The sequence below is a fragment of the Triticum aestivum genome, chromosome 5B (genome assembly GCF_018294505.1).
Source record: "Triticum aestivum cultivar Chinese Spring chromosome 5B, IWGSC CS RefSeq v2.1, whole genome shotgun sequence".
Lineage (NCBI taxonomy): Eukaryota > Viridiplantae > Streptophyta > Magnoliopsida > Poales > Poaceae > Triticum > Triticum aestivum.
Genome location: NC_057807.1, coordinates 360,178,416 through 360,249,123, shown reverse-complemented (window position 1 = coordinate 360,249,123; position 70,708 = coordinate 360,178,416). Strand labels below are relative to the sequence as shown.

Below are 70,708 nucleotides of genomic sequence, written 5' to 3'. Positions count from 1 at the left end.
GTTTGGCCGTCACTCGGGTTGGGCGAACCGTTCCGAGTGGATACCATTCCAGTGGGGGCACGCTGAGTGCACCCACTGGGTGTAGTCCCCGAGACTGCTGTCGACTGCGGGCAGTCGGCGGGAGTCTTAGAGCCTGTCTTTTTGTTGTTGTTTGGCCGTCACTCGGGTTGGGCGGACCGTTCCGAGTGGATACCATTCCAGTGGGGGCACGCTGAGTGCACCCACTGGGTGTAGTCCCCGAGACTGCTGTCGACTGCGGGCAGTCGGCGGGAGTATGAGAGAACTAAAACTCTTCTTAGCTGGTACTGATCGAACTTGTTCTTCTCTGACTCGGAGGTCGAGTAATACTGGAGATAGGTTTGCATCGAGCAAAATGTTTCTTTCTGAGTCCTCTTCCAGTGGGGGCACGCTGAGTGCACCCACTGGGTGTAGTCCCCGAGCCTCTGTCGGACTAGATGAGTCTGGCAGAGGGTTTAAGTCTCTCGGTAAACCTCCATGCAGTTGGCATGGCAAATATCTTTGTCTGGAATTGAATCAATCGGATGGATGCGTAACGAGGTGGTTGTACGAACGATGAGTAAGGTCGCCTGTACGATTCAGCGATGGCGCTTCATTTTTACCCTTTTGCATGAAAAGGGGTATTTATCCAAGTGGACGTGCTTCACTTATAGATCTTCGGCGAACCGAGCATGTATGGTCAGAAGAATATCTTGATGTGATCAACAGGTTGACCAAATGGGCGTAACCCCTGAGGGTGACATGGCCAACTGCCGCGCGTAGCCCCCGAGTGATGCTCGAAGGAGGTAAGCTTGCTACAGAGTGTGATATGAGGTTTGACCATATGAGTAACTTAGCCGTTCCCGTGCTGGGGGTGTAGAGGTAAAGACATGTCCAACTGATGGTGACGCGCGGGGCGGCCGAGGGGCGAGGACGTGTCAAAACCGAGTGGCGATGCGCGGGGCGGCCGAGGGGCGAGGACGTGCAGAACCAAGTGGAGACGCGCGGGGCGGACGAGTGATGAAGACGTGCAAAACCGAGTGGCGATGCGCGGGGCGGCCGAGTGGTGAAGACGCACACAACCGAGTGGCGACGCGCGGGGCGGCCGAGTGATGAAGACGTGCGCAACCGAGTGGCGACGCGCGGGGCGGCCGAGTGATGAAGACGTGCGCAACCGAGTGGCGACGCGCGGGGCGACCGAGTGATGAAGACGTGCAAAACCGAGTGGCGATGCGCGGGGCGGCCGAGTGGTGAAGACGCACACAACCGAGTGGCGACGCGCGGGGCGGCCGAGTGATGAAGACATGCGCAACCGAGTGGCGACGCGCGGGGCGGCCGAGTGCTGAAGACGTGCAAAACCGAGTGGCGATGCGTGGGGCGGCCGAGTGGTGAAGACGTGCAAAACCGAGTGGCGATGCGCGGGGCGGCCGAGTGGTGAAGACGCACACAACCGAGTGGCGACGCGCGGGGCGGCCGAGTGATGAAGACGTGTGCAACCGAGTGGCGACGCGCGGGGCGGCCGAGTGAAGGACTAAGTGTCCAGCTGAGTGGCAAAAATGGTCCTTGAAGGAGTTAGCCAGATGCTTTTGAAGCTGATGTAGCGACAAGGTCGGTGTAGTGTGGCTGTGGCGCAACAAGACCGGTGCGACAACTGAATTTGAGTAGGAACGAAGATGGCACGCAGAGTGTCTGGGTGATTATGAAATTTGTCAAAGTGACGGATCGAATGTACTTGTTGAAGTGAAGGGTCTGATTGGTGATGAAGTACTCGACCACTTAGGAGAGTGTCATTCCAAATGAGATGCAGCCCCCGAGTGCGGCGTAGCCCCCGAGCATACTACAGGCTTCGACAACGGACATGTCGGAATATGAGAAATATAGTTTTGAATGGATGATTTGTAATTCATCGAGTCGGATTTGGGTAAAGATGAGGAGAAGCTTCCGAGTGATGCTCGGAAGAAGCAAACTCGCAAAAGAGTGAAGTGTGAAGTTTAATTATGAAAGGGACTTATCTGTCTCATGCCCGACAAGGTCTATATCATTGATATGATGAAGAGAATTCCATAGAGGGGTTGGCCGGACGTGTTTGAAATCAACAGGGCGACAAAGTCAGTGTTGTGGTGCGTTAGGACCAGTATGGAGACCGAGTCCGAGCAGCGATGAAGTTGGCGCGTAGGACCGTCGAGTGATCGCGGTAACTTGTGTAAAAAATGGCACAAGTCAACACAATAATTTCTTGAGGAAATTTGATGTGTGCTGAAATGATTTGTGTGAATAACACCCATAGACACCCGCTGGGAGTGCAAGGGGCTTGCTGGTTAACCAGCAAAAGTTTAAAAGAGTGAAGGATTCGTTCGCACTTGTCGAAGCGAGAAATCCTACTGAACTTGTTGGAATACTGGCTAAAATAAAACGGAAGTGTAGTGTTTTGACTGAGTTGCAGCCCCGGAGGACCGATGCAAACTCGAAATGAAGAACGACACATGGTGTTCGTGAATGATATATGCGAAAAAATGAAGTTGGACTTCGAAGTCACATAACCAGTACTAAGCAAATATGTGAAAATAAGCAGTCGAGCGTACAGGTACACTCGGTGGTGTGGCCTCCGAGTGAACCTGATGTGTGAATTATGGAATACTCGGGAAGACGAAAATAACAGAATGTAAAATGACTTAGCTGTCTGAAGGCGCGCAGGGCGGTCGAATGGTGATGAGGTGACCAACCGAGTGGAGACGCGCGGGGCGGCCGAGTGGTGATGAGGTGACCAACCGAGTGGCGACGCGCGGAGCGGCCGAGTGGTGATGAGGTGACCAACAGATGGCGACGCGCGGGGCGGCCGAGTGGTGATGAGGTGACCAACCGAGTGGCGACGCGCGGAGCGGCCGAGTGGTGATGAGGTGACCAACCTGGTGGCGACGCGCGGGGCGGCCGAGTGGTGATGAGGTGACCAACCTGGTGGCGACGCGCGGGGCCGCCGAGTGGTGATGAGGTGACCAACCGAGTGGCGACGCGCGGAGCGGCCGAGTGGTGATGAGGTGACCAACCTAGTGGCGACGCGCGGAGCGGCCGAGTGGTGATGAGGTGACCAACCGATGGCGACGCGCGGGGCGGCCGAGTGGTGATGAGGTGACCAACCGAGTGGCGACGCGCGGAGCGACTGAGTGGTGATGAGGTGACCAACCTGGTGGCGACGCGCGGGGCGGCCGAGTGGTGATGAGATGACCAACCGAGTGGCGACGCGCGGGGCGGCCGAGTGGTGATGAGGTGACCAACCGAGTGGCGACGCGCGGCGCGGCCGAGTGGTGATGAGGTGACCAACCGAGTGGCGACGCGCGGAGCGGCCGAGTGGTGATGAGGTGACCAACCTGGTGGCGACGCGCGGGGCGGCCGAGTGGTGATGAGGTGACCAACCGAGTGGCGACGCGCGGAGCGGCCGAGTGGTGATGAGGTGACCAACCTGGTGGCGACGCGCGGGGCGGCCGAGTGGTGATGAGGTGACCAACCGAGTGGCGACGCGCGGAGCGGCCGAGTGGTGATGAGGTGACCAACCTGGTAGCGACGCGTGGGGCGGCCGAGTGGTGATGAGGTGACCAACCGATGGCGACGCGCGGGGCGGCCGAGTGGTGATGAGGTGACCAACCGAGTGGCGACGCGCGGAGCGGCCGAGTGGTGATGAGGTGACCAACCGAGTGCCTAAGCTGTCCGGGAGTGCAATGCATCTGAGTGGATTCTCCCGAGTAACCGGGTCGTTCTCCCGAGTCTATCTGTGTTCAGTCCCGATGATGGAGGGATGAGTCGCTTGACGCCGGAAGGAAGAGCTACTCTGCACCAGAGGGAGGAGACGATCGGGGCCGGGTAAGGAGCTGCTCGGCGTCAGCTGTGTGTTATTTGTTTCCGTTCGAAAGATCCCTCGTATGACCCTGCGAGTTTGCAAATAAAGCCACGGTTAATATGTTGTGTGGTTATACCTGCATGCATGCACCCATTAATTGGTGCAGAAATAGCGAAAGTAAAGCGCTCTTTGGCCGCCGTAATCAGGTAACCGAGGCTGGAAATCCTCACTAACTGGCCGCTTAATGAGGCGGTCAATTAACTCCTCGGAAGGGTTATGAGGTCCACGTCCTGAACCTGTACGTGCATGCAGGAGGCTTTAATTAGTGGCAGTTAAGCAAGAGTTAAGGCCGTTCATGCATGTAAGGAAGTTTCCCTCTCCCATGGCCGTTTATCCCTTGCATGCAGGAAATAAATGGAAAGGAATTAAGGTTAGAAGGAAAGTGAAAGATGGGGCGCAGAACTCCCTGGTCAACCACGGCAGCAGCGGTTTTTGGCCGCGATGGATCCGAGTGCGGGGCGGCGTCTTCCTGCGAGGCCGCGCGTGGGCGGAGCTGATCGGAGACGTGGACGGCTCCGGCGTTGGTGCCGCGTGCCGCCCGTGCATCCAGCGCGGAGGTCGCCGCGCGGCGGTTCACGAGGGACGCCCCCGCAACGTGCCGTGTCAGGGTATCGCGGAGAGGCGGCTTCAACGCCAGGCCTGCGCACGCGTCATGGTGACCACAACTGAGCGCCCGTGTTGTCAGATGGACTGTCGAGCGCCGTGTTGATGCCCTTTTCCCTTCCTCGTCTCTTCTCTGATTTATTCATGCATGGGTGTGTCTGATCCTACAGGAGGAAAAGACAAACTCATTGTTAGACAATGTATTGTAAAGAGACTAGATCGAATGGATACTTCCCTGGTCCTTTTGTTTGTACGAATGGTGCGATGAGTAGAGCTCTAGCGGCCAATTTCTCTGGCGATGGTAGTTGATTTGCTGTTGAAGATTGGAGAAAAAACCATTTGCATCACGGTTCGATAGACGCCATGCCCCACGGTGGGCGCCAACTGTCGTGGTTCTAAGTCTGACAGTAGAATAGGGGTAGTATAACGGAGCATGATCTATCGAGATGCATATGGGTGACACGGTGGTTTTAGCGAGTTCGGGCCTCTCACGGTGGAGATAACAACCCTACGTCTCGTGCTCCGGAGAGGCTTTGTTTTATCTGAGTATATATCCGGAGATTACAATGTATGTGAGAGAGAGGAACGGATCCCCATGCCTGAGCTAAGTCCTGAGACTAATGGTGAAGAAAGAGAGAGGTGGAAGCCGCCCCCTTGTCTAGTGGTGGGGGGTGGCTTATATAGAGTGCGCCACCCCCTCACCTCCTATGTTACAAAGTGGGGTATGAATGCCATAATGCCAGCCCGCTATTAAGCCCTCACTATTAGAAAGATGCTGATTGCCTTGCTGCCTGCTGGTCTTCGTATATCCGAGTGAGTCGTACGGTCGAGTGGTGAGCCGTCATCCGAGTGGATGGTATGTTGCTTGGTCGAGTGGATAGTATGCTGCTTGTCCGAGTGGATAGTGTGTCTGTATGAAATTGACCTGGACCCACATGTTGTGTGGGCCCCATGCTTCATGATATTTCGACCCTTCGTGGGCCTACCTGTTATGTATATCCCCAACAAGCATACTTGTTAGCGTCTTTCAGGATTGTCAAAAACCTTCTGGTTGTATCACATACAACCTTTCCTCAAGAAAACTGTCAAGGAAACAATGTTTTGACATCCTATATGCAAGATTTCATAAATAATGCAGTAACTGCTAATCCAATTCCAACAGACTCTTAGCATCGCTATGAGTGAGAAAGCCTCACTGTAGTCAACTCCTTGAACTTGTCGGAAAACATATTTAACGACAAGTCGAGCTTTCTTAATGGTGATACTTACCATCATTGTCTGTCTTCCTTTTAAAATCCATCTTTACCCAACGGCCTTACGACCATCAAGTATTTCTTCCAAAGTCATGGATCCTCTCTCGAATTTTATGGCCTCGAGCCATTCGTCGGAATCCGGGCCCATCATCGCTTCTCCATAGCTCGTAGGTTCATTGTTGTCTAGCAACAAGACCTCCAAGACAGGATTACCGTACCACTCTGAAGCAGTACCTGTCCTTGTCGTCCTACGAGGTTTGGCAGTGACTTGATCCGAAGCATTATGATCACTATCATCAGCTTCTACTTCAATTGGTGTAGGTGCCACATGAACAACTTCCTATGCCTTGCTACACACTGGTTGAAGTGATGGTTCAATAACCTCATCAAGTCTCCACCATCCTCCCACTCAATTCTTTCGAGAGAAACTTTTCCTCGAGAAAGGACACGTTTCTAGAAACAATCACTCTTGCTTCCGGATCTGGGATAGGAGGTATACCCAACCATTTTGGGTATCCTATGAAGATGTATTTATCCGTTTTGGGTTCGAGCTTATCACGATGAAACTTTTTTCACATAAGTGTCGCAGCCCCAAACTTTTAAGAAACGACAACTTAGGTTTCTCCAAACCATAGTTCAAACGGTGTCGTCTCAACGGAATTACGTGGTGCCCTATTAAAGTAAGTGCGGTTGTCTCTAATGCCTAACCCATGAACGATAGTGGTAATTCGATAAGAGACATCATGGTACGCACCATATCCAACAGGGTGCAACTATGATGTTTGGACACACCATCACGCTATGGTGTTCCAGGCGGTATTAATTGTGAAACAATTTCCACAATGTCTTAATTGCATGCCAAAACTCGTAACTCAGATACTCATCTCTATGATCATATCATAGACATTTTATCCTCTTGTCACAATGATCTTCAACTTCACTCTGAAATTATTTGAACCATTCAATAATTCAGACTTGTGTTTCATCAAGTAAATATACTCAGTATCTACTTAAATCATCTGTGAAGTAAGAACATAACGATATTCACTGCATGCCTCAACACTTATTGGACTGCACACATTCAAAGTGTGTTACTTCCAACAAGTTGCTATCTTGTTCCATCTTACTGAAACCGAGGCTTTTTAGTCATCTTGCCCATGTGGTATGATTTGCATATCTCAAGTGATTCAAAATCAAGTGAGTCCAAACGATCCATCTGCATGGAGTTTCTTCATGCGTATACACCAATATACATGGTTCACATGTCTCAAACTTTTCAAAAACGAGTGAGTCCAAAGATCCATCAACATGGAGCTTCTTCATGCGTTTTACACCAATATGACTTACATGGCAGTGCCACAAGTAAGTGGTACTATCATTACTATCTTATATCTTTTGGCATGAAAATGTGTATCACTACGATCGCGATTCAATAACCATTCCTTTTAGGTGCAATACCATTGAAGGTATTATTCAAATAAACAGAGTAACCATTATTCTCCTTAAATGAATAACCGTATTGCGATAGACATAATCCAATCATGTCTATGCTCAACGCAAACACCAAATAACAATTATTTTAACACCAATCTCGATGGTAGAGGGAGCGTGCGATGCTTGATCACATCAACCTTGGAAACACTTCCAACACATATCGTCAACTCACCTTTAGCTAGTCTCCGTTTATTCCCTAGCTTTTATTTCGAGTTACTAACACTTAGCAACCAAACCGGTATCTAATATCCTGGTGCTACTAGGAGTACTAGTAAAGTACACATTAACATAATGTATATCCAATATACTTCTATCGACCTTGCCAGCCTTCTTATCTACCAAGTATCTAGGGTAATTCTACTCCAGTGGCTGTCCCCCTTATTACAAAAGCACTTAGTCTTGGGTTTGGGTTCAACCTTGGGTTTCTTCACTGGAGCAACAACCGATTTGCCATTTCATGAAGTGCCCCTTCTTGCCCTTGCCCTTCTTGAAACTAGTGGTTTCACTAACCATCAACAATTGATGCTTCTTCTTGATTTCTACTTTCGCGGTGTCAAACATCGTGAATATCTCAAGGATCATCATATCTATCCCTGATTTGTTATAGTTCATCACGAAGCTGTAGCAGCTTGGTGGCAATGACTTTGGAGAAACATCACTATCTCATCTGGAAGATCAACTCCCACTCGATTCAAGTGATTGTTGCACTCAGACAATCTGAGCACAAGCTCAACGATTGAGCTTTTCTCCCTTAGTTTGCAGGCTAAGAAAATTCATCGGAGGTCTTATACCTCTTGACATGGGCACCAGCCTGAAATCCCAATTTCAGCCCTCGAAACATCTCATATGTTCTGTGACGTTTCGAAAACGTCTTTGGTGCCTCAACTCTAAACCGTTTAACTGAACTATCACGTAGTTATCAGAACGTGTATGTAATATGTTTGCAACATCCACAGACGATGTTTTGGGGTTCTGCACACTAAGCGGTGCATTAAGGATATAAGCTTTCTACTGATCACATAATCGCTACTGTCAACTTTCAACTATATTTTCTCTAGGAACATATCTAAAACAGTAGAACTAACGCGCGAGCTATGACATAATTTGCAAAGGGCTTTTGACTATGTTCAGGATAATTAAGTTCATCTAATGAACTCCCACTCAGATAGACATCCCTCTAGTCATCTAAGTGATTACATGATCCGAGTCAACTAGGCCATGTCCGATCATCACGTGAGACGGACTAGTCATCATCGGTGAACACCTTCATGTTGATCGTATCCTCCATACGACTCATGCTCGACCTTTCGGTCTCTTGTGTTCCGAGGCCATGTCTGTACATGCTAGGCTCGTCAAGTTAACCTAAGTGTTTCGCGTGTGTAAATCTGGCTTACACCCGTTGTATGTGAACGTAAGAATCTATCACACCCGATCATCACGTGGTGCTTCGAAACGACGAACTTTCGCAACGGTGCACAGTTAGGGGGAACACTTTCTTGAAATTTTAATGAGGGATCATCTTATTTACTACCGTCGTTCTAAGCAAATAAGATGAATAAACATGATAAACATCACATGCAATCAAAAAGTGACATGATATGGCCAATATCATTTTGCTTCTTTTGATCTCCATCTTCGGGGCTCCATGATCATCATCGTCACCGGCATGACACCATGATCTCCATCATCATGATCTCCATCATCGTGTCTCCATGAAGTTGTCTCGCCAACTTATTACTTCTACTACTATGGCTACCGGTTAGCAACAAAGTAAAGTAATTACATGGCGTTGTTCAATGACACGCAGGTCATACAATAAATAAAGACAACTCCTATGGCTCCTGCCGGTTGTCATACTCATCGACATGCAAGTCATGATTCCTATTACAAGAACATGATCAATCTCATACATCACATATCATTCATCATATTCTTCTTGGCCATATCACATCACATAGCATACCCTGCAAAAACAAGTTAGACGTCCTCTAATTGTTGTTTGCATGTTTTACGTGGCTGCTATGGGTTTCTAGCAAGAACGTTTCTTACCTACGCAAAACCACAACGTGATATGCCAATTGCTATTTACCCTTCATAAGGACCCTTTTCATAGAATCCGTTCCGACTAAAGTGGGAGAGACTGGCACCCGCTAGCCACCTTATGCACCAAGTGCATGTCAGTCGGTGGAACCTGTCTCACGTAAGTGTACATGTAAGGTCGGTCCGGGCCGCTTCATCCCACAATACCATCGAAACAAGATTGGACTAGTAACGGTAAGCATATTGAACAAAATCAACGCCCACAACTACTTTGTGTTCTACTCGTGCAAAGAATCTACGCATAGACCTAGCTCATGATGCCACTGTTGGGGAACGTAGCAGAAATTCAAAATTTTCTACGCATCACCAAGATCAATCTATGGAGATTCTAGCAACAAGAGAGAGGGGAGTCAGAGAGTGCATCTACATACCCTTGTAGATCGCTAAGCGGAAGCGTTCAAGAGAACGGGGTTGAAGGAGTCGTACTCATCGTGATCCAAATCACCGGAGATCCTAGTGCCGAACGAACGGCACCTCCGCGTTCAACACACGTACAGCCCGGGGACATCTCCTCCTTCTTGATCCAGCAAGGGGAGAGGAGAAGTTCAGGGAGAGCTCCGGCAGCACGACGGCGTGGTGGTGGAGCTTGCAGTTCTTCGGCAGGGCTTCCCCAAGCACTACGGAGGAGGAGGAGGTGTTGGGAAGGGAGAGGGTTGCGCCAGGGGCAATGGTGAAGCTCCCATGCGCCTCCCCACTATATATAGGGGTGGAGGGGGCTGGTTTCTTTCCCTCCAAGTCCATTGGGGCGTTGGCAAAGGTGGGAGGAAAGAAATCCCATCATTTCCTTCCCCGCCGATTGTTATCCCCCTTTTTTAGGGATCTTGATCTTATCCCTTCGGGATATGATCTTATTCCTTCTAAGGGGGGATCTTGGTGCGCCTTGACCAGGGGTGTGGGGCCTTGCCCCCACTACCCACGTTCATGTGGGTTCCCCCATGCAGGTGGGCCCCACTCCAGAACCTTCTAGAACCTTCCCGGTACAATACCGAAAAATCCCGAACATTTTCCAGTGGCCAAAATAGGACTTCCCATATATAAATCTTTACCTCCGGACCATTCCGGAACTCCTGTGACGTCCGGGATCTCATCCGGGACTCCGAACAACATTCGGTAACTGCACACTAATTCCCATAACAACTCTAGCGTCACCGAACCTTAAGTATGTAGACCCTACGGGTTTGGGAATCATGCAGACATGAGCGAGATAGCTCTCTGGCCAATAACCAACAACGGGATCTGGATACCCATGTTGGCTCCCACATGTTTCACGATGATCTCATCGGATGAACCACGATGTCAAGGATTCAAGCAATCCCGTATACAATTCCCTTTGTCTAGCGGTATTGTACTTGCCCGAGATTCAATCGTCGGTATGCCGATACCTTGTTCAATCTCGTTACCGGCAAGTCTCTTTACTCGTTCTGTAACACATCATCCCGTGATCAACCCCTTGGTCACATTGTGCACATTATGATGATGTCCTACCGAGTGGGCCCAGAGATACCTCTCCGTTACACGGAGTGACAAATCCCAGTCTCGATTCATGCCAACCCAACAGACACTTGCGGAGATACCTGTAGTGCACCTTTATAGCCACCCAGTTACGTTGTGACGTTTGGTACACCCAAAGCATTCCTACGGTATCCGGGAGTTGCACGATCTCATGGTCTAAGGAAATGATACTTGACATTAGAAAAGCTTTAGCATACGAACTACACGATCTATGCTAGGCTTAGGATTGGGTCTTGTCCATCACATCATTCTCCCAATGATGTGATCCCGTTATCAATGACATCCAATGTCCATGGTCAGGAAACGTAACCATCTATTGATCAACGAGCTAGTCAGCTAGAGGCTTACTAGGGACATGGTGTTGTCTATGTACCCACACATGTATCTGAGTTTCCTATCAATACAATTATAGCATGGATAATAAACGATTATCATGAACAAGAAAATATAATAATAACTAATTTATTATTGCCTCTAGGGCATATTTCCAACAATTATGTCATGAATCATTACCAATAGCGGACCTTTTGAATCATCGACACATGTCCACTACACATGTTTGCGCATTATGTGCATCGGAGGATAACTGGAAACATGCCCTCTTAGACTGTGCTATGGCAAGAGCTGTATGGTCGCTCGCTTCAGAAGAAACAGTTGAGTGTATGGTCAAGAACCTGACAATGAATGCAAAGAACTGGTTGTTCCAGATGCATGACAAGCTACCGCAAGGTGAGTTCATCTGCATGGTAGTCACGTTATGGGCGATTTGGCGTTCGAGAAGAAAGGCCATACATGAAAAGATTTTTGAAACTCCTTTTGCAACCAATTCTTTCATCAAATTTTTCCTTCGGGACCTTGAAATTATGGAGAGCAGAGCTCCTGTAGCATGCAGGGAAGCAACAATCAGGCAGCGAGTCTGGCAGCCCCCGCCTGATGGCTTTGTTAAATTAAACGTGGACGCGGCCGTAACTAATGATGGTTCTCATGGAGCGGTTGCAGTTGTTGGCAGAGATCAGGGAGGAAATTTTCTTGGAGCATCTACAATTACTTTCAGATACATTGTAGAAACGACTACACTTGAAGCCTTGGCTGTACGGGAAGGTTTGACAATTGCAGAGGATCTCTATGTTACGCAGATTCAAATTGCATCGGATTGCTTGAAGGTGGTGAAGGATATCAAACACAAATCATCAGCGACCCATGGAGCTATAGTGCAGGAAATAATAGACCGTTCGAGGGGTTTTTCATCTTGTAATATAGTTCATGAATTCAGGAGCTCGAATTTCGAGGCTCACAAACTTGCTAAGTATGCTTTAACCCTTGGGGTTGGCCGCCATGTTTGGTTAGGCCAACCGGGGGAAATTCATTTCATACCTGTAAACATTTTGGAAGTTCAATAAAGCTTAGCAAGTTTGTCTCAAAAAAAAGTTGATTTAGGTTGTACCCCTCAAAAAAAGTTGATTTGGGTTGTTTCTAAGGATGTTCCATTGGTGAAGTTGTTTGTGGTCCTGTGCCGTGAAGCCTCCCTAGCATGTAGTGCATTAACTCAACCAAATCAAATCAAATCTTTTGCAATGCCCATGTTGATGTTGTAAGGTAATTGCATTAACTCAATCAAAACAAATCAAATCATACTACTCATAAAAAAATCAAATCATACTAGCTATATGTCGGACAAGGACAATCAAATCAAATTGTTTGCATTAACTCGATCAAATAAAATAACTTCTTGCAATAAAATGTGGTGGCCCTGTAAGGTATATCTCTGACACGATCTGTGTCGCCCCCGTGTTAGAAAAAATATATGTATGACCCCGTTTGGAACGCATGGGCTATTAGCTAGTTTCTTGAAGGTAAGAGTAGGAATTTCCATTGATGCTGGAAGAGATTTTGAATTGCAACCTACAAAAAAGACCTTTACAAATCAGATATCCGTAAAAGAAACATGGACTCTAGGCATGTGAATCTGAAATAAGTCCTCCTAAAATATCAATTGGACATCACACAGTAATTCAAAATACATGTGTCTTGGAATTTTGAATCCATAGGATGGAGGTGACAAAGACATCGTGACAATAGAGGGGATATGACCAATGGTACTTGTCCATCCTCTAAAGAATAATTAAATCTCTAGGAGAAGGAAAGGATGTCTTGCCATGGTATGTCTCCGAGTGAGGTTGGTGGATTTTGTGGTAATGGTTATTTCCTCCATGATAGTTTATTTTGTGTGGGATTATTTTAAGAGTTTCTTTGAATTACGGGAATTAGAAAATATATGGATAAATAAATCGCGGGATCATATGTACTAGAGGATTTTGAAATTCATGAGTTTTTTTGTAGCGGTGCCTTCTGGATGGTTCACACGAAATGAAGACAAATATGTTTAAGAGAAATGAGGAGAGAGTAAAAAGAGATGAAAAAGTGCATTTGACTTGAATAAAAAGAACGAGGTATGAGGTCATGTTAGACTTCCTACGAGATTTCCTCTAAAAAAACTTCATACGAGCTTAAGGTCCAAGGGGTGTATTTTATAGGACTTAATTTGATAACTAGTCTTGGGTATGTCTATATGGCGGCCAAAGCTCATCCTACCAAAAAATTCGTCCATGACCAAAATTCCGGTGTTTGTTTGGATATAGTTGCCAATGTTTTGGCATGCCAATTTGTTTGCCCACTTTAGTTCTTTTTTCCTGCTAACTATGTCCTACTTGGAATCGCTCCGCTCCCGGAGCGGACGGAGCTGCAATTGAAAATCGCGGAGCTGCAGTTTCTTTGCTCCGCAGATTCTGGGAGTCGGTGGATTGCCGAACAAGGCGTTAATGTTCGCCAACTCATTGGACTAGAAAAAGTTTGACCAAAATTTTGGCTAGCCAAATATGGTATGGTAATCCTGGGGCAAAATTAATTAAGAATTGAGTATATCCCTAAACTTTCTACAGAAATCTTGCAATCCAAACGAGATATACCCTCAGTTTTGTTGTTCTAGAGCTCATACTCCTACTTTGCTGCAACAATAATTGTCAATTTCCGCACCATAATACTGTTGCTGCGCCGTGAGTTGCAACACAGCCTGTACGTTTACTTGTGGCGCAGCCTGTTTACCTTTTTGCACCATTTAATACTGTTCATCTTCTAAAAACAAAACATATAAAATCTCAGAGAGGAAGGCGAACAAGATATATATGTCAGAGCTCAGAGAACAACACATGCATGGATTACATCTTAATCTTAGAGGAGATAATCATATTTGCAGTACATGATGATCAACTGCATGCAGGCAGGGAGCTAATGGAGCAACTAATGAATCATCGCACGGGGGAGACAAGACCAGGGATTGATCGATCTTGCTTGCGACAAGGATACATGGAGAAACGGAGGTTCCGATTCCGGTGGGTCAGAAGGCGAAGAAGCGCTTCTTGGCCTTCTTGGCGCCGCCGTGGCCGATGGAGTCGGCGGCGGCGAGGTTCTTGGCGATGAGCTCCTGCGCGCGGCGGCTCCTGATCTCCACCCTCATGCTCTCCGTCTTGCCCACCTTGTCGTAGTACGCCGCCGACGCCTCCTCCTGATCCTCCCCCTTCTTCTTGATCAGCCTCGTCTTGATGCCGTCCACGAGCCTCGCCAGCTTCCCCATCGCCGCCGCCTCCAAGTTGTGGGTTGGGAAATCTACGGGGATGACGATGGGATAGATAGATGGATAGAGAGCGCAGTTCAGGTTCAGATGTATATATCCGATTAAATGCGCTCGCTGATTACCGGGGATGCAGTTTCCTTCGGGCGGAAGAGACGGCGGTGGTGGTGGTGGGTTGGGACTCGTATGGATGGATGCGTGCATGGGCTCCGCTGGGTGCCGTTACTCTCCTCCGCCGGGAGTCACGTTTGCCAACACTGTTCATTTCCGGTAGGGGGCGCGTGGAAGCCCCCGGAGCCAGCCGGAGGTCGCTGCTGGCTGACAAGTGTCCCCACCTGTGGGGCTCGCCCTCGCGGTGACAGGTGTCCATAAGTAGTCTTTATTAATTGCACATTTATCTCTCTCAACTTTTACCAAATAATTCCCCTTTGCATGCATCCTAACCTGGATTTGTCTTTGTGCACTGCATGGTTGGTTTATGGCTCAAGCGCTGGATCTCTAGTAGCCTTGGAGACGGTTTGACGTCTAGGTTACTGCCAAGTCTAGGTCGTTGCTCGAGGTTGAGGCGGCAATGGTGGCCATCGTTGGAGATGGATGGCAAAGAGTTTTTCCTGAACTCTTCCAAGGCATCTCCTCAAGGGCCGAGGCTCTTAATGACGGCTATTGTATCTCCAACGTTGGGCCGAACTTGAGCATGCATGCATGACTTTGTGATGCTTAAGTCAAAAAAAAAGGAGTCCCTGATGAGCTCCGACGGAGATGGGAGAAGAGAGGAATGGCGTCTACTCATCAAGAACGGCACATCATGAGTTTTTCATTGTAGTAATTGATGCTCGGGCGTATGAGACAACATGCAACTCTCGTGTGCCGCTGGGTTGTCACTTCTTCATTTGGCTTGTGTCGTGGAACAAATGTCAAACTTTTGACAGAGTAGCATGACCTGATCTTTCTCATCAACCGATGTGCACCTTTTGTGATCCGCATGATGACAGCACCGATCATCAAATGATAGGATGTGTCCTGACACATATGGTGTGGCACCATGAAAACAACGGCCCGAGGCTCCTCGGTCTTGGAAAGGTAGTGCCTGAGATCTACTACTCCAGAGTGGCGACGGATCTCCACACAATCTTTAGACATGTTTTTTTTTGACAACACGAGGATGATGTCATCTTCGACATGGCTTCATCCTTGTCGAGATAGCTTCTTTGTTGTATTCATAGGAGGGAGCCCAAGGCAAGTCTTTTACACGCATAGGGAGAAGTCTGGATGAGGGTAAATCTTTTACAGTTTAACCTAGAGACTTTTCTTGATCGTTGAGTAGGTGGATTTTGGATGAATAGTTTTTTTTTGCGCATTTCCATTTCATAAGGAGGGACACATTTATCGGGTCATTGATGTGGATTTTAGACCATTGATTTCATAATAACGACTGTCCATTTTTCTTTTCTATAAAACTAGTAAGCGTGCACGTGCAAATGCACGTCTAGACTAATATCCAAATATATATGAGAATAACATGCATATAAAGATAATTTGGTTGCACCAAAAAATATTACAAATCAAGAAAAGACATACAAGCATGCCTTTGCATATATAGCCTTTTTTATTTAGAGAAAGAAGACAAATACGTCAATTTGTATGGTCATTCCCTTGTCCAGACCTCTACAACGTGAATTGCACATGCATTATTAAGTAGCATGCAAATCCATATAGGTAGGGATTGACAATAATGGGTCGGTAATGGGTCGGTGGATACCGACCGAGAGTTTTATGACAGACGGAAAATTATATATTTTACATGCCTTTGCATATATTTGTTACCAACCCAAAGAGCATAATAAAATTGAAAAGAAGATAATGACTGCATCTATGTTGCGCCGGAGCTTAATTTTTTGAGTCTCCAAAACATATTGCATCACAAAATTCATGTCTATAAATAAATAGCCCACAACATATGGCAAATACAGTAAACAAACCCATGGAGATGAAAAATAAATTTTGAGGAAAAAAACTACAGTGTGACTACTGATGCATAGATATCAAGTCCCGTTTATCATCTCTTATTAACTTCCTACTTGAGGCACTTGAGAATTTGTCGTACGTCATATGGGATATTGTCTTCAGCTTCATTCGCATCATACTCGAGTAAGTGTATCAAAATATTCTTTCTCAACTCATAACCGTCCTACATGAGCAATGCATGATGTTAGAATGCAATTTTGCTTCAAACTTTTTATGAACGTGTGATATAGAATACTCAGCGTGCAAATTAGACGAACAAATTTGTTACCATGTCAGAGCATAAAATTGAAAACAAAATAACCAGATTCATTCCTGTAGATGAATACAATATCATTATCTTCGGAGGTTATGACAATAAAATAAAACATGCAGAGTGATTTTCAGAGTAACTGACCGGTCTAGGCTCGTCGGAACATCAATTGGTGCTTTACGTGGCTAGGCAAATGTATCAGACTTCCAATCTAGTTGTGCTAATTCAAGTGCAACATTCAGGTAGAATGCAACCCTCTGAAATTCTAACGCATATCTCTCTGGGAATAAGGGCAGAAATAGTGGGTCCAAAATAGATACTTGACGTGCATGTTTGTCGACTGCGAACAAGATGAAGTGGCTGAGGAATGCATGAGGAAGCAATATCTACAAGCAACACTCATTGAGAACAAACATTAATCACGACAACCATATAAAATAGTCCAAAGTTACCTAATTGTGTGATGATATGTTGTAGTCTAAGTCGAGCTACGGAGCAATGATGCTAGCGCCTGAAAATTTGGTTGTACCCGCGAATCTAAATCTCGTGCGGAAGTGAGGGCGGCCTCGGTCATGGACATCTGGGTAAGAAATGGTTAAGAAACATGATGGTGACAATGTTAATATAATTTGTGATCTGCGGTAACTTACAAAAAATTGTAGATCCATAAAGCGCACATGAGGAGTAAGGCCTTGTCACATGCAAGTATACGTATAGCCATGTTGAAACAATCAATGTCCAACGGCTGATCCCTGCGGAGTATACCTTGAATCCTTCTGAGACTTAATCCTATCGGATGGGGTTTAGAGCTTCACACCCACTCCCTGTAGGCAACAAACAGTTAATAATTGTAACATTGTAATAGTGTACATTGAAACTTTATACTTCTTAGACATGTTGCTTACTCCAGGGAATTAGCATCATTAATTGACATGATGTGGTTGCATAGTTCATCAACTAAATCTTGCGGTTACGCCGGATAGGGTTTGGAAGGGGGCTTTTGTCTTTGGCTCCATCGGGTGAATCTTGCTGCTTACGCTTTCGGTCCTCCAGAAACTCAACATCAGAATTAGATACATTTTCTTCATTGTCAGAACGATAATATATTGGACTTCCTTTTAACGTATTAAGTTCTGTTTCCAATAGTATGACAGCTAATTTTCGTCGAAATTCTTTCATTTTTTTCCGAAAAGGGGGGATTCCCCTGCCTCTGCATCAGAACGATGCATACGGCCACATTTATAAATAAAATAGTTTAACAATGTCTTGCAAAGTGCTGCAATAAAGGATGCTGGCTCACAAAGAGCTAGCAAAGTAAAACAAGGCTCAAAAGCCACAACCGGTTGGCATAATAAAGAGAGATAGGTAAACTAAGCGCCTATCCTATTACATGACCGTCATCCAAACCGGTTGAAGATATCCCGCGCTACCATCTCCCACCGGACAGATCCAGTAACCAAACGCGCCCTGGCCTCCGTCGGAGTGAGTAATGACCACGTACGGATTAGCGCAGTAGCCCGGAATAAAACCTGCAAAAAATGGTTCTGTTAAAAGCCAAGTCATTTCTGCAGTTCCAAATTGCCCATAACAACGCACATGCTCCCACTCAAATTTGTCTAGCTGTTTCGGCCTCTATACCAACCAGCCACGTTCCAAAAAACGACCTGACCAAATTTGAAGGAGTAATGTTAAAGGCAATTTGCACCGAGCGCCACAACACCCTCGCCATCGGGCAATCAAAGAAAAGATGCTTGATAGTTTCATCCCGATCACAGAAACTACACCTAGTAGATCATGTCCAGTTGCGCTTAATCAAATTATCTTTCGTCGAAATTCTTTCATGTCCTCCTGCATATAGTAATTAAATATAATTGGTTAAAAAGCACCATTTGAGATGAAATATGCTATTAAGAAAAGAGAGATAACTGAGTGATCTGATCAGACAAAATATCTCCTGTCCAATACTCCATACAGATTAACATAAACAATCCAGATGACGCACTACATTATCGAAATATTCCTTTAGGCTTTCATGTCAATATAAATAAAGTATTTAAACAAGTAATAATGCTCATTGTACATGTCTCCATGCATCGTCCAACGTATCTATTACCTCAATGTTTGGGCTAACAAATAAGACCATATTTTTGTATCAATATTGTTTTCACAAGACTTTCTGTTCTATCATAAATTATCTATAACTCAGTTCAGATTATGAGATGTGAACATCATACCCGTCTGTTTGGATTGGCTCTTGGAGCTGTTCTACGACTTTCCAATTCGTAATATCGAGGTCCTGCCACCTATCACCTCTCTTAAACTCTGGCATATTGCATGCGATTTTTAGATGCTGGTCAAGTCCTTGTAACTATTAAATGGAAAAATGTCACTACATATTAGGCAAAAGAGAATGTAATGTATGAAGGAAAACACAAGAAGTAGACATTTACCATCTTAGTGAGGTCACTTCGGCTCATTCCAACTCCAAGCGAGTCCAGTACCTGTATCTCTCGTTTCTTCGCATTGATTACTGATAGATACCAGTGGCATTTTCTGATGTTAACTGGAAGGAATACCTGAAGTAATAAATATTTAAATATTATATAACACATAACCATTTTCAGGTAAAAATGTGCTTAATTATTATATTTAAGTGTAGTGAGTTAAGACTGACCATGTCATGCTCCAAAAAAGCATTCACTCGTTTTACAATGTGGCGATGTGTTGCCCGGTCTACCTCATCGTTCTTTAGCAGGGAAGACACAAACGTGCTTGCAATATGTACCATTCCACCCACTCTATCTTGCAGATGCTCCTGGGCACTTATACAGTATATATATGCATTTATTACCTGTAATTTCAATGATAGAATACATTTAAAATTCAAGACACTAATGTTTAATTACGAGAGTTTGTGTGGTTTGACTTACATCATCATGCAAAAACACATCATCATGCCTAAGGCACCTCATCTCTGCATTTGATAATAATGCATCATTGATGTGCACCAACATAGTTTTTTCAGGTAAGGACATGGTTGATTTAATACTGGAAATTTCGTCCGATGTGCAAATATAATCAGTCATGGGGCGACATGAAGCCAAATTAGTTTCATAAAAAAAAGACCAATGAAATGAAAAGGTTGATAATCACTCTGAAAGTAAGTACCTTGTGGTGTAATATTTGTATTTGCTCTTCTTGGTTTGGTATGACGTAAATTGGCTATTTCTATCTGCGCATCTGTAGGCTGTATAGAACTTGCTGAGGTTTTAGTCTCTTCCAACGACATGACCTTCGGGCTCTTGTTGATAGGTTCTTTTTTATGGTCAACAATATCCATATCTATGACTAACACATTCTGCAAAAGTGAAATTCATATACAACTATGATTCAAATATAGGTATAATTTTTTTCTAGGGAATAGTATCATAATTCATATGCAACATGCAAAAAAAAAGGTTAAAAAGCCTGACATCTAAGAATTTTGATAGCCCTGACAGGCAATGATATCACATGGACTGTGTAGTCAGCTTTAAGTAATTTGTTTAGCAGCGGGGTGTGCATGCATCTAGTAGTTACGTAGACTTGCTAAATTCCTCTAGTCATTCTACCACATAGGTATAGCGTGGCTTCGCCGCTGCAATAGACCAGACATGGGTAGATTTATCTGATCTAGGCGAGAGAAGACGGGGAGAACACGCACGATCGATGGACTAAACTTGGGGCGCAGTCACACAACATGCAACGATCGATGGCCTAAAAATGAGATCCAATTATCTCTTTTTTCTGGAAATTTTGTTTTCAGCTGTTTTGGATTTGACAAGATCCAATTTTCTAAATGAAGATTGAAGAGCAATCTATAATGTCGTAGTTCCTATATAATCGTAAAAGATAATAATCAGAAGAGAAGAAGAAATAAACTTACAAATTGAAGGGGTTCTCGTTCTGGTGTCGGATGGGACGCCAATCACAATCAGTACAGGTATAGCGTACAGCAATACCGGATGCCGACGGACGACGGCGTCGACGGGAACGGTGTGTCGCTCGCTCCTCACGGCTAAGATCGCTGACACTTGAGAAGGACGATTGACGAAGCTGCGGCAGACGGCGGCTGTGCACGGACAATGGTCATGGAGGCTGTGGAGGACCGAAGGAGGAGATATGGAAGCAAAGTCGAACCGTCAAAGAGAAGATCACAGGATGCAGGCTTACACGTTCGCAACCACAGGCACTAATGCAATCGGGCCGTCCAAAGCTCCCATTGATATTTTTTTTAGCCCAGCCAAATGTCAAACAAAGCTGTACTGATCATAAGCTTCACCTTGTCAGCAGTTGGAGTTGGTGCTCCCAGAATATTCGCACATGGAACAAGTGTTGAAAAATCAGAATTTTGTCCAAACAGTCTTATTAAACCATCATCTACAAAGACAAGAAAAAGTAGTGCCATGATCAGTACAGCTGAAACTTAGAACAATAATGCTTCTAACATTAAGAAGTTGAGAAAGCAAAACTTCGAGGGCAAAAGTACAATCATGTGTAAGAGAAGCAAGCATGACATGAACATAGCTAACCAAATTCTGGAAGGTGTCATCTTTAGGACCAAATTATAGAGGAATAAAATATAATAGAACTTGAACACCATGTAATATCCTGTTCAAATCATAAATAAAGGGAGGGACATGTTGTGTGTATAGGGTAGAAAGCAATCAGTGACCTGAAAGCACCTCAGAGTAAGTGCTCGCTAGTCGCATCTACATTCCCTCAATCCTCAACCATCTGCCGTCATTCATGTACATCACCTAAAATATGTACCAATATAGCCAAGCCAAAGAGTAGTAGATGCGTGAGGTCAGTGTTGCTTGCCAACAAAAGATGGAAGGAAGGCAGTACCTAACTCCACAATGGAAACAGATGAATAACCAGTATCTGTATATATGTGGCATTACTAAGAATGGTGCCCATTAATCTAGGATACCAAATAAGAGGAATAATACTAACTTGGAGCACCTCTGACTGCAACAACTATATATGTCATTATATTTCTCCACAATTCAGCATGTGCAAAGAACAACTGTAGTACTAACGCCACAAGTCCAAAGCATTACCTGTGGCTGTGTCGTATGAAATAACCTGGCCACAGCGGTGTACATTTGTGCTGCCTACACACACAAGACAAGCCTTGTAAGTAAATTATCCATTGCAAGAAAAAATAGGCGATCCAAATAATTTAATTTAAACAGGTATAGAAGAAATCATAACATCAAAATTAAAATGCAATAATAAACATGGCTGAGAGAGAGAATTCACCCTCTCCTTCACCAACGTCTTCCTCTTCTTTTCTGTCTCACATCATTGCCTAGAAAAGCCATAAATTGACAAAATTGAAATTAGACTGTCAAAGAACTAAGTTAAGTATTGGGAAGGAAGATGGCGAGACGCAAATGGGCAGCCCAGATTGCGGACGGTGATGGTGGCCAGCGAGTTGCATCCTCAAATCCATAGTGAAGCTCCGGCCTCGCTGCTCGTTCCCCCCACTGCCGTCCTCGTCTTCTTGTACATAACGACCATGAAGACCATGCCACCCCTACTCCCCCATGGCCGCAACTGCCACCCAGTTCAGCGGCGGCAGATGGTGGATGGGGAGGCGTCGTCCTGCAGGAGAGAAGAGGCAGCAAGCGGCAGTGACCACTTGATGGAGCTTCGAGGAGAGAACCGAAGGGAGGAGGCGGCGGCGAGGTGGTGGTGGAGAAGAGGACGCGATGCTCGAGGGGGCGACCTCTGGAGCAGCCGTGAAGAGATGAGGAGGCCGCTGTAGAGAGGAGACAGAGGCATCCGGAAAGGATAGAGGCGGCGGCGGCGGTTTCCCCGGCGAGCGCCGCAAGGCCGTAGATGGTGGATTCTTCCCGGCAGCGCGTCTAGCTCGCGGACCATGGGGAGGAGGTGATGGCGATAGCGGCGTTGGGGCACAAGGCGCTGGCGGCGGCTGCGTGAGGGTGGAAAAGTGCAGGGAGAGAAGGGCAGTAGGTGGGCGACGGCGAAGGGGCGCGGCTGCGGAAGGCGGCGAAGCGGCGAGCGGTTGTGGGGCGGCGAACGGTGCGGTAGGAGGAGCAGGGAGCGAGAGGTCGAGGAGCAGGGGGTGAGAGGTCGTGCGGGCAGCGGTTTTTTCTTTTATTCTTTTGACTGCGGGGTAGGGTTAGCGATAGATGGACTGTTAGCGCCTTATTGCGTGGTTGGCAGCGTTAAACACATAATGATTAAGAGCCATTAGATTTTGATGATGGATGGATGTGATTGTTTGGATCTGCTCCTCTCTTTCTTTTATAGTAGTAGTAGATAGATGAGTTCTTTTACCTTATGCATTTACTCTAACAGAACCATAATGGCCTTCCAAGTTTTAACAAGACCGAATAATGAGTTGGAGAAATATAAGACCCAAGGCCCGGTGTTAAACTAATGACACCCTCACATAGACAAGAACACGACACCACACCACATAGCACAAACAACAAAAATGAAAACAATAGCACAACAACAAAAATGAAAACAACATGTGTGCTGAGGAACAACAACACATAACAAACAGACAAAAATAGAAAAGAGAAGCATTGCTTGGAATCATCAAAACCTCACCCGTGATTCAAGAACTAAAGCAAAGAGAGAGAGGCCATCTCAAGAGGGAGACTATCCGTCAAGGTAGGTCATGCCATTGCCATCACTGTGCGTCAAGTACAACAACGCTAGCCAGTTACATTACAAAAGGAGCCCCCTCACCCTATATAGAAGGGCGCCGCACCCTCGAGCGGTGAAAACGCTCATCCTAGGCCCTGGATGAAAACTACCGCCGGGACCCGTCAGGTACATCAACGCCATCCAGTTACATGAGCGAAAGGAGCCCCCTCACCCTGCATAGAAGGGAGCCGCACCCTCGAGCGGTGAAAACCACCATCCAGTTAAATCAGCAAAAGGAGCCCCCTCGCCCTGCATAGAAGGGCGACGCACACTCGGGCGGTGAAAACGCTCACTCTAGGGCCTGGACGCAAACTGCCGCCCGGGACCCAAAAGGAGGCACTGGAATGGCCAGCCATAGGGGGCTTGCTTCTATTGGGCCTGGGAGCACAACACCTCGTCGTACCCAGCTCACCAGTTGGGACGAAAGAAAGGTCACCCGGATTGCCTAACCACACACACCATTAAAAAGCTTCGCGAGGTTGTCTCAAAAAAAAAAACCCAGCTCACCAGTTGAGAGCACGACCGTCGAGGGCTTGGAACCATCATCGCAAAAGAGAGGGAGCTGTTGGCCAAGTGGAAGGAGACATGCGCCACTCGGACCATGTCGCCCGTCCACCACCACCATCCACACCCTGCGGATTGTCACCCACAACCCCACCTACGCTTCCAAGATGATCTCTTCAAGGAGATCACCATACCCAAAGGCGCAAGACCAGATAATAACAAACCCTGCTAGGCTCAATACCGCCAATGATAATTTCTTTATTATGGAAACAAAACAGTACGTACATGGCAGCAATCATGCTTTATTAGTACCTTATATCTGCAATGTCAGAATCAATGTGAATTAGCCTCGCTGTACAATGGATGTGTGATAATACACCTGAATTTCTGAAGACATGAGCATGAGCTGGTGCGTATATATTCACAGTTTGGTGTGCAATTCCCTGAAATTTTAATAGGCGCAGAATACACTTCACGTCTACTAGATTTTAGAGTGCTTTGCCTGGGTGAACTCCTTGCGTAGGACTCTCCTCATGACCTTGTTTGAGGCGGTTCGAGGGAGCGATGGCACCACAACGACCGATGAAACCTGCATACAAAGGGGATCAGGAAGGAACAGAGTAGCAAGTCATCCCACTGCAGGCACAGTAAAACATGATACTCCATCAAAAATTCCTAAAAAGGTATGTCATCAATGAGCGGTTCAGCGGAACAATCGAAGCACCTTGAAAAGAGGATTCAATTTCTTCAGAGCAGAGTTGAACATTAGTTTCAGTTGGTTCAAATCTTCTGCTTGCGGACTTTGATCTTTGAATACGACGGCTATGGTCAACTGTTCGGGGCCGCCCCCTACAGGTGGAACCCCAATAGCCGCAGTTTCAAGAATGGCATCATTCACCCTGTTGCAGATCCTCTCAATCTCGATGGAACTGACCTGAAACCGGTGATACAAAATCAGTGGATGAACCGACTAAAGCTGTGATTTGGCAGATGAGTTGCGTGTTACAACATTTTTACCTTAATGCCACCAAGGTTCATTGTATCATCTGCACGCCCATGAGCCCTATAATATCCTTCTGTGGTACGTTCAAATTCATCGCCATGCCTCCGGAGGACCTGCATATGCACAGTCATGTGGTTAGTGCCTCAACCTTTCAGGATCATACCAAGCAGCCGAGGACACATGATACATACTTTCGCATTCCATTCTGGCATTCCACTGAAGTACACCTCATGATGATCAGCATTTAGCAGTGTCGTTGATGACCCAAATAATGTTGGATCAAGCGCAAGTTCTCCAATACCAGCAGAATCCTGTGGCTGTAAAGTTTGAAGAAACACACTGACATTAGGCCAAGAGAAGTTAATAATGGACGGCTAGAGTCTAAGCAAAACAAACATCTAAAATGGGTTTGTGGACGTGCAAGTGGTAAATGGAAAGTAGCATTTGGTGGCAACATGAAATTGATATATGAGTTGTGATGTTGCATCTATATGACCTGTATGCTAATGTCATGTAAGTTGGCAAGGTAAATGTAATCGTACAGTTCAGAATTGAACCAAGATGCATCAAAATATACCATGCTGACACTTACTAGGGGATTCCCATTGCTGTCAAGAATAAACAGGTTGCAACCCATGGCAGGTGTACTGAATGCTGACAATGCTTGAGGTTGCAACAGGGATCCAGTAATAAATCCACCACCAATTTCTGTGCCACCACAGTACTCGATTACTGGCTTGTAGCAAGCTCTTCCCATCAGCCACAAATAATCATCCACACTTGATGCCTCCCCAGTTGAGCTAAAGCATCTGCATAAATGAACAGTATCGGTGACAAACTAGATGGCATCGGCATACTATTTCCCCTATGCAAGTTATACCAGAAAAAAAAAAGCGTAGAGGGTTGACTGATCCAGAAATTACCTGATGGTTGACCAATCAAATCCTGCAGTACAATCTGTACTTTTCCATGTGCGAACAATGCTGGGTACCACTCCAAGCATTGTCACCTTAGCATCCTGCAAGTCAATAAAATAGCCAGTAATGAATTGGATGTAAATGATTTTATTTAACAACAGAAATAGTGCAGGTCAATATGGCCAGTGCAACAGAAAATAACATGAAGCTTCGCATAACATTCCTTTTCCTTAGAGAACTGAAATTTTCTAACAAGGCTGGGTGCATACGTAGTGTCAAACAACTGAGATTTATTGTGTGTACCACTTTTTTTAGATGATACTGAGTACCCAAATGAACATAACTGAGAAAATAAAATACACATATGGCTTTTCGACACTCTTTTGCAAAATTGAATTATCTGCTATGTAACTATTTTTACCTGTACAAACTTTGCAAAACCTGAACTATTCGGGGAGCCATTATACAGCGCCATGGATGCTCCATTCAATAGTGAGGCATAGACAAGCCAGGGACCCATCATCCAACCAAGGTTTGTAGGCCACGCAACAACATCACCTTTACGAATATCCATGTGACACCATCCATCAGCAGCTGCCTTAAGAGGGGTCAAATGTGTCCACGGAATCGCCTTTGGCTCTCCTGAACATGAGGAACTATCAGAAGGTTTGAACAGAAAACTGGATCAACTCATAATCCAATAATAGTTAGTGAGGATATACCGCTGCATGTTAATGTAAATAATTCACAAGCAGGTAGTTGTACATAGATAATTTATACTAGGACTGACAAACAAATCACTACATATCAAAATGAGAGGTCACCTGTGGTCCCCGATGAAAATAGGATATTACTGAACTGGTAGGCAGGTTGCTCTACTGTGGTATAAATATCAGCCCTGCAATTTTGGCCGTATTAGTGCAATCTACTTATGGAGGGGGGGGGGGGTCATTATGGAGTCTCGACAATGAACGCTAGCCAGTTAGCACAATAAAAGCATAATCAGAAAGTAACATACTTAGTATGATCAGCCCTTCCAAGAAAATCTTCCCAGGAAAGGTCATCAGCACGGAATCCTTTTATAGATGTTGATGATCCCCTTGCAGGGATCACGATAGCCATAGGGGCTTTGGCCTCCACAACTCTACTGTAGAACAGAAACAGATATATGAGAAATAAATTCTGATTATGAATCACAACCAATGCCTTTGCACTTGAATAACGCACCTATACAATGGAAGTTCCTTGTCATCACGAAGGATGCAATCCTAGCAAGCAAAAGACTATCAATATTGCCAGGACATTTATATTGAAGAACAAACTCATTCAGAAATTAAGCATAATTTTAGACAATTGCACAACATGTGTATGCATCAAGATAATATGGTGGAAATAGGATTAAGTAAAATACCTGGGTGAAAATTGCTTTTGCCTCTGAAATCTTTAGCCTCATTGATATTGCAGGTGCAGCAAAGCTGTCTGCAATCGAGACAACAATGTACCCTGCTAACACGATCGCGAGGTAGATAGTAACAGCATTCACATTCATAGGCATGTCAATTGCAATAGCAGATCCCTTTGCCAGATTAAGTGCATCGAGCGCATTTGCCACGAGGCTACTCTAGACAGAAGTGAGAAGAAGCACTAGTGAAGTTAGATTTCAAATGAGGCAAGCAAAGTTATATGATCAGAACTAGTCATCTTTAGAACAGTATATCATTACCAAACTTTTTTCCTCAACTCCTCCACAGTCACAAAGTTGAGGGGCTCGGAATCCTTCCCCTCATCCCTCCACACAATGGCAACGTTGCTGGGAGTTCTTCCAGGTTTAGCAGTCAGGCAATTCGCAGCAGCATTCAGCACAGCCCCTGGCAACCATTCGCCACCGGGGTACGCATCACTGTCACGCAAGATGCAGGATGGGGCCACGCTGAATGTGATGCCCATCTCCTCGAAGACCATCTTCCAATATGCCTGTTCTTGAAAGACAGAAACAAAACTGAAGATGTAAGTCCACTTCTGGAAGCTTAGCAGGTAACAGTGATTCTCGTTGTGGGAGAAGTAAAATCTCTGGTCACCTCTGGATTCTCGTTGGAGAACTTGTGGAAGTCCCGGAAGCTGGTGATTGGGTCCTTGTACGCTTGGCCGATGATCTCACTCCCGCGCGCCTCCAGGACGCGGCCAACATTGGTCAGGGCGGCCTCGTCGCTGCAAATTCGCAGAAACCTCAACACGTTAGAGCAAGCAAGCGAGCGAGCGAGCCTCGGCAAGGTATTCGATCGGGGAGGCGGGAGCTCTCACGGGTCGGGCGTCCAGGCGGGCGGCGTGGTGGACGGGGACCCGGCGTAGCAGCCGTAGTAGAGCATCCGGTGGACGGCGAAGGGCAGTCCCGGGCGAAGCACGCCCCGGGAGAGCTCCCCCCACACCGCGGCGGGCCCGCGGCCGCTGGCGGCGCCGAGCGCGCTGCGGACCGCCGAGTGGAGCGCGGCGGGCTCCGCCGCCCCCGCCGCAGCGAGGTCGTCGGCGGTGATCGCGGCCAGGGGCTTGTGCGCCGCCGTGGCCATGCCTTGCGCGCGCTCGAGCTGCTGCTACTGATGCTGCAACTGACTGGTGCTCCCCGCTGGATGCGGGAGGGGTGAGGACGGAACTCGTGGGCGGGGCGGGTGCACCGAACGGGCGAGCGACCTACCGACGGGGACGGGACGAGGGGAGATGAGATGGGATGACACGGAGGTGTGTGCTAGCTTGTCGGGCTATCTGCTGTTGATGATCTTTCTGTTTTGTATAAAAAGCAGCGCGAGTGCACGATGATGGTGGAGTTTGGTCTGATCTGGACATTTTTTTTGAAAAGGGGGATCCCGGCCTCTGCATCAGCATGATGCATACGGCCATCTTATTAAAAATAAAACATCCACAAGGTCTTGAAGTCTCAGTAGTAGCAAACTAAAAAAAACAAACGACAAGGCTCACACAGAGCCCAAAGGCTAGATACATAAGCTAGCCCAACAAAGGATAAACCACAACCGGTTGGCTGAACAAAAGACAGGTAAACTAATTGCCTATCCTATTACATGACCGCCATCCAAACCGGCTGAAGATATCCCGTGCTACCGTCTCCCATCGGATAGCACCAGTAACCAAACGCTCCCTGGCCTCCGTCGGAGTGAGTAGCGACCAGGAACGGATAAGTGCCGTGGCTCTGAAGATAACCTGCAAAACATGAGTGTTTGTTGTTCTGTTAAAAACAAGATCATTTCTGCAATTCCAAAGCGCCCACACTAAGGCGCACACCCCCACGCGAATATGCTTAGCTAACCCGGGCTCTACCCTGTTAAGCCAAGCTCCAAACATCATGTTCACCGAAATTGGTGGAGTAATATTGAAAGCCACATGAACAGTTGTCCAAAGAATTCTAACTAGTGGGCAATCAAAGAATAGATGCTTAATGGTTTCACCCTGATCACAGAAACTACACCTAGTAGGACCTGTCCAATTGCGCTTTGTTAAATTATCCTTTGTTAAGATAACTTGTTTATGGAGAAATCACATAAACACCTTAATCTTCAAAGGAACTTTAACATCCCACACATGCTTGGAGGTCGGGATCGAGCTGGAATTAATAACAGCAACGTACATTGATTTAACAGTGAATTCCCCGGACCTAGTGAGGTTCCAGCGCAGTTTATCAGGTTGTTGTGAAAGCTGGACCTGCATGAGTCTCCCAACTAGATGCAGCCACTGTTCCCAACGATTGCCCACTAACGATCTTCTAAAATGAATATTAAGTGGAATGGAACGAAAAACTGTTGTAACCATAGCATCGCGCCTTTGTACAACACGATACAACGCCGGATACTGGATTGCAAGGGGCGTATCACCGAGCCAACAATCCTCCCAGAATCTCGTGCTGGCACCGTTTCCAACAACATGCTTTGCCCTCTGAAAGAATGAAAGCTTAACTTTCATTAGCCCTTTCCAAAAGGGTGAATCAGTCGGTCTACCCGTGACCTGAGACAAAGTTTTGGTTTGAAGATACTTATTACGAAGGATTTGTGCCCAAGTGGCTTCAGTTCCTGAAGATAACTTCCATAACCACTTGCTAAGAAGGCATCGGTTCTTGACCTCGAGATTTTCAATCCCCATACCCCCTTGGTCTTTAGGCCTACAAATGATATCCCACTTCGCTAACCGGTATTTTCTTTTTAGCTCATCTCCCTGCCAAAAGAAACGCGATCGATAGAAGTCCAGTCTTTTCCTTATCCCAACCGGTACTTCAAAGAAAGACAGAAGGAACATGGGCATGCTCGTCAGCACCGAATTAATAAGAATTAACCGGCCTCCATATGACATGAGCTTACCCTTCCAACAGCTTAGCTTTTTCTCAAATCGATCTTCAATACACTTCCATTTATTGTTCGTAAGCCTACGGTGATGTATAGGAATTCCTAGGTATGTGAATGGCAGCTCCCCCAAACCACACCCAAACAGTTGTTTATAGGATTCTTGTTCCTCTTTGGCTCTACCAAAGCAGAATAACTCGCTTTTATGGAAGTTAATTTTGAGCCCACTCAATTGCTCAAACAAACAAAGCAACAGCTTCATATTTCTCGCTTTTACCAAGTCATGCTCCATGAAGATAATAGTATCATCAGCGTACTGCAGGATGGAGATACCTCCATCAACTAAATGAGGCACCAAGCCTCCAACTTGGCCTGCCTCCTTGGCCCTACCTAACAGAACAGCCAACATATCCACAACTATGTTGAACAGAATAGGGGACATCGGATCTCCTTGCCGCAAGCCCTTGTGTGTCTGGAAATAATGACCAATGTCGTCATTCACTTTAATACCAACACTACCCTTCTGCGTGAACGATTCAATCTGGCTCCTCCAGCCCTCGTCGAACCCTTTCATACGCAAAGCTTGTTGCAGGAAAGGCCACTTAACTTTGTCGTACGCTTTCTCAAAGTCCACTTTAAAAATGACTCCATCGAGTTTCTTTGAGTGGATTTCATGGAGCGTTTCATGCAAAACCACCACCCCTTCTAGGATGTTTCTATCTGGCATGAAAGCAGTCTGGGATTGCTGCACCACAGAATGCGCAATCTGTGTGAGTCTATTCGTCCCAACCTTGGTAAAAATTTTGAAACTAACATTCAAAAGACAAATAGGCCGGAACTGCTCAATCCTCAGAGCATCTGTCTTCTTTGGTAGCAAGGTTATGGTTCCAAAATTCAGGTGAAATAGATGAAGCCGTCCAGCAAAAAGGTCATGAAACATGGGTAAAAGATCCCCCTTGATAATATGCCAACATTTTTTATAAAACTCCGCCGGAAACCCATCCTGCCCAGGAGCCTTATTGTTCTCCATCTGGGTAATGGCATCGAAAACTTCCTTTTCCGTAAACGGTGCAATCAAGGTAGCATTATCAGAAGCAGTTAGTTGAGGCATATCCTCAGTCCTGGACTCATCGAGGGACACCGCGCTATCCTCCGGCGGTCCAAATAACTGCTTATAATAATCGGTGATGTAGATCTTCAGATTATCGTGACCCACAATTGTGCCTTCATCTTGCTCTAGCTGAAAAATTCTTTTCTTTCTATGTTTGCCATTTGCAATAAGATGAAAGAATTGAGTGTTCGCATCCCCTTGGATTACTTTGCGAACCTTTGCTCTGAGCGCCCACTTCAGCTCTTCTTCACGGAGAAGTTCCTTCAACCTCTTCTCCGCATCAAGCTTACAAGACAATTCAGCAGACTGCAGAATTGTAGATTCAGCTTTAACATCTAAGGATCGTATAAGATGTAGGAGTCTATCCTTTTCAATCTTATAAACTCCACTTAGGTGTTTGGCCCATCCCCGTAGAAAGCTCCTCAAATGCCTGATCTTATTCTGCCATCGCTCAACGGACGATCTTCCCCCAGTATCCGTAGCCCACTCCCTAGCTACGAGATCCAGGAAACCTTCTCGTTCAAACCACGCCGTTTCAAAAGAGAAGGTATTTTTGTTTCCCACGTGCCTTGGTTCACCGGAGTCGACGAACAAAGGCTGTGGTCCGAAATCCCTCGCGTGAGAGCCTGAACCGTGACGAGAGGGAATTTCTGCTCCCATTCGGCACTTGCTAGCACCCGATCCAACTTCTCATATGTTGGATTGGGTAAAGAGTTAGCCCAGGTGAATTGGCGACCAGAAAGCTCGATCTCTCTCAGATCCAAGCTCTCAATGATGGTATTAAACATAAAAGACCATCGGCCGTCAAAGTGATCATTATTCTTCTCCTCTCTCCTCCTAATGATGTTGAAGTCCCCCCCAACCAAAATGGGAAGTTGTTCAGATCCGCAAATACGAACCAAGTCTGCCAAAAACTCTGGTTTAAGCTCAGGTTGTGCGGCCCCATAGACCGCCACCAGAACCCAGTTAAACCCATCAACTTTAGACCTGACTCGAAATTTGACCGCGAAGTCACCCATAACAACGCTCCGGACTTCCAGTGAGTCACATCTCACACCAAGCAAGATGCCACCGGACCTCCCTCTTGGAGGAAGACAATGCCAGTCGAACTCCACTCCTCCCGACAACGTGTTAAGAAACTGTGGTGCAAAATTATCCCTACCAGTTTCAGAGAGCGCAATGAAGTCCAAACTGTGCTCTAAAGATGCCTCCGCTAGAAACCTACGTTTAGCCAAGTCCTTAAGACCTCTACTATTCCAAAAGATTCCTTTCATAGCTCATCATGGAATTTTTTAGCAGTACGAATCCTAGCACTCCTACGTACCGCGGATGCGGGATACACCTTCCGCTTCCACTTACGTTTAGGAGTGTTATTTCCCGCAACCCGGTCCTCATAACCAGGCTCCGGTTGTGCAGTTACTACTTCATCCACACCGACTTCCTCTTCTGGACATGTGTTCCGCCTTTCGATTTCAGGCTTCCTTTACAACAAGTTCCGTCCTTGTGCACGGACTCTCCTTTTCCTTCTGCTCTGGCAAATTCTCAAATCTTTTAACTATGTTTTCATATCTAGTGCAAAATCACAATTTAATTAACAGCATTTCAAATGTTAAATTTTACGTTTTGAATGTGAACTCAAACCATATCACGCAAGAATTCCGTGAAAATGTCATCAAAAATGATTCATCATCGTATTAGATGTATCATCAAAGAGCAAGAACACATAACATAAAACAAAGTGCATCCATACATGTGCGTTGTCACTCCTACTGCCTCCAGCGAGGTGTCCCCCCATGGCACCTCGAAAGCCAAGATCTTTCCACAACCACGAGTGAAAGTGTGATGTGCTCTTGTATTTCATTCATCTCGTTTGTGTCCATGAACATGCGCATTGCCTCTTGCTCCTTCCTCCCTCTCATTTTGTTCTCTACTTTGACCCTCAACATGTCCTTCTCATGAGCAAGCCTACTCTATTGGGTCTTCATCCCATGCTCATCAATCTTTTACGTGCACATCTCATAGCTTTACCTTGACCCAGTTGCGTATCTAGGATTTTCCGACACCCCGGGCCAACTAGAGAGGAATAGTGTTAAACAACAAAGGAATGCATTGCCAGGCCCCAGGCCATGGCCAGGGTAGACTAGGGCTTGACTACGCCCCTGCCTTGACCCTCAACCTATCATCCTCGATCTCCTTGAGCTCATTCCACCTTAATGCATTGTCTTTGCTTACGGTTGGTCTCCAACTCTACTCTTCTAGATATAATCTCGTGAAGGTCTTCCTTGTACACTCCACCCCACCACCCGCTCCTCTCAGTTGCCTCTCTTCTTGACATTCCTCCTATTAGGCCTCTTTGTCTTGGAGTGAGACTTCTCTCTCTCTCTCTCTCTCTCTCTCTCTCTCTCTCTCTCTCTCGCGCGCGCGCGCGCGTCATTATCAACCTCAAGCTCTTCATCACCATCAAGATCCAATGGGAGAGGACATGCTTAATCCCGCCCTTTGGTGTAGTTTGGTCTGATTTGGACATGTGTTTTGCCTTTCGATTTCAGGCTCCCTTTTCAACAAATTTTCGCTCTTATGCATGGACTCTCTTGTTCCTTCTACTATGGCAAATTCTCAAACCTTTCAACTATGTTTTCACATCTAGTGCAAAATCACTATTTAATTAACAACATTTCAAATGTTAAATTATGTTTCGAATGTAAACTCAAACCATATCGCGCAAGAGTTCCATGAGAATATCATCAAAAATAGTTCATTGTCGTATTACCGGAAAAGGCTTTCGCCCCGCTTTATATATAAAGCAATGTCCGACCACAACTCAGATACAAACGCACGCCACCCCAACACACGCACACACTCAAGGCTGGATACATAGGCGCTGAGCGCAGCAACACTACCCCTAGTACTACAAGAGCAACCAGAGTCCTCAACTGTGGACACGCCACCTTCGTATTACATATGGGTATAATCTCGTGAAGGTCTTCGTTGTGCACTCCTCCTATTAGGCCTCTTTGTCTTTGAGTGAGACTTCTATCTCTCTCATCATCATTATCAACCTCAAGCTACCCCACAAAAAAAACTCAAACTCTTCATCATCATCAAGATCCAATGGAAGAGGACATGCTTAATCCCGCCCTTTGGTGTATTTTTTAATTCCATCTCGCCCAATTCTCATTTCCCAACAATGCAACAAAGTAAAGAGATTGTTGCCATTCTTCCCGATTTTTTGTTTGTGTAGTGCTTGGATGTAGTTGGAATGCTCCCCTACTGGCACTCCACTCGGAGGGGGCGTTCAGTTTGACCAACACAACCACACAACTGGTTGCAACAGTTTAGAATTGTACTATGAAAACCTCGGACTGAACCTTGTGTTCGACTGGAGAGAATCTTCACATTGCGTTGAAAATGCTCATCAATCTGCCTCCAAAAGGTGTCCTTAGTTTGATCGGTGCAACTATATGCAATACATGCATCGAGAGAGGCACTAATCTATGCCAAACAGAATGTATCGTCGTTTTCTAGCTTGTAATTGGATGCTCAAGCATGTTTAGAAGAGATACCCTCCAAAGTGGCTTTTGTTGGACACATGGATGACAACCTTAACATGGTTGAATTCTTGAAATAGAGCACTTTCCAAGAAATCTGTCTAATGGCCAAGGCCGATAAGGGGTGGCTATGGCGTCGCCGGCTAGCCCATGTCAGTATGAGAAATCCCAAAAATCTCCTAAAGAATGAGCACATCCTTGGAATAACGGATGTTTCTTTTCTGAAAAACTGTGTGTGCAGTGCAAGCATAGTTGTAAAGCAACATAAAGCAAAGCATACTCCCAAGGGTGTTGTTTCAATCTCAAGGCCTTTGGAGCTCCTCTATGTGGATCTCTTTGGGCCTCCATCATGGGATAACATTGGAGGGAAGAAGTATGGTATATTCATTATTGATGATTACTCAATATATACATGGGTGTTATTTCTCAAGTTCAGGGACGAGGTGAAGATGACATTCATGTATTTGGCAAGCAAGCTCAAAGCAAGTTCGCAAAGTCTTATTGGTAATTAGAAGCGACGATGGCTCGGAGTTCAAGAATTACACCCTGTAAGGATTTCTTAGTGATGAGGGGACTAGGCATGAATATTTCACACCTTACACCCTTCAACATAAATGGTGTAGCCAAGAGGAAGAACCGGTCACCTGTGGAGATGGCAAGGTCCATGTCAGATGAGTACAGCCGTATAGATTTTGGGCTGAGGCCATCAACATAGCTTGTTGGACCGAATCTTCCTTCGCAAGTACTTGAACAAGACATCATATGATTTCTTAACCGGGAACAAGCCAAAAGCCAAATAGTTCTGGGTATTCGACTGTAAGTGTTTGCTTCTCAGCAAGGGAACCCGTTGGCTAAATTTTGAGGATATATTTGTTGGATAAAGATCAAACTCTCATGCCTATAGGGTCTTAAACAAATCCAGAGATGTGTCGAGGAAACTTGTGACAAGATGTTTGATGAATTCAATGTCTCCCATGGAGATAAAGTTTATCTAAGTGGTGACGTAGGTGATGAGGATCATCTACAAGACATTATGACTACATGCATTGGTGACATTTTCCCCATGGAGCAAGCTCACATCAATGATGAAGAAACCTCAAGCACCATCGTTTTACCATCAAGACTTACACCACACGTAGACCACAATGCTCAAGATGTACCCAACGTCCAATAACAAGAACAAGACCCTCCACACTAGAGTGAGCAAGATCATCAAGAAGACCAAATTGTTGTGCAAGATCAAGATCACGAAAAATCTCATGATCATCAAGCACATGATCAAGCTTAAGATGGAGCAAGTACATCAAGTGATGAATCTCAAGCTCTAACCGTGGATGAACAAGATGAAGATGAAGGTTCAAGTGATGACAAAGATCCTCAAGATCCACCTTCCTCCATGCCTTTAGTGTCCGGCCGGGTCCAAGTTGACAATGTCTTAAGTGTATTGTCACAAGGGTAGTCACTTGTAAACGGTTGATTAATTCTTGTGCCCGCTTCTCGTTTATTTATAGTTTTGAGCCACTTAAGGTACAACAAGCCTTGATGGAATCAGATTGGTTGTTGGCATGCAAGAAGAGTTAAACAACTTCACCCGTGATAAAGATGTGGTCATTGTGAAGAGGCCAATCGAAAAGGGTTATAACATCATCAGAACCAAATGAGTCTTCAAGAACAAGCAAAGACGAGTATGAAGTGATCATTAGAAACAAGGCAAGATTAGGGGCCCAAGATTTCTCCCAAGTTGAAGGCTTGAACTTTGATGAAACCCTTGCCCCCATACATACATTCCTGCAATACTACACTCATTAACAACATTCCTGCAATGGTACATACACGTGCACAAAATATCTCATTTATATTTCTAATCAACTTGACCATGGAGCAGGTCAGGGCTAGAGATGTGACATACCGAACTATTAGCATGCTAGACTTATAGCGAGTTTGGACTTTTTATGAAATGCTTAGATCATAGCAAAAGTGCACACGTGTTCTTGCCTAGCACTAGCCTCCTCGTAGCTTCTATCTTTAGTGAGAATTATAAGTTTTCCTAAAACAAGTAATTGCTCTTTTTCGGGCTTCACACGAGGTTCAAGGAGAATGAAACAACGTCAATAATTCTAAATTTTCCTTTTGATGTTCTCCCCCTTTTAATCACTAAATGTGTGGCGCGCTATCAAGATTTTGACCAATGACACCCTTGCAACATGTCACGATGACGTGCGAGATACGCTCATCGATTGTCATGCATTAATTGATAATAAGCAATCACTGTCTATAAAAAGGCTAGCACCCCTAGTGAGTTGTGTTCATATCAGATTGAGAGTATCCCTAGTTGTATCAAATCCCACGGAAAAAACCATACAAGGAAGAGGGTGCTTGGGCATAGATGGAATCCACTCGACGAAGCCCCGCACAAGCGAGGTCCAGGGGAAAGCGCCGGACGGCGTGACGACGCGAAAATACCGAGGCGGGGCACATGAGGCAGAAGAGCGCCGGGTACGACACTGGCGGCGGATCGCCGATGGGTTGAAAGGGGCCAGTAAACGAAATCGCGGTGGGGTTGAGCCTGGCCGTGGGGATGGCGGCATTCATCGGTACATTGGTTTGGATGGGGATGGCGGCGGCGCGGGGTGCAACATGGCGGGGAGGGGGTGAAGAACCCTAAAGGGGTAGACCTAGAAGAGAATACCGTGCCACCATGGAAGCGTGGGGGATTTAACCTAAACCTCCCTCCGAGTTCCCTCTTAGTTCTCGTACGCACGCCGAGTGTTCTCCTCCAGATCTGCCCTCGCTTTCTTGTTGCCCGCTGCCTCCCCGCTTCCGCCCCCGCCGTGGTACTGGTAGCCGCCATGTCGCGCCCACCCGCCGCCGCCCAACCCAACCAACCGATGAACGCTGCGACCCCCACCCCCAGGCCCAACCCCGCCCCGATCGCGTTTGCTGGCCCCTTCCAGCCCCCCGGCGTTCCGCGGCCGGCGCCGTACCCGGCGCCCTTCTACCAAACGCGGCGGCCGCTGGTATTTCCGCCCGTCTTGCCACCCGGCGCTTTCCGTGGGCCTCGCGAATACCAGCCTCCGCCCCCACCACCGGGTGGATTCCGTCCGCACCCAGCCACCCCCCTTAACCCGTTCGGTAGGTTTAATTATTGCGACGAACATTGTTGATCGCTTTTGCCGAACTCAGTTTTTGCAACTGACTTAGCAATTTAGAAGGGACGGATGACTGATTCAGATTCTAGTGATTTGTCCTTTTTACAGGTGGAGATTTGGTTTTAGAATATAGAAATGGCTGCATTTGTATTATGATTAACAATTTTATCGTTGACTGACTGCTTCTCTGTAACAGTATTGGCTGTGCCCTGATGCACTGCCTTACGAGAAAGGCGAGCCTTGTTTGTTTCAGAAGATCTAATGATCTTACACGACCTTTGGTGTGTTTTGGTTTGCTTCCACGACCTTGATGTGTTTGGTAATGCTTATTGTCTGTCTTGTTACATTAAATCAAATGCAGTGCATAGTATTTCGGTGGTCTAACTGATTACATGCTGTAACTTACCTTTTTGCTTGAGTTAGTGTGCATGTTGTTTACGTACATCATCGTACTGTGGATTTTTGCAAACTTCAATTGTGACATTTCCAAAATGTGCGCTTTATTATTTTCATTTTTTATGTTCAAGTCATCCCAACCATTTTAATGAGAGGCCATTGACAGCAAAGCATTTTGTAAATATTTCGTACGTTGTAGTACATTGGTTATGTTACCATGATCTTTCCGAGTTCTGCAAATAATTGCTACAAACAACTGTGTTTGTTTAGGTTCAAATTTGGATATCTACATAAATCTGCCTCCAGGTTGCAGAAATATGAAAACTTCATAAACACAATGCTGATTATTTGTACTGATAGCAAGGTACTCCCTCCGTCCTGAATTACTTGTCGCAGAAATAAATAAAAATGGATGTATTTAAAACTAAAATATGTCTAGACACATCCATTTCCGTGACAAGTAATTCCGGACGGAGGGAGTATTTATTATCAGTTTCTTTATACTGGGTAATGTATTACAAATTCGCAGTCATGTACGATCTCTCTGAATTTTGTGAAGAAAACCTATGAGAGCAGTATAATGTTTTATCTCGGGCTATTCTGCACTGAACTTACTTGCATGTCTATGCTGAATGATGTTTTCATAATCTCATTTCCTGTAGTTAACTAGTTATAAGTTATTTTGTTTCTGTTTGGTCGCCAAGTTGATTTGTCTGCAAGGATAAATCATGCATTATGTGTTTGGATTGCTGAAGTCTTAGTAATATGGCAGGCGGATTTTTTTAATGTTTTTTTCTACAGTAGATCCTTAGGTATATATAACAGTATCCTATCTGTGCAGGTCTTCCAGGCTTCCGTCCAAGCAACACATATCATCCTGTTAGTGTGTTATCACATCAGTGGCCAGCGGTAATTGATGGAACTTTTGGTCCTGGAGCCATGACTAGACCACCTATCACACCTGTTCCTCCAGCTAATGTTTTTGGTCCTGGAGCCGTGACAAGACCACGACCACTTATGACACCTGTTCCTCCAGCTAATGTTTTTGGTCCTGGAGCCGTGACTAGACCACCCATCGCATTTGTTCCTCCCGCTAATGTTTTTGGTCCTGGAGCCATGGCTAGGCCACCTATCGCACTTGTTCCCCCAGCTAATGTTTTTGGTCCTGGAGCCGTGGCTAGACCACCTATCACACCTGTTCCTCCAGCTAACGTTTTTGGTCCTGGAGCTGTGGCTAGACCACCTATTGCGCCCGTTCCTTCAGCTAACGTTTTTGGTCCTGGAGCTGTGACTAGACCACCTATCGCGCCTGTTCCTTCAGCTAACGTTTTTGGTCCTGGAGCTGTGACTAGACCACCTATCGCGCATGTTCCTCCAGCTAACGTTTTTGGTCATGGAGCTGTGACTAGACCACCTATTGCGCCTGTTCCTCCAGCTAACGTCTTTGGTCATGGAGCCGTGACTAGACCACCTATGACACCTGTTCCTCCAGCTACTGATTTTGGTCCTGGAGCTGTGACTAGACCTCATATCGCACCTGTTCCTCCAGTTAATGAGCCACAATTTAAAGTATATGTTGGCAAGATTGCATCAACAGTGGACAATGATTTTGTTCTTTCTCTTCTTCAGGTATATTGTTAAATTTGCCTCTTGTGAACTTATAGTACTGACAACCTAGCTCATAAGTTGATCTCTTAAGATTGTATCGACCTATTAGATTCTGGCAAAGCATGTTACATAATATTTATTATAGATAAAAGCTAGTTAATTGGAGTTTATAAAAGGAAAAGCTGTGAAGCATTAGATGACATATGCTTTGGAATAATGGAGTAGATAGTGATGTGTATATGTGCCTTATTTTTGCTACAGGTCTGTGGAATTGTAAAAAGTTGGAATCCAGTCACAAATCCAATTGATGGAACTCCTACTGGGTTTGGCTTTTGTGATTTTGAATCTGCCGAAGGCAGTCTTCGTGCATGGCGGTTGCTCAACAAACTAAGAATTGATGGTCAAGAGCTGTTGGTATGTACTGGTCTACATGTCATTTATGCTTGCAACATCCATAGATAAATGTACAGACTAAGATGTATGATTTCTTGGAAAGGAGCTGGCCCTAGTTAGATATGTTATTATTGAATTGGCAATTTATTTTATGATTTTTGTAGTACATCACATATCTCTTGTGGATTTACATCATTTTGAAAAATATTGTGCTAACATCAGTATAAATTCAACAATTGAATTGGGTGAATAGTCCCACATCCATGTGATCAGTGGCGGAGCCAGCCAGTCGCGGGAGCTTGGGCAAAGCCTAACTGCTTCTAGGTCAATGAAAATCTGCCTATAAAATCATCATTACCAAGCTCTAATACGCATGTCTTTTCAATAGAGGCTTGTGGGTCAAGCCTGGGTAGCCGCCTTGGGTCACCTAGAGGTGGCTCTGCCATTGTGAGCCATGATGACTTGGGGAATTCGGGTGGAGTAGTGGGGACCATGCACCAGTGAGTGGAGAGATGGCTCTGCCATGTGGGGACCTAAGGGTATTTTGATTATTTCATGTCGCGCTAGTTGTTAAATGGATGGCGGGGTGGCATGTGCGTAATTGGACCTAACGGGAATGATAGTGCTCTTAGAAGGTCTTAAAAACTGAATTTGCTTTGAAACTAGTGGCATCGGTGGAAAGTTTTGTTAGACTAAATTAATTAATTAATAGTGAATGATGGTTTATTGGCTTGACAGAACTAATAATGATCTCTATTCTTCCGCATTGTTGTTTAAAACATTTGTAGTGTAAATCATATAATATTCAAAGTTCTGATAATATTTGAGAAATCATCTTAGTATTTTATTGATTACAGTGGGTTGTCTATAAAAGGAAGTTATCCTTGTAAAGTTGCTTCCGTTGATGTTATCGTGCTTAGAAATCAACTGTGACTTTGCAGCTTTCATTACAAGCATTAATATTTCTATGCTCTTCTTTCTTAATGAGGAATTGGCCACCTTTGGAATATTTTTGTATAAAGCTAATGGCGTAGGAGAACCTGCATTTGAAAAAAATAAACCTTTTCAATTTCTTTTGCAAATTTTTGCCTGAACATTAGAAAAGTAAAGCTTCCGTCTGCACACCCCGGGGTTCAATCTTGTGAAATGCTTATTCTGTTCTGATCCATGCTTATTTTTGGGTTTAAACAGGTTAATGTCAATGAAGCCACGAGACAGCACCTTCAGAAATACTATGAGAATACTACAGAAGAGAAGGCCAATGAAACTGATATGGCTGCTATGCAAACGATACACAGTATGGTTGAAGAGAGAATGAGGTGTAAATTTCCGGGTTCACCAATTCAGTCTGTTCAGGCATCTACAAGCATGAGTGATGAGAAAGGCGATGGTCATACAAGGAGTGGTGCACTGGAGGAAAGGACAAGCAAGAGACAACGTGAAAAAGAGGAACATTTAGGGGAAAGTAAAGTTGTTTGTTTGCAAGGTTGGAAAGATAAAGAAGTGATTTCAGCTGGAAAGCCTTCTCTGCAAATTGATGCAATATCATCAATGTATGTTCCCATGGAGCCTGAATCTACAATTGAACACGAGAGGAAACGTCAGCGCAGGGAAAGTGAGTGTATTTTTCGTTTCTTAATTTACAATACCTTCTCCATAGTGTAGCTACCTTGAAGTTGACTTTGGTCTTGCTTCGTTGGACAGTAGATGGGTTTCATAAGAGCAATGGTGAAGGTAAGGGCATTGTATCTGTACAAGTGCTAGTCTCAGATAAGCTGAACAGCAGTGCCCCAGGAGAAAAGGGGAATTCTGAATTGCAAGCTACATCCAAGTTAGGGAACAAGGAAACTTTGGATGCAGAACAGTTGCTTGCTGCTATCCCTAAGACGAAGGAAGAACTATTTGCTTATGATGTTAATTGGGCAATTTATGATAAGGTGAAACAGAATTATCTACCTTTTTCCATTTTAAATTTCCATACTTGAAAAAGATGTCTGAATTAGGCAAACTCGAAATGAGAACCAGTCAATTTGTTGCCTTGCAGACTGTGTTTTAAATATGAACTCCCATCTCATTCTTATATTATCAAATACACTTTTTTTCTTGCAGCATGGATTGCATGAGAGAATGAGGCATTGGGTTTCAGAGAAGTCGATTGAAGTTTTCGGCGAGGAAATAGCAGAGTTTGTTGAGTATGTTATTGCATCAACCAAAGAGCATGTAGATGCACCTAGAATGTTGGAGGCCCTTGTATCTCTTATGGATGATTCTGCAGAAAAGTTTGTTATCTCGTTTTGGACGGAACTTATATTTGAAATTAAGAAAGCTGAAACTGGATTAGCATGAAGACTGAGGGAATGTCACTATGTCAGGTTTGTTGTTCTCTTTTGAACTTCGTTTTGTTATCAATTTTGATTGTCTTCTTCCCACTTTAAAGAACACTTTGTGACATTACTGAAGCACTCCCAAGTCGATGCAATTTGAATTTGAGTTATTCAGATTCGTAATTGAATCACTGACATTCTGAATGTGCTGCCGCCTTTTTCAGTGCCGCCTTGTTGCTCAAGGTCGGCGGGTAATCACAAAGAAATTGCCTCAGTTCCTTCTCATTGCTCAAGGTCGGTGAGTAATCTCAAAAGAGATTGGCGGACGACAACCCTTCCTGGCTACCTATGAGCTGCAGTTGTTGATATCTTGGAATGAAGCAGTCATTCTGGCACTGTGTTCTGGCTATCCTGAATCTTTCGCTGATGAATGTAGATAGACTTCGCATGTTGACATTAACAGCGAGCTGTTGGCGAGATCAGTTTGTGTTGTAAGTGGAGAAGTGAAATGGGACTCTTTCAGCGTGTTCCCTATGCGGGGAGTCTCTTCGTACATATAAGAGTATTAAATTGATAAAGCATATTTATTTGGACTTGCTAGTTTTCTTTTGTGTCGAGCTGAGTTTTTCTTATATCTTCACCTCCACGACTTTATCTGTTTCTCTCGATGCTTGTTGGGTTATGTGCTATGTCGCTGATTTTTTTTCTTTTGATCTGGTTGTTTCTACGTGAGGGTCATTTACTAAAAAGAACTTGCGTTTTCATTTTTGCTTTTTCCACACCGTTTCTATTTTTCTTTTCATTGTTTGCTTTGTTATTTCTATTATTATTAATAATTTTATTTTCAAATGATTTTGTTCTTTTTCCATGCATTGTTTCTTAGTTATTTTTTCTATCCATTCATTTCATTACATTTATTTATTTTTCTATTTTATTTGGTTGGCACGTGAAGTTCCTATCAGCAATTAAGCTTACATAGTCAAAAAAATTATGTGGCCAAAGTGTTTTTCAAGTCGTAACTGCAAGTTTTTAAGCGGGTTCACAACTGCAACTTTTCAAGTTGGGCTGCAATATCAAACTGATCACAATGGGTTGCAATTGTAAGTTTTTATTTATTTTTAAATTGGGCCACACTGTAAGTTTTAAAAAAGACTCAATTGGGCCGCAACTGCAAACTGCAATTTTTCAAGTGAAGTCGTACCTGCAAGTTTTCAAGTGGGGTAGTAACTGCAAACCGCAATTTTTAAAGTGGGGTACCGGCTGCAAGTTTTCAAGTCGGGTCGCAGCCGATTTAAGTGGGATAGTGACTGCAACTTTTCAAGTCAGGTCGGCAGCCACAAGTTTTTAAATTGGGTCACAACTGCAAGTTTGTAAGTGAGGTTGCAACTGCTAGTTTTCAAATGGGTCCCAACTGCAAGTTTCTAAGTGGGGGTCATAACTAGAAGTTTTTAAATGGGTTGTAAATTCAAGTTTTCGAGTGAGGGCGTAAGTGCAAGTATTTCAGTGAAGTAGCAATTGCAAGTTTTCAAATGGGTGGCAACTCAAAGTTTTTAAGTGGGGTCCTAACTGCAAGTTTTTAAATTAGGACGCAACTACAAGTTTCAAATGGGTTCACAACTACCCCCTCCGTTCCAAAATAGATGACCCAAATTTATACTAATTTTAGTATAAAGTTGGGTCATCTATTTTGGAACGGAGGGAGTATATGTTTTCAAATGAGGTTGCAAGTACACGTTTCAAGTCAGTCTGCACCTTTTCAATTTCTTTTGTTTCTCTTTTTAACTATTGTTACTACTCGGTCAATTTGGCTTCTTAATGGATCTTCTTTTTTCAGTCCAAAATCACGTGACAAGCCCATCTAGTGAGTTTCTTTTTTCTTTTGTTTGCCTGCAGCACATAGACACAACAATAAAAGGAGATGGGCGACTCAGACAAAAAAGTAGCGTAGCGACCAATCCAATAGAAAAACTACACAATTCCAACCAACAACTAGCCTATAGACACTAAACTAGCCCGAGCCTATAGACAAGCTGAAAACGCGTCACAACAACAATACATGATGTCAGCTGATGTCATGTAAATCAGACCAAACTATATCCTATCTGGCCGAGTTTGAGACACTTCCATATTTATTTGGGTTCGTGCTTGGTCGGACAATTCTATGATGGTAACATGGTTCATGCTTGTCTTTTGTCGGAATAATTTTATGTTGCTATTCTTCCTACTTCCTAAGAGTATCTACAACTGGACCCTTCAAATCCCCCCAATACGCCCAGACGGATTGCCCGTTCATGAAATTGCCACCCAACCGGACCCCTCAAACTAGCTCTATACGCCCGGGTTGTCTGTTGCCCTGCAAACCCAACCCATATGCGGGATGGATATGGGGCTCACGGCGCGTACGTACATGTCCGCCATGTCAGGCGGAGCCCGCATAAAGACTTATAACTTTGATGAGTGTCTTGTCCGGTTCGGTGTAGATGCATTCATGGCGCTGCACTGAGGAACCAAATTTGGCTATGTAAGCTGGACGACGAGGCAACCCTAGATCCGGCCCCATTGCACTCCTCTTCCTCCCATCTGTGTCGCTGTTGCCCCCTCCTCTCCCTCTTCCACTTCCAATCCATACTTGTCGCCTGCAGTAGCCGCCCGCCTCCAGACTAAGGTGACCTAATACAAGCTGTTAACCCTAGAGCGCTGGGCATAAGTGTAAGTGCATCTAGTGCCACCCCTAGTTGGTTTTGGAGTATTGACGACAAACGTGGTTGAGAGACTATTGTGTTTGTGAGAATTGCAGGATAACACAGGTAGTAGTCCCTCATTGATTTGGTTTACCTACCAGAGATGACCCCTAAAAATGTGTGAAGACAATGGTGGTTCGTGAAGACATTCACGTTGAAGATAATGACGATGAAGACATTCACTTGAAGACTATGGAGTGCGAAGACATAGTTTCTTTCGTAGTTTCCTTTTCTTCCTTCTTGAGTCATAGGAACCACCATACTCTTAAGTGGGGTCCAAGTAAACAAAGTCAGATGACTGAAGTGATGCTCAACCAAATCCTATGTCTTCGAGCGAAGACAATGAGAGCAAATCTTATCCAGAGCTGGATGAGTCAGCTTTGCTTGTAGCCCAAGCCAAGCTGCCACGTGTGTTTGAAATCCGACTGTTGGACACGTGTTGGTTCCTTAGTGACCCAGGGTCATTTTGGACATATGAGGTCGGGTTGCCACTTGGCTATAAATAGCCCATCCCTACACCATAAATTGGTGGCTGCTCAGAGTTAGTGCACGACTTTCGTCGTTTGAGAGCAATCCACCTCCGAAGCTTTTGAGAGAGAGATCCTTGCGATGACAAAGCCCAAAACACCCATAGCCAAAGAGTGTTAGGCATCACTAAAGTCTTTCTGTCCGCGTGACCTGAAGACTTGTTACACTTGAGGACTGTGCATCCTCCAGCCGGTTAGGCGTCACGATCTGAGGATCCAATAGTCATTGTGGATTGCCCGTGAATGGAGTCTGTGAAGGTTTGGAAGTCTACCTTGAAGACTTACCTGAGTGATAGGGCGAGGACTAAGTGTCCTTAGCTCTAGGGGAAAAAGGCGAAGACACAGTCTTCTGAGTTCAATCTCAGCCTCCCTAACCAGACGTACAGTTGTCACAACAACTGGAACTGGGCTACCAAATCCCTGTCTTCACCAAGCAACTGGTTCTATCCCCTACCCTCCTCACTTTTTAGTTTGTCTTCATGAAGTCATTGCTTGCCTGCCCGATCTATTTGACTTCACCGTGTGAAGACTTGTAACTGTCTGGCTTCATACTGTCTTCCATTCTAATCCTTTCTACCTAGCTGCTGTTAGTCTTCGTGCTTTCACTGTATTGCTTGCTTGACTATTGCTTGCCTGGTGTAGTTTACATTCCGCTGCATATCATATAGGTTCATATTACCTGTTTGTCTTCAAAGCACTCGTGTTTTGAAGACTTTCATAAAAATCGCCTATTCATCCCCCTCTAGTCGATAACTAGCACTTTCAATTAGTATCAGAGCAAGGTGCTCCCTTGTTTTGTGTGTTTCGGTTTAACCACCTGGAGTTTTAGCTATGTCGACTGCAGGGATAATCAAGGTCTCCACTACGTGCCCAGTCTTCGATGGCACTGATTACCCCTACTAGAAGAATAAGATGCGCATGCATCTTGAAGCCATTGACATTGACCTCTGGTATGTCGTCAAGACATGCGTTCCCAAGGTTGGTGAAGGCGTCACCGCTGCTGATGTCAAGAGGTTCACGCAACTGGACTCAACTGCCAAGAACATCATCTGTGGTCATCTGACCAAAGGGCAGTATGGCCGTGTGAGTGCACTGGAAACTGCAAAGCTGGTCTGGGACTGTCTATCCAAGGTCAACGAAGGTGTCTCAACTCAGAGAGACTCAAGGATTGATGTTCTTCACAATCTCTTCAACCGCTTCAAGAGGAATGACAATGAGAATGTCCAGCTCACGTTCGATCGCCTCACTGATATCACAAATGAGCTTCACGCTCTTGGTGCCCATGAGATCACCAAGCATGAAATAGTGAAGAAGCTTCTGAGATCACTTGACAACTCCTTCAACACCTTGGCCCTGATGGTACAAGAGCGTCCTGACTTCAAAGATCTCGATCCATCTGACATATTTGAGAGGCTCAACACACATGAGTTCCAGCTATCTGAGAAAAGAGATATCTATGGTCCCAACTATGGCCGATCCTGTGCTTTGAAGGCTAAGGTCGTTTCCTCATCTGAAGAAGAATCTGACTGCAGTTCTGGTGATCCCGAAGACATTGGCAAAGAGCTTTCAATGCTCGTGAGGAAGTTCCAGAAGTTCTCCAAGAAGAATCGCTTGTGCAAGTCTTCAAGATCCACCTCAAAGAATGATGAGGCTTCATCTCGTGACTACAAGAAGAGAACATGCCACAAATGCAAGAAGACAGGCCACTACATCTCTGAGTGTCCTCAATGGGACAAGGAATCAAAGAAGAAGAAGAAGAAGAAGAGCAAGGAATATGATTCTGATGACAATAAGAAGAAGAAATCATCAAAGTCTTCTTCAAAGTCTTCATCAAAGTCTCCATGTCACAATAAGACCTCATCAGGCAAGGCTCGTGCATTTATTGGCAAGGAGATGGATTCAGAGGAGGAGTATGCTTCTGAGGAGGCGGAGGTGGAGTCTCAGGAGGAGTCTGATTCAGGCGTGGCAAGCCTGGCTCTTACTTCGGTATTCGTCGCCAAGTCCATCTTCAACACTGAAGACAATGGTCACACCGCCGAAGCTGAAGCTGATGATGAGGATGACTCTGCTCCAACCTACTGCTTCATGGCACGAGGTGCCAAGGTAAACTCACATAATGCTTACTTCCAAACCTCCAGTGAAGATGACTCTGAATGTCAATCCAAACCTAGCTATAAGACACTTGCATAAATTGCAACTGAACAACAAACTGCTATGGAACATATTCAAAAGCTGCTAAATAAAAGCGATAACCTGTTGGACGCGGAAATGAATTGAACTCAGTCCTTAACCGAAGACATTAAAAATCTTTGTGTTAAGTACGAGGAACTTGAGAGTCGTCATGAAACTCTCTCAGCCTCTCATGAGAAGCTTTCCTACGATTATCTTCAAAGGAAGCAAGATCTTGAGAAACTGAGAGCGTCTCATGAAGATCTTCAAAAAGAGAATGATTCACTACTCGCTCAACAGATCAGTTCTACTCAGGAAGAATTTGTTCCACCATGTTTAAAATGTCTTGAGCGTGATAATTCCGTCTCTGTTATTGAATGTTCTATTGCCTCTGATGTTGCAATATCTTCAACTGCCGATGTGGTAACTAACCCCTCTACTGAGGATGCCACTACTATTGCTGATGAGAATGCTAGGTTGAAGAAATTTCTTGAAATAGGCATGTACAAAAGCCTTAAAGGGCATCAGACTCTGTGTGATGTCCTCAAGAAATAGATTCTGAAGCAAAACCCTAGGAAAGAGGGTGTTGGGTTCGAGAGGAAAATGAATGTTGATGGTTCTTATTGGGAGCCTGAGCAGTACCCCAAAACCACTTGGGTTGCTACTAAGGACCCTTCAGTGGACCCATCCACCTTATCTGGCTTCACTTGTGCTAACCCCATTGTCATTGATGAATCCTTTGACGCCAATTATAAACTGTTTAAGAATCAGAATGGTGAAGTGTTTTCCAGGTATATTGGTACTAACTGCAGGAATGGGACACCCTTGAAGAAGATCTAGGTGCCCAAAAGTTGTCTTGAGAAGCTTCCCGTGAATGTCATCATGACACCACTAGGGAAGAAGACAAACCCTAGACCAAAGGCATCATATGGCCCAAAGGCTTCATACAAACAGAGGATCACACATGGTCACCCTAACGCCAATGTTTTACAGGAAAACCATCATCAGACTAATGAATATGAGCGTGTTTCTTGTAACCGCTATGTTCACAAAACTAAGAACTTTTCTGCATATTCATATAAGTATTATTCACCTCCTGCAAAGCTATTTGCTAGGGCTCCCAAGCCAAAGTTCTCAGATGCTGCACTTAGACTTATTGCTTCTAAGCCACCATTGAAGATGTGGGTGGTTAATAAGAATTAACTTCTCTTGCAGGGAAAGGTCTCTAGCCGGAAGTCAAAGACTTCTGACGCCAATGCTGGGGACCTAAAACATCTTGTGGGATGCAAGATAAAGTGCCAGAATGGTCTTACCATGTATTTCGTCCTAGGATTTCTTGACGAGCATCCTATCATGCCCAACCAGAATCTCAACTTTGATAATATGCTTGTTCGCTACATGCTTCTGCTTCACAATACTCTTGATGAAGCATATCCAGCTAACTGCCTGTAGGGTACGACTCCAAAAGCCACTGAATGGATCATGGACAACGGCTACACTAACCACATGATTGGTGATCGAAGTATTCTCATGGATTCAACCCTACGTCCATCTACTAAAAGCCACATCACATTCATTGACACTGGTAAAAGCAAGGTATTGGGTCTAGGTAGAGTTGCTATCTCAAAGGATCAACAAATGGATAAAGTGATGCTTGTTGAATCCCTTGGATATAACTTAATGTCCGTCTCAATGCTTTGTGATCTAAATATGATTGTGATATTTGGAAAATATCATTGTCTTGTGCTAATGGAATCTGAAAAATTGTTAGTATTAGAAGGCTATCAAAGTGGTGATCTGTATATGGTAGATTTCTCAGCAGGACCACAGCTTGCCGTATGTCTTCTAGCAAAAGCTTCAGAGTGCTGGCTCTGGCATCGACAACTAGGACATGCGGGCATGAGGAACTTACACACTCTCGTGAAGAAGAAGCACATCATTGGCATCGAGGGCGTCAAGTTCAAGAAAGATCATCTATGTGCTGCTTGTGAAGCTAGGAAGATGACTAGAGCCAAGCATCCCTCGAAGACAATCATGACTACATCACACCCCTTTGAATTGCTTCACATGGACTTATTTGTCCCTACTCACTACTCTACCCTTACTACTACTACACATCTCTATGGCTTCATTATTGTTGATGATTATTCAAGATACACTTGGGTGACATAATTCTCTATAAGAATGAGGTGCATGATGTCTTCAGATGCTTCGCAAATCGCGCCATGACCAATTGTGGCATCAAGACCACATCAGGAGTGAAAATGGCACTGAGTTCAAGAACACTGGCCTCGACATTTATCTTGATACATTGGGCATCACACATGAGTTCTCTACTCCATACACACCTTAGTAGAATGGCATCATGGAGCGCAAGAACAGAACGCTTATTGAGATGGCACACATGATGCTCGATGAATACAAGACTCCAAGAAAATTTTGGCCTAAAGCCATTGATACTGCATGCCACATCATCAACAGAGTTTATCTTCACAAGTTCTTCAAGAAGACATCTTATGAACTTCTGACTGGTAAGAAGCCAAATGTTAGTTATTTCAAAGTCTTTGGTGCTAGGTGCTGGATCAGGGATCCGCATGACACTTCTAAATTTTCACCGAAAGCACATGAAGGTTTTATGCTTGGTTATGGAAAGGATTCGCACACCTATAGAGTCTTCAACCTCTTTCACTATAAAGTGGTTGAAACTATAGATGTGCGGTTCGATGAGACTAACAGCTTGCAAAGAGAGCACCTGCCAAATGTGCTAGATGAAGCTACACCAGGTGAAGCTATCAGGCTAATGGGTACTGGAGAAATCATACCCATCGAGGAACAGGCTGAAGATGAGATCATCATTTCTGCACCTAATCAACATGAAGACAATGCTCATCCTGAAGCCAATGCTGAAGATGAAGACAACAGTCAGCCTGAGCAAAATTTTCGTCCAATTCATCCTCGGGTTGCAAATGAAGTCCAAATTGAGAAGATCATTGATAGTATCAATGCACCGGGTCCTCTTACTCGTTCAAGAGCTAAGCAACTAGCTAACTTCTGCAAACACTTTGTATTTGTCTCTATATCTGAACCCAAGAAAGTTGATGAAGCCTTCATGGAACCTGAATGGATTCAAGCTATGCAAGAAGAACTTCAACAATTTGAGCTAAATAATGTCTGGGAGCTTGTCAAACATCCGAATCCTCGCAAGCACAATATCATTGGCACCAAATGGATCTATCGCAACAAGCAAGATGAACATGGTCAAGTTGTCAGAAACAAAGCTCGCCTCGTTGCTCAAGGTTACACACAAGTAGAAGGAATTAACTTCGATGAAACGTTTGCTCCTGTGGCTAGGCTTGAAGCCATTTGTATACTGCTAGCCTAGCTAACCACACCAATATTCTTCTGTACCAAATGGATGTGAAGAGTGCGTTCCTCAACGGCAAAATCGAAAAAAGTGTATATTGCTCAACCACCTGGTTTTGAAGATCCAAAGCATCCCGATATGGTATACAAGCTTAAAAAGGCATTGTATGGCCTCAAACAAGCACCTTGCGCTTGGTATGACACACTCAAAGACTTCCTGAAGAGCAAAGGCTTCAAACAGGGTTCTCTAGATCCCACTCTCTTCACGAAGACCAACGATGGTGAACTATTTGTGTGCCAAATCTATGTGGATGACATTATCTTCGGCTGCACTGATAAGAAATACAGTGATGAGTTTGGACACATGATGCAAGAGCAATATCAGATGTCCATGATGGGAGAGCTGAAGTTCTTTCTTTATCTTCAAATCCGTCAACAACGAAATGGCATCTTCATACCACAAGAGAAATACCTCAAAGATTGCCTGAAGAAGTTTGGAATGCAAAATTGCAAAGGGTTCATGACGCCAATGACAACAAAAGCCATTTAGGCCCTAACGACAATGGTAAAGAGTTCGATCAAAAGGTATACCTTTCCATGATTGGTTCTTTATTATATTTATGTGCATCTAGACAAGATATTATGCTTAGAGTTTGCATGTGTGCCCGATTCCAAGCGGTACCAAAGGAATCGCATCACCTTCTTTGATATTTGGCTCACACCCCACACTAGGATTATGGTATCCAAAGGGCTCAGTGTTTGATCTAGTTGGATTCTCCGATGCTGATTATGTTGGTGAAAAGGTTGATCGCAAGTCTACATCAGGCACATGTCACTTTCTTGGACGATCTCTGGCCCGTTGGTCTTCAAAGAAGCAGAACTGTGTATCTCTCTCCACTGCTGAATCTGAATACATTGCTGCTGAATCTTGCTGTGCTCAGCTTCTCTGGATGAAGAAAACTCTCAAGGACTATGGCATCAACTTGAAGCATGTGCCACTTTACCGCGATAATGAAAGTGCCATCAAGATTGCCAACAATCCAGTTCATCACTCGAAGACAAAGCACATTGAGATTTGTCATCACTTTCTCAGAGATCATGTCATGAAGGAAGACATTGATATCATTCACATCAACATTGAAGAGCAATTGGCAGATATCTTCATAAAGCTCTTGGATGAGAAAACATTTTGCAAGCTGCGGTGTGAGCTAAATATCTTAGAATCCTCGAATGTCCTGTGAATGGACACACATCCTAACGCTTATGCATGTTGATGACTTAGATGTGCAACACACGAAGTAATGTATATCTTTAATTAATGAAGACTTTGTTGGAAATATGCCCTAGAGGCAATAATAAAAGTATTATTATATTTCATTGTTCATGATAATTGTCTTTTATTCATGCTATAACTGTATTATCCGGAAATCGTAATACACGTGTGAATACTTAGACCACACTATGTCCCTGGTAAGCCTCTAGTTGACCAGCTCGTTGTGATCAACAGATAGTCATGGTTTCCTGACTATGGACATTGGATGTCGTTGATAACGGGATCACATCATTAGGAGAATGATGTGATGGACAAGACCCAATCCTAAGCATAGCATAAAAGATCGTGTAGTTCGTTTTGCTAGAGCTTTGCAAGTGTCAAGTATCTCTTCCTTCGACCATGAGATCGTGTAACTCCCGGATACCGTAAGAGTGCCTTGGGTGTATCAAACGTCACAACGTAACTGGGTGACTATAAAGGTGCATTACAGGTATCTCCGAAAGTAGCTGTTGGGTTGACACAGATCGAGACTGGGATTTGTCACTCCGTATGACGGAGAGGTATCTCTGGGCCCACTCGGTAATGCATCATCATATTGAGCTCAATGTGACCAAGGTGTTGGACACGGGATCATGCATTACGGTACGAGTAAAGTGACTTGCCGGTAACGAGACTGAACAAGGTATTGGGATACCGACGATCGAGTCTCGGGCAAGTAACGTACCGATTGACAAAGGGAATTGCATACAGGGTTTGATCGAATCCTCGACATAGTGGTTCATCCGATGACAACATCGAGGAGCATGTGGGAGCCATCATGGGTATCCAGATCCCGCTGATGGTTATTGACTGAGAGCGTCTCGGTCATGTCTGCATGTCTCCCGAACCCGTAGGGTCTACACACTTAAGGTTCGGTGACGCTAGGGTTATGAATATATGGATATGCAGAAACCCGAATGTTGTTCGGAGTCCGGGATGAGATCCCGGACGTCACGAGGAGTTCCGGAATGGTCCGGAGGTAAAGAATTATATATAGGAAGTGCTATTTCGGGCATCGGGACAAGTTTCGGGGTTATCGGTATTGTACCGGGACCACCGGAAGGGTCCCGGGGGTCCACCGGGTGGGGCCACCTGTCCCGGGGGGCCACATGGGCTGTAGGGGGTGCTCCTTGGCCATCATGGGCGAAGGGCACCAGCCCCTATAGGCCCATGCGCCTAGGGTTTCCCCCTAGGAGGAGTCCTAGTGGTGGAAGGCACCCCTAGGTGCCTTGGGGGGGGAGGGAAACCTCCCCTAGGCCGCCGCCCCCCCTAGTAGATCTCATCTACTAGGGCCGGCGCCCCCCCTGGCACCCCGATATATAGTGGGGGAGAGGAGGGACTTGATACACCAGCCCCTGGCGCCTCCTCCTCCCCCCGTTACGTCTCTCCCTCGTAGTCTCGGTGAAGCCCTGCTGCTGTGACGCCCTGCATCCACCACCACGCCGTCGTGCTACTGGATCTTCATCAACCTCTCCTTCCCCCTTGCTGGATCAAGAAGGAGGAGACGTCTCCCGTCCCGTACGTGTGTTGAACGCGGAGGTGCCGTCCGTTCGGCGCTGGTCATCGGTGATTTGGATCACGTCGAGTACGACTACATCATCACCTTGCAAGCTTCCGCACGCGATCTACAAGTGGTATGTAGATGCAAACTCTCTCCCTAGACTCGTTGCTTAGATGAACTCATAGATGGATCTTGGTGAAACCGTAGGAAAAATTTTAATTTTCTGCAACGTTCCCCAACAGTGGCATCATGAGCTAGGTCTATGCGTAGTTCTCTTTGCACGAGTAGAACACAACTTTGTTGTGGGCGTGGATTTTGTCATCTTACTTGCCTCTACTAGTCTTTTCTTGCTCAACGGTATTGTAGGATGAAGCGGCCCGGACCAACCTTACACGTACACTTACGTGAGACCGGTTCCACCGACTGACATGCACAAGTTGCATAAGGTGGCTGGCGGGTGTCTGTCTCTCCCACCTTAGTTGGAGCGGAATCGATGAACAGGGCCCTTATGAAGGGTAAATAGAAGTTGACAAAATCACGTTGTGGTGATTCGTAGGTAAGAAAACGTTCTTGCTAGAACCCAATTGCAGCCACGTAAAAGATGCAACAACAATCAGAGGACATCTAACTTGTTTTTGCAGCGATTGATCATGTGATGTGATATGGCCAGAAGTTGTGATGAATGATGAATTGTGATGTATGAGATCATGTTCTCTGTAATAGGATTCATGACTTGCATGTCGATGAGTATGACAACCGGCAGGAGCCATAGGAGTTGTCATTATTTTTTGTATGACCTGCGTGTCATTGAATAACGTCATGTAAACTACTTTACTTTATTGCTAAACGTTAGTCATAGAAGTAGAAGTAGTCGTTGGCGTGACAACTTCACGAAGACACGATGATGGAGATCATGATGATGGAGATCATGGTGTCAAGCCGGTGACAAGATGATCATGGAGCCCCGAAGATGAAGATCAATGGAGCTATATGATATTGGCCATATCATGTCACAACTATATAATTGCATGTGATGTTTATTATGTATTATGCATCTTGTTTACTTAGGACGACGGTAGTAAATAAGATGATCCCTTATAAAATTTCAAGAAGTGTTCTCCCCTAACTGTGCACCGTTGCTACAGTTCGTCATTTCTAAGCACCACGTGATGATCGGGTGTGATGGATTCTTACGTTCACATACAACGGGTGTAAGACAGTTTTACACAGCGAAAACACTTAGGGTTAACTTGACGAGCCTAGCATGTGCAGACATGGCCTCGGAACACGGAGACCGAAAGGTCGAACACGAGTCGTATGGAAGATACGATCAACATGAAAATGTTCACCGACGATGACTAGTCTGTCTCACGTGATGATCGGACACGGGCTAGTCGACTCGGATCGTGTAACACTTAGATGACTAAAGGGATGTCTAATCTAAGTGGGAGTTCATAATTTGATTAGAACTTTATTATCATGAACTTAGTCTAAAACCTTTGCAAATATGTCTTGTAGATCAATGGCCAACGCTAATGTCAACATGAACTTCAACGCGTTTCTAGAGAAAACCAAGCTGAAAGATGATGGCAGCAACTATACGGACTGGGTCCGGAACCTGAGGATCATCCTCATAGCTGCCAGGAAACAATATGTCCTAGAAGGACCGCTAGGTGACGCTCCCGTCCCAGAGAACCAAGACATTATGAATACTTGGCAGTCTCGCGCTGATGATTACTCCCTCGTTCAGTGCGGCATGCTTTACAGCTTAGAACCGGGGCTCCAAAAGCATTTTGAGCATCACGGAGCATATGAGATGTTCGAAGAGCTGAAACTAGTTTTTCAAGCTCATGCCCGGGTCGAGAGATATGATGTCTCCGACAAGTTCTACAGTTGTAAGATGGAGGAGAACAATTCTGTCAGTGAGCACATCCTGAAGATGTCTGGGTTGCACAACCGTATGACCCAGCTCAACATTAACCTCCCAGATGAGGCGGTCATTGACAGAATCCTCCAGTCGCTCCCACCAAGCTACAAGAGCTTTGTGATGAACTACAACATGCAGGGAATGGAAAAGACCATTCCTGAAGTGTTCTCGATGCTGAAGTCAGCAGAGGCTGAAATCAAGAAAGAACATCAAGTGTTGATGGTCAATAAGACCACTAAGTTCAAGAAGGGCAAGGGTAAGAAGAACTTCAAGAAGGACGGCAAAGATGTTGCCGCGCCTGGTAAGCCAGTTACCGGGAAGAAGTGAAAGAATGGACCCAAGCCTGAGACTGAGTGCTTTTATTGCAAGGGGAAGGGTCACTGGAAGCGGAACTGCCCCAAATACTTAGCGGATAAGAAGGCCGGCAACACCAAAGGTATATTTGATATACATGTGATTGATGTGTACCTTACCAGTAATCGTAGTAACTCCTGGGTATTTGATACCGGTGCCGTTGCTCATATTTGTAACTCACAGCAGGAGCTGCGGAATAAACGGAGACTGGCAAAGGACGAGGTGACGATGCGCGTCGGGAATGGTTCCAGAGTCGATGTGATCGCCGTCGGCACGCTGCCTCTACATTTACCTACGGGATTAGTTTTGAACCTTAATAATTGTTATTTAGTGCCAAGTTTGAGCATGAACATTGTATCAGGATCTCGTTTAATACGAGATGGCTACTCATTTAAGTCTGAGAATAATGGTTGTTCGATTTATATGAGAGATATGTTTTATGGTCATGCTCCGATGGTCAATGGTTTATTTTTAATGAATCTCGAGCGTAATATTACACATGTTCATAGTGTAGATGCCAAAAGATTTAAAGTTGATAACGATAGTCCCACATACTTGTGGCACTGCCGCCTTGGTCACATTGGTGTCAAGCGCATGAAGAAGCTCCATGCCGATGGACTTTTAGAGTCTCTTGATTATGAATCGTTTGACACGTGCGAACCATGCCTCTTGGGCAAAATGACCAAGACTCCGTTCTCCGGAACAATGGAGCGAGCAACCAACTTATTGGAAATCATACATACCGATGTGTGCGGTCCAATGAGCGTTGAGGCTCGCGGAGGATATCGTTATGTTCTCACTCTCACAGATGACTTGAGTAGATATGGGTATGTCTACTTAATGAAACACAAGTCTGAGACCTTTGAAAAGTTCAAGGAATTTCAGAATGAGGCGGAGAATCAACGTGACCGAAAGATAAAATTCTTACGATCAGATCGTGGAGGAGAATACTTAAGTCACGAATTTGGTACACACTTAAAGAAATGTGGAATCGTTTCACAGCTCACGCCGCCTGGAACACCGCAGCGAAACGGTGTGTCCGAACGTCTAATCACACTCTATTGGATATGGTGCGGTCTATGATGTCTCTTACCGATTTACCGCTATCATTTTGGGGATACGCTCTAGAAACAGCTACATTCACTTTAAATAGGGCACCATCTAAATCCGTTGAGACGACATCGTATGAATTATGGTTTGGAAAGAAACCTAAGCTGTCGTTTCTAAAAGTTTGGGGATGCGAAGCTTATGTCAAGAAACTTCAACCTGAAAAGCTCGAACCCAAGTCGGAAAAATGCGTATTCATAGGATACCCTAAGGAAACTGTAGGGTATACCTTCTACTTAAGATCCGAAGGCAAGATCTTTGTTGCCAAGAACGGATGCTTTCTGGAAAAAGAGTTTCTATCGAAAGAAGTAAGTGGGAGGAAAGTAGAACTCGATGAAGTACTACCTCTTGAGCGGGAAAGTGGCGCAGCGCAGGAAACCGTTCCTGTGATGCCCACACCAACTGAAGAGGAAAACAATGATAATGATCAAGGTACTTCGGATCAAGTTACTGCTTAACTTCGTAGGTCCACAAGGACACGTTCCGCACCAGAGTGGTATGGCAACCCTGTCCTGGAAATCATGTTGTTAGACAACAATGAACCTTCGAACTATGAAGAAGCAATGGCGGGCCCGGATTCCAACAAATGGCTTGAAGCCATGAAATCCGAGATAGAATCCATGTATGAAAACAAAGTATGGACTTTGACAGACTTGCCCGATGGTCGGCGAGCGATAGAAAACAAATGGATCTTTAAGAAGAAGACGGACGCGGATGGTAATGTTACCATCTATAAAGCTCGACTTGTCGCTAAGGGTTATCGACAGGTTCAAGGGATTGACTACGACGAGACATTCTCTCCCGTAGCGAAGCTAAAGTCCGTCCGAATCATGTTAGCAATTGCCGCATACTATGATTATGAGATATGGCAGATGGACGTCAAAACAACATTCCTTAACGGGCATCTTAAGGAAGAACTGTATATGATGCAGCCGGAAGGTTTTGTCGATCCTCGGAACGCTAACAAAGTATGCAAGCTCCAGCGATCCATTTATGGACTGGTGCAAGCATCTCGGAGTTGGAACATTCGCTTTGATGAGATGATCAAAGCGTTTGGGTTTATGCAGACTTATGGAGAAGCCCGCGTTTACAAGAAAGTGAGTGGGAGCTCTGTAGCATTTCTCATATTATATGTAGATGACATACTCTTGATGGGAAATAATATAGAATTTCTGGACAGCATTAAGGCCTACTTGAATAAGTGTTTTTCAATGAAGGACCTTGGAGAAGCTGCTTATATATTAGGCATCAAGATCTATAGAGATAGATCGAGACGCCTCATAGGTCTTTCACAAAGCACATACCTTGATAAGATTTTGAAGAGGTTCAAAATGGATCAGTCCAAGAAGGGGTTCTTGCCTATGTTACAAGGTGTGAGATTGAGCTCAGCTCAGTCACCGACCACGGCAAAAGATAAAGAAGAGATGAGTGTCATCCCCTATGCTTCAGCCATAGGATCTATTATGTATGCCATGCTGTGTAGCAGACCCGATGTAAACCTTGCCGTAAGTTTGGTAGCAAGATACCAAAGTAATCCCGACAAGGAACACTGGACAGCGGTCAAGAATATCCTGAAGTACCTGAAAAGGACGAAGGACATGTTTCTCGTTTATGGAAGAGACGAAGAGCTCGTCGTAAAGGGTTACGTCGACGCTAGCTTCGACTCAGATCTGGATGACTCTAAGTCACAAACCGGATACGTGTATATGTTGAATGGTGGAGCAGTAAGCTGGTGCAGCTGCAAGCAGAGCGTCGTGGCGGGATCTACGTGTGAAGCGGAGTACATGGCAGCCTCGGAGGCAGCGCATGAAGCAATTTGGGTGAAGGAGTTCATCACCGACCTAGGAGTCATACCCAATGCGTCGGGGCCGATCAAACTCTTCTGTGACAACACTGGAGCTATTGCCCTCGCCAAGGAGCCCAGGTTTCACAAGAAGACCAGGCACATCAAGCGTCGTTTCAACTCCATCCATGAAAATGTTCAAGATGGAGACATAGAGATTTGCAAAGTGCACACGGATCTGAATGTCGCAGATCCGCTGACTAAACCTCTCTCGCGTGCAAAACATGATCAACACCAGAACTCTATGGGTGTTCGATTCATCACAATGTAACTAGATTAGTGACTCTAGTGCAAGTGGGAGACTGTTGGAAATATGCCCTAGAGGCAATAATAAAAGTATTATTATATTTCAATGTTCATGATAAATGTCTTTTGTTCATGCTATAACTGTATTATCCGGAAATCGTAATACACGTGTAAATACTTAGACCACAATATGTCCCTGGTGAGCCTCTAGTTGACTAGCTCGTTGTGATCAACAGATAGTCATGGTTTCCTGACTATGGACATTGGATGTCGTTGATAACGGGATCACATCATTAGGAGAATGATGTGATGGACAAGACCCAATCCTAAGCATAGCATAAAAGATCGTGTAGTTCGTTTTGCTAGAGCTTTGCCAATGTCAAGTATCTCTTCCTTCGACCATGAGATCGTGTAACTCCCGGATATCGTAAGAGTGCCTTGGGTGTATCAAACGTCACAATGTAACTGGGTGACTATAAAGGTGCATTACAGGTATCTCCGAAAGTATCTGTTGGGTTGACACGGATCGAGATTGGGATTTGTCACTCCGTATGACGGAGAGGTATCTCTGGGCCCACTCGGTAATGCATCATCATAATGAGCTCAATGTGACCAAGGTGTTGGACACGGGATCATGCATTACGGTACAAGTAAAGTGACTTGCCGGTAACGAGACTGAACAAGGTATTGGGATACCGACGATCGAGTCTCGGGCAAGTAACGTACCGATTGACAAAGGGAATTGTATACAGGGTTTGATTGAATCCTCGACATCGTGGTTCATCCGATGACAACATCGAGGAGCATGTGGGAGCCATCATGGGTATCCAGATCCCGCTGTTGGTTATTGACCTGAGAGCGTCTAGGTCATGTCTGCATGTCTCCCGAACCCGTAGGGTCTACACACTTAAGGTTCGGTGGCGCTAGGGTTATTAGGAAGACTAGTAAGTGACTACCGAATGTTGTTCGGAGTCCCGGATGGGATCCCGGACGTCACGAGGAGCTCCGGAAGGGTCCGGAGGTAAAGATTTATATATGGGAAGTTGTCAAACGGACATCGAGAAGTTTCGGGGTCATACCGGTATTGTACCGGGGCCACCGGAAGGGTTCCGGGGGTCCACCGGGAGGGGCCACCCCTCCCGGGGGTCCACATGGGCTGCGTGGGGCAGGGAGCCAGCCCCTGGTGGGCTGGCCGCACCCCCTCCCTTGGGCCCTTGCGCCTAGGGTTGAGGGGGGAACCCTAGGGGGCGCCCCCTTGGCTTGGGGGGCAAGCCACCCTCTCCCCCTCTCCCCTTGGCCGCCGCACCCCCCCCTAGATGGGTTCTAGGGGGCCGGCCCCCTTCTCCCTTCCCCCTATAAATAGAGGGGTGAGGGGAGGGCAGCCGCACCACCCTCCAAGGTGCAGCCCTCCCCTCCCCAACACCTCTCCTCCTCCGTTGTGTGCTTGGCGAAGCCCTGTCGGAGTACTGCCTCTCCACCATCACCACGCCGTCGTGCTGCCAGTGGGGCTGTCTTACTCAACCTCTCCTTCCCCCTTGCTGGATCAAGAAGGAGGAGACGTCTCCCGTCCCGTACGTGTGTTGAACGCGGAGGTGTTGTCCGTTCAGCACTTGGTCATCGGTGATTCGAATCACGTCGAGTACGACTACATCATCACCTTGCAAGCTTCCGCACGCAATCTACAAGTGGTATGTAGATGCAAACTCTCTCCCTTGACTCGTTGCTTAGATGAACTCATAGATGGATCTTGGTGAAACCGTAGGAAAAAATTTAATTTTCTGCAACGTTCCCCAACAGACTTACCCTCTGAGTGTTAATACATTAATGTGGAATTTGACTTCAGAGCGCCATGATAATTGTGCGCCGTGTCTGGGTCTAATATTTCCTATATGGTGGGTAACGCCACCACCACACTTTCTTGAAGATTTTTATTTGGCGTCATGATTGCACAATCTCCATGTTTGGATTGTCTTCAAGTTTTATATATTCGCAATGTTGATTAATATATATATATGGCTGGACTATTCTGTTACCTGTAACAGAATAATATTCTGTTACCCTCACGCCCTATATAGAGGCGTGCCATTTTTCTTCCTCCTGCTGCTGCCCGAACCCACCTCCGCCCAGCACACCGCCCTAATCCCAACTCCACCCAACGCGCCGCCGCCCGGATCCCACCGCCACCCTACGCGCCACCGGTCCTACCCCGTCCTCCCAGAGTGCCTCTGCCTTCCCCGACCCCGGCCGCCTCCCTCCACCACGCGCCGCCGTCCTCCTTCCCCAACGCCGGCCGCCGCCCTCCACCACGCGCCGCCCTCCTCCTTCCCCGGTGTCGGCCGCCTCCCTCCACTATGCGCCGCTCCTCCTTCCCCGGCGCCGGCCGCCTCCCTCCACCACGCACCGCCCTTCTCCTCCCCCTGCACCGGCCACCTACCTCCATCGTGCAGATCCACGCCATCCCCGTACTCCTCCTTCATCCTGCTGGGAGATCTCGTGCGCCGCCCTCTGGCAGCCGGTGATGCTTCCCCGCCACCACTCTGCCTCCTTCCCGATGGGGCAACGATGCCGCGCGTACAGGAAGTTCATCGCCGCCACCTCAGGCCGTTCAATGTCGACGTCTTGGACGCGCCATGCTCCAACGCCATGGCTTGGGCTTCAGCAGCAAACAATGGAGCCTACAGGGGGAGCCGTGGGGTTGAGGACATCCCGTTCGATAGTACAACTGCTTGCTCAGCCGCCGGTCACTCCAGGAGGTGAGTGCATGTCACCCCCGTATGCTTCCATGGATGTTGTTGTCTAATACATCTCCCTCTCTGTTTGATCTCGCATGATTTCCGTAGCTTGTCATTGCCTACCATGCAACCATCAAGCGTGTGCTAATTGTGACTAAGGTTGCACTGCCCAGCAATACAGGCAACAGTTTCACACTACGGGTAAATGACATTGCCTCCGAGATAAGTATCTTGCAAATGATCAGCAAGAAGCTTAACAGTTTATTTATGTGTTTATTTAGCTCCACCCAATACTGTAAAAATGCATGAGTCTAATACCCTGTGGCCTAGCTGACCGAATTAGCATGCAAGCTTCTCCTTTCACCATGAAATAAATGATAGATTCAACAGTTGCTAGGTAAATGACAAATCTATTTACTACATGTATTACTAACCCACATTCATGTCGTCAGAAAAGTCCATGTATTACTACCATGGGAGTTCAAAGAAAGGTCATCTATAAAATAGTATAACTTGTGAGCTTCTTGCAGACTAATGATGAGTTACTAGATAAACTTAGGCACCACACCACAGTCCATTCACTGCCGCATCCGAGGCCGTTCAATGATGCAACAACGAGGTCTGGCCTCCCCCTTCCTATATTCATGAAGCATATTCTGCAAAAATATCAGACGCTCTCAACTGAATAAAAAGTGTGTCGCGCAAGTTCAGGTATAACTGCTGCAGGAGTTCAAAAATCTCAACAAACAAAGCTCAAACCAAAGTTCAAGAACTGTTTCCTTCATAAACTAGTTTTATTTTGGTTAATTTGTTGTTCTGGACATTACAGATGTACATTCTTCACCAAGTCGAGCAGCAAAATTGTCGCACCAAATCAAACTTGCTGCTGCACCATCTTCACCAAGTCGAACTTGCAACAGCCAGGTACCATAGTCGCTCAACTTGATCTCTCTGGTAGCTTGTCCGGCAAGACTCCTCAATGGTATGACTTCTTTGCACAAAATCAGATCTGGTAGTTTGTCTGAGAGACACATTTGTTCTGTATCATGCTGCACCTTGTGCTCCCTTCATCCCATCCATGCTTAGATGAGATTTTTCTGTGCAATCAGACTTGGGCTAGGGTCAAAAAATTGGTGATCTTAGTTCTGAATTACTGGGCATGCAACTCCTCGTTTGTTAATTGCTAAGTGATAGTCTGAACAATCATAAGGGAGCCGCTGTGCATTACTATTGAAACACAAGGTTGTTGCATTTCTCAAAAAAAAGTCTAAACCAAGGGAGCCGCTGTGCACCAATCCTCCCCGCCGCGCGGCGACCACCTCTGTCACCCCGAGTTCCCAGCTGCATGCATTCAGGAGCAAGAAAAAAGAGAGGTTAATTGTCCGTCCACACTGCCTCTCCTCCCAAGTCCACACTAGTTTTATCACAAAAATCAGAGGATGTCTATTTTATTTCCTGAAACACAAAGTAGGTGTTCTCAGTTCAGTACGTGAGCTATCTCAAGTTCTTGGAAAACATATAAAACAGTACAGTGTTTGTGCAAAAAATTCAGACTGTTTTCTAATTATACAGTAGTTTACTAAATGGTAGAATTGTAGTTGTTCAGTAAAAAGGTTCACTACCCCAACTGGGGGATTTTCAATCCGTTTTATCTTTCTTTTCCAGCTGAAAGTTGTAGCAAATGTGAACTGAAGCTGTTGTGGAGCAAACTAGGAATAGTTGCCTACTCTTTTTTGCCACTGCTACCGGCAAAATGCACACAAATGACCTTGAGACCAAATTAATTCACAAAATGAACTGTGGATGGAACTTATTCATCCATCTGACCCTTTTGTGTAACGCCCGACACGTCGGCGCTACAATAAACTGTGTAGCGCCTAACTCACAGGCGCTACACTTTTGTCCAGCGTGGCATCTCAGGACCCACACTTGATTGTGCAACGCCTAACAAATAGGCGTTATACTGCAATGTGAAACGCCTAACACAAAGGCGCTATACATTAACTTAGTAAATGCAGCGGACATAAAGTTTTCATAGTTCAACGCCTAGCACCAAGGCGCTGCACTTCATAGTGCAGCGCCTGAACGCTAGGCGTTGCACTACGAAAGCCTCCCAACCAAGCCTAGCTGCGCGAGGCCACACATAAACAACTATGAATGTTCATGCTTAGAGATTGCGTTGGGCGCCGGGCCTAGGTACGAGTACTAGAACTTAATTTGTAGCAAATGATGAAGTGTTAATTGTGCGACTCTTCTCGTATGTACATGGTGGGGCTGGTGAAAGGATCAATATGGTTGACTAGAGGGGGGGTGGTGAATAGGCAACTAACAATTTTTAAGCTTTTCTTTAACAATTTAAACCTTGCAATGAAATAGGTTGTCTAGATGTGCAACTACGTGAACAACCTATATGATGCAAAGACACCTAGCACACAAGCAAGCAATAGATGCAACATAAGTAAGCTTGCAAAAGTAAATGCACGGAATAACCAAGAGTGGAGCCGGTGGAGACGAGGATGTGTTACCGAAGTTCCTTCCTTTTAAAGGGAAGTACATCTCCGTTAGAGCGGTGTGGAGGCACAATGCTCCCAAGAAGCCACTAGGGCCACCGTAATCTCCTCACGCCCTCACACAATGCGAGATGCCGTGATTCCACTATTGGTGCCCTTGAAGGCGGCGACCGAACCTTTACAAACAAGATTGGGGCTATCTCCACAACACTCGGAGGCTCCCAACAACACCATGAAGCTTCACCACAATGGAGTATGGCTTCGAGGTGACCTCAACCGTCTAGGGTGCTCAACACCCAAGAGTAACAAGATCCGCTAGGGATAAGTGGGGGGAATCAAATTTCTCTTGGTGGAAGTGTAGATCGGGGCCTTCTCAACCAATCCCAAGCAAATCAACAAGATTGATTGGCTAGGGAGAGAGATCGGGCGAAAATGGAGCTTGGAGCAACAATGGAGCTTTGGGGGAAAGAGGTAGGTCAACTTGGAGGAAGAAGACACCTTTATATAGTGGGGGAACCAATCCAACCGTAACCCCACTGAACAGCCACGCATAGGGCGGTACTACCGCTTGGGCAGGGCGGTACTACCGCTGAGGGCGGTACTACCGCTCTCACCCAGCGGTACTGCCGCGCTGGCGAGGAGATCAGAGACCCAGCCCCAGAGCGGTACTACCGTGGGAGTAGGCGCGGTACTACCGCTTGGAGCGGTACTACCGCCCCTACTACCGCACTTAGTACCGTAAAACCCGACACGAAAAACATCGTTCGAGAATCGAAGCGGTAGTAGCGCGGAACCACTGCGGTACTACGGCCGAAGACTACAAGCGGTACTACCGCTCGGGGAGCGGTACTACCGCTGGGGAGCGGTACTACCGCTCTGAGAGCGGTACTACCTCTAGAGTGCTTCGGCGGTACTACCGCTGGGGTAGGTCAGGGCAGGCACATGGAAAGGAAAGGCTGCTCCATCGAAGCAGGAAGGAAGACATTGGGTGAGATACAGATGTGTACGTGTTGATTCCACCTAGCCTTACCAAAATGGATCCCCTCTTGATAGTACGGTGACTCCTACGAAACTAGTCCACCAACAAAGAGACGAAGGAGCAACACCGTCTTGAATAACACACCGAGGGGAGGTAATCATCTCGTGCCAATGGATGAATCTCTGAAAGAACTTAACACACACGATTAGTCCGCAAAGGCATTGTCATCAATCACCAAAACATCTTGGGGATAAATATGCCCTTACAATGTCCCCCTTTTTGGTGGATTGATGACAATACGGGATTTGCACAAACATGAGAGATATTGGGTAAGCGCACAAACCCCACCGTCCTAAAATGTAGATGGGCTCCCCCTAGATGTGTGCTATCTAGATAAGTGCTTTGGACTGCACGACACAGATACTAGGATCAATGCCCCCCTACATTTTAGAGACCAACCACCTAAGCAAGACATATGTGAGCAGCATAGATGACTTAACAGGATAAGCAAGCAACACATAAGCTAGATAGTGACATAGATAATGAAACTGGAAAGATAAGGTAGCATATGTCTCACACCATATGACTGGAACTTAGGTCTCACTGACATAAACCAAACAAAGCAAATTGCGAGGAAAACACAACCACAGAAGACGCAAAACGCAAAGCACAAATCCCTAAACTCTCTCCCCCTTTGGCATCGAGACACCAAAAAGGAGAGGGAGTGTTGCTACGGCTCCAGGTGATAGCAATAGAGGGACACACACATCAGATGTCAGCGGGATCATCTGCGCCACCGTCGTCAGTCGGGAAGTGCTCGGCATCAGAATCGGTCCACGGGCAGTGCTGCTGAATCCACTCCTCCTCCTCAGTAAGCTGGTCCTCAGATCCACTGTAAACTGTAGCACCCAACTGACACATGAGTTCCTTGTGACGACCTCGGGCCTTCTTCTCCGCCACATGAGTCATGTACTGACCGTGGGACTCCATGCAAAACAGCTTCTTCATCTTGAGCTTGAGCTTCTTTTCCCAAGAGGGCTCTGCCTCAGAAGGCACGTAGTCATCATCATCATCCTCGGCCTCAGCCCCAGTCTCCTCCTCGGTCTCCATGGCAGTAGCAGACGAGGGAACTCCAGTCTTAGGGGCCTGAGTGCCCCATTTATCCTTCTTCCTGAGACGCTTGATGTCGTGAGAAACCAACTCTCCAGTCTCCAGCATCACCTGGGGATATACACGAGCCCAGGCATTCTCAATAAGCAGCATGATGAACAGACCATAAATCGAGCACTTGCGCTTGGAGATAGAAGATAACAGCTCAGACCACATAACATGAGAGATATCCAGGGACTCTCCGGTGTTCTGTTCCTTCTGATGCTGGCAGAAAAGAAGCATATCCACGAGATAGGAGTGAACCATATACAGATTCCCAATACGGGGGAAAAGAGTCTCTCTGAAGACACGGTGAAGAATATCCAGATACGCAGGCAGCTCATAAGTTTCCTTCTTCGTCTCAGGGTTGATCCTCAAAGTGCAGTAGGGCCACAGAGCTTGCTTGTGAGTGGAGTTGGTGTTGTGGTGCAGGCGAAAGCCGACAGGAGACTCAAGACCTAGATCTTGCACCCCAATCAACTCCATGAAAGCTTTCCACTTGACTGAAAGCAACTTGCCATTTGTCATCCAAGTCAATGTCCTGTCATCATCAGTCCCAAGATGAACCGTGGCATAGAATTGGGCCACAATATCAGCATCATAATCTTCGTTGAATTGCATGACTCTAAGAATGTTCAGTTGAGTGCACATCTGAAGAGCTTCACCAATGTATTCAGGATCCTTCTCCATATGGTCGGTGTCGATGGAGTGCACGTTGACAAAGAGGTTCTTCTTGGCTTTGAGAACATCAAAGAAGATGGCAAACTGGAACCTGTTCCAGAACGGACGGTTGACCAAAGTGGGATCTTGGTTTGCCTCATACGGGTTGCGGCGACGCCTTGCCCAGAACTCCTTGGGCTGCATTTCTGGCACTGTTTTGCCTGGCTTCGGCTTGACACCAGGATTCTTCTGGAGTTGAGGTGGAGGTGGAGCACTTGACGAACCTCCGGCAGACTCAGTGGTGCGGTAGCGCTTGGACGTGGCACGACCGGGGTTGACACGACGAGCCTGCCGCTCAAGAAGCTCATAACCTGTAACCACACACACAAACACGCAAACAACCAGAAAGAACGAGCACAAGACACAAAACATGAGCAAAAGATCACTGAGAGGACAGAATATTGTGGAAACTGGTAGAGGGCGGTAGTACCGTGACCTGCGAGCGGTAGTACTGCCGCAAGCGGTAGTACCGCTCCACAGAGAGCGGTAGTACTGCTCCAAGCGGTAGTACCGCTCTGGAGAGAGAGGTAGTACCGCTCGAGACAGGGAAACATCAGTTTCCAACTACCGTGGTCAGATCCGGCACTACCGTACTACCAAAATAAAAAATACTCCAACCAAACAACAATCCAAACTGCCTAGAAGCATTCTCCATCCTACTCAAGCCTAGATTTGGCCAAAAACCTAGAGATGCAACTACTATTGCCCCTAAGGTGCTAGATTGGAAATCTAGACAACAAGAGAGAGGGAACAGGGGCAATACCGGCATCCATGGCGAGAGGACAAGGTGGGGATCGTTTCCACCGAAGGAAATGGAGAGGAACGCCCCGGAGAGGGAGATCCACCAGAGCCCTCCCGCGGCGCCGGTTGCTGGAGAGAGGAATAGAGCGAGGGGGCGTGCGAATGGGTATGGGGGAGAAGAAACTCCCCCTGCCCCGATATAACCCCCTGCCCGCGCCTCACAGCAGTAGTACTGCGCTGGAGGGCGGTAGTACCGCTCGGAGCGGTAGTACCGCTCGCCACCAGCGATAGTACCGCTCAGCAACCAAACGACTTCTAGACACACGGCAAAAACGCCAAGGAGATGAGAAAGCTAGGCCAAGAGAAAGAAAAGACCAACCAGGCAACACACACACTAACAATGGTCCAGAACCCACTCTTACAAAACAACCACACGAAATAGAGTGAGCTCTGGCCTCTCTCAAGAGAGGGCGGTGGCCGGAGCCACCTATGTTTGAGTCAATTGGTATGGCACCGCGAAGAATTATCCTTGGGCCCATGACCAAAACTCGTCTTTGAAGCACAAGTACCATAAAAAATGGCTAATGTGAAAGAGTTAATCGTTTTATGCATAATGGGGGGGGGGGGGAGGGAAAGTTCATTGAGAGAACAACACTCCCCCTATGTCCATGCCTACATCTAAACTAGACATCATGTTGAGTGAGGAGGGGTGTGCAAGACTTCAAGTCACATTGCTCAAATCAATGATATTTAGCTCATGCCTTAACTCGCGAAATCTTGCTTCATCCAAGGGCTTCGTGAAAATATCTGCAAGGTTATCATGAGTGTTGACATACTTGAGCTCGATCTCCCCTCGCCTAATATGATCCCGGATAAAATGATACCGAATCTCAATATGCTTCGTCTTGAAGTGTTGCACCGGGTTGAGAGAAATCTTGATGGCACTTTCGTTGTCACACCAAAGAGGCACTTTGTCACAAGTGACACCATATTCCTTTAAAGTTTGCCTCATCCATAAGAGTTGTGCACAACAACTACCGGCCGCCACATATTCCGCTTCGGTGGACGAGAGAGACACACAACTTTGCTTTTTGGAAGACCAACTCACCAAAGAGCACCCAAAGAAATTGGCACCCTCCGGAAGTGGACTTCCTATCCACTTTGTCTCGCGCCCAATCGGAATCTGTAAATCCTTCAAGCTTGAAGTCCGCCCCTCTTGGGTACCATAAGCCAAAGTTTGGGGTATGAGCTCATGACGTTGTGGTCTCCCGATGGCCTTGGCACCAATCTCCACACTTTGTTGTACTCGAAGTTGTTGAGTTCTTCATGCATAGCATTGAGCCAATCCGAGTCTTCGAGCGCCTCATAGACCTTTTGGGGTTCAACACAAGAGACAAATGCGTGATGTTCACAATAGTTTGCTAATTGTCTACGAGTGCTTACCACCTTTCTTAGGCTTCCAACCACATTTTCCATGAGATGGCCTTGGGTGGTAAGCTTGGAAGCAATCTTCACGGCATGACGCTCTAATTCATCCTCGGATGTGGAAGGAGGAGGGTTAACTTGATTATCTTGAGCACCGTCTTGAGATTGTTCTTGATCTTGAGCTTGCTCATGATCGTGAACTTGCTCGAGGGGGAGAACTTGACCTTGGGCATCATTTAGAGGTTCACCACCATCTTGAGGTTGATCTTGCCTTTGGTCTTGTTCACAAGGTTGAGGTCCTTCACTTTGTTCTTCGGAAGTGTGTGGGTCTTGGGGAGGTGATGGCTCCACTTGAGTGGAGCATTGTGCTTCTCCTTCGGCCACAAGGGGTTCCTCAATGGGTAAAATATGACCAATACCCATTCTTCTTATGGCTTGGGGAGGAATTTCATCACCTACATCACAAGTACCACTTTGCTCCACTTGGGAGCCGTTATTTTCGTCAAACTCCATGTTACACGTCGCCTCAATGAGTCCGGTGAACTTGTTGAGAACACGGTAAGCATGAGAATTTGTAGCATAACCG

The 70,708-nt window shown here is 45.7% G+C and overlaps 4 protein-coding genes across 19 annotated transcripts; 1 reads left to right on the top strand and 3 right to left on the bottom strand.

Annotated features, from left to right (window-relative positions):
• Positions 1–14,014: 14,014 nt before the first annotated feature.
• LOC123116132 (uncharacterized) lies at positions 14,015–14,744 on the bottom strand. The gene is made up of 2 exons (XM_044537134.1): positions 14,605–14,744; positions 14,015–14,514 (listed from the first exon to the last, which is right to left on the bottom strand). The coding sequence occupies exons 1-2, from the start codon at positions 14,681–14,683 to the stop codon at positions 14,246–14,248; spliced, it is 348 nt and encodes a 115-aa protein (XP_044393069.1). The 5' UTR covers positions 14,684–14,744; the 3' UTR covers positions 14,015–14,245.
• Positions 14,745–17,319: 2,575 nt separating this feature from the next.
• On the bottom strand, positions 17,320–22,909 carry LOC123111856 (uncharacterized). 12 transcript variants are annotated; one of them, XR_006454816.1, is made up of 15 exons: positions 22,062–22,908; positions 21,860–21,913; positions 21,469–21,553; positions 20,967–21,173; positions 20,680–20,865; positions 19,923–20,112; positions 19,685–19,802; positions 19,429–19,605; positions 19,205–19,330; positions 18,989–19,122; positions 18,539–18,602; positions 18,351–18,418; positions 17,660–18,283; positions 17,405–17,578; positions 17,320–17,334 (listed from the first exon to the last, which is right to left on the bottom strand). XR_006454816.1 is itself a non-coding variant. In XM_044532742.1 (11 exons), exons 6-11 carry the CDS (start codon positions 20,092–20,094, stop codon positions 18,593–18,595), a joined length of 663 nt encoding a protein of 220 aa, XP_044388677.1. In that variant the 5' UTR covers positions 20,095–20,112; positions 20,680–20,865; positions 20,967–21,173; positions 21,469–21,553; positions 21,860–21,913; positions 22,062–22,901; the 3' UTR covers positions 18,418–18,592. The 12 variants fall into 12 exon arrangements, 1 of the variants encoding a protein (XP_044388677.1); XR_006454821.1 differs by having other exon boundaries at positions 18,351–18,602; positions 19,205–19,317; positions 22,062–22,909; XR_006454820.1 differs by having other exon boundaries at positions 18,351–18,602; positions 21,479–21,553.
• Positions 22,910–24,225: 1,316 nt separating this feature from the next.
• Positions 24,226–28,611, bottom strand: LOC123111855 (probable acyl-activating enzyme 17, peroxisomal). The gene is made up of 14 exons (XM_044532741.1): positions 28,209–28,611; positions 27,986–28,115; positions 27,631–27,881; positions 27,319–27,523; positions 27,135–27,175; positions 26,926–27,054; positions 26,732–26,805; positions 26,329–26,549; positions 25,914–26,008; positions 25,583–25,799; positions 25,182–25,307; positions 25,005–25,103; positions 24,712–24,921; positions 24,226–24,576 (listed from the first exon to the last, which is right to left on the bottom strand). The coding sequence occupies exons 1-14, from the start codon at positions 28,469–28,471 to the stop codon at positions 24,469–24,471; spliced, it is 2,169 nt and encodes a 722-aa protein (XP_044388676.1). The 5' UTR covers positions 28,472–28,611; the 3' UTR covers positions 24,226–24,468.
• Positions 28,612–37,579: 8,968 nt separating this feature from the next.
• LOC123111854 (uncharacterized) lies at positions 37,580–43,376 on the top strand. 5 transcript variants are annotated; one of them, XM_044532739.1, is made up of 8 exons: positions 37,817–38,163; positions 38,252–38,374; positions 39,293–40,080; positions 40,321–40,473; positions 41,644–42,067; positions 42,157–42,389; positions 42,562–42,824; positions 43,001–43,376. In XM_044532739.1, the coding sequence occupies exons 2-7, from the start codon at positions 38,317–38,319 to the stop codon at positions 42,796–42,798; spliced, it is 1,893 nt and encodes a 630-aa protein (XP_044388674.1). In that variant the 5' UTR covers positions 37,817–38,163; positions 38,252–38,316; the 3' UTR covers positions 42,799–42,824; positions 43,001–43,376. The 5 variants fall into 5 exon arrangements, with proteins under 5 accessions (XP_044388672.1, XP_044388671.1, XP_044388674.1 ...); XM_044532740.1 differs by having other exon boundaries at positions 37,830–38,038; XM_044532737.1 differs by lacking the exon at positions 38,252–38,374 and having other exon boundaries at positions 37,580–38,038; positions 42,160–42,389.
• The last annotated feature ends 27,332 nt before the right edge of the window (positions 43,377–70,708 follow it).

Coding starts and splice junctions, on each gene's coding strand:
- LOC123111856 (XM_044532742.1), bottom strand. CDS start 20,094: ATGGATATTGTTGACCATAAAAAAGAACCTATCAACAAGAGCCCGAAG. Junction 19,606..19,684: donor ATGTGTTTTTGCATGATGAT/GTAAGTCAAACC, acceptor TTGAAATTACAG/GTAATAAATGCATATATATA. Junction 19,331..19,428: donor CTTTTTTGGAGCATGACATG/GTCAGTCTTAAC, acceptor TTATTACTTCAG/GTATTCCTTCCAGTTAACAT.
- LOC123111854 (XM_044532736.1), top strand. CDS start 37,756: ATGTCGCGCCCACCCGCCGCCGCCCAACCCAACCAACCGATGAACGCT. Junction 40,081..40,320: donor TTGTTCTTTCTCTTCTTCAG/GTATATTGTTAA, acceptor TTTTTGCTACAG/GTCTGTGGAATTGTAAAAAG. Junction 40,474..41,643: donor TTGATGGTCAAGAGCTGTTG/GTATGTACTGGT, acceptor GGGTTTAAACAG/GTTAATGTCAATGAAGCCAC.
- LOC123111855 (XM_044532741.1), bottom strand. CDS start 28,471: ATGGCCACGGCGGCGCACAAGCCCCTGGCCGCGATCACCGCCGACGAC. Junction 27,882..27,985: donor TCTCCAACGAGAATCCAGAG/GTGACCAGAGAT, acceptor TTTCAAGAACAG/GCATATTGGAAGATGGTCTT. Junction 26,009..26,328: donor GTTTTGCAAAGTTTGTACAG/GTAAAAATAGTT, acceptor ATTGACTTGCAG/GATGCTAAGGTGACAATGCT.
- LOC123116132 (XM_044537134.1), bottom strand. CDS start 14,683: ATGCACGCATCCATCCATACGAGTCCCAACCCACCACCACCACCGCCG. Junction 14,515..14,604: donor CGAAGGAAACTGCATCCCCG/GTAATCAGCGAG, acceptor TCATCCCCGTAG/ATTTCCCAACCCACAACTTG.